The sequence below is a fragment of the Lynx canadensis genome, chromosome C1, assembly GCF_007474595.2.
Source record: "Lynx canadensis isolate LIC74 chromosome C1, mLynCan4.pri.v2, whole genome shotgun sequence".
NCBI lineage: Eukaryota > Metazoa > Chordata > Mammalia > Carnivora > Felidae > Lynx > Lynx canadensis.
Window position 1 is genome coordinate 14,404,022 of NC_044310.1, and position 69,332 is coordinate 14,473,353.

At 52.7% G+C, this 69,332-nt stretch overlaps 3 protein-coding genes across 3 annotated transcripts; 2 read left to right on the plus strand and 1 right to left on the minus strand.

Annotated features, from left to right (window-relative positions):
* Positions 1-180: 180 nt before the first annotated feature.
* PLA2G2F (phospholipase A2 group IIF) lies at positions 181-11,216 on the plus strand. Its single transcript, XM_030328110.2, has 5 exons — positions 181-425; positions 1,057-1,109; positions 3,691-3,835; positions 4,740-4,849; positions 6,900-11,216. The coding sequence occupies exons 1-5, from the start codon at positions 310-312 to the stop codon at positions 7,109-7,111; spliced, it is 636 nt and encodes a 211-aa protein (XP_030183970.1). The 5' UTR covers positions 181-309; the 3' UTR covers positions 7,112-11,216.
* Positions 11,217-25,655: 14,439 nt separating this feature from the next.
* Positions 25,656-38,990, minus strand: PLA2G2C (phospholipase A2 group IIC). Its single transcript, XM_032594207.1, has 4 exons — positions 38,887-38,990; positions 36,717-36,861; positions 34,945-35,048; positions 25,656-27,102 (listed from the first exon to the last, which is right to left on the minus strand). Exons 1-4 carry the CDS (start codon positions 38,936-38,938, stop codon positions 26,936-26,938), a joined length of 468 nt encoding a protein of 155 aa, XP_032450098.1. The 5' UTR covers positions 38,939-38,990; the 3' UTR covers positions 25,656-26,935.
* Positions 38,991-45,794: 6,804 nt separating this feature from the next.
* Positions 45,795-53,422, plus strand: UBXN10 (UBX domain protein 10). Its single transcript, XM_030327349.1, has 2 exons — positions 45,795-45,854; positions 50,466-53,422. Exon 2 carries the CDS (start codon positions 50,481-50,483, stop codon positions 51,327-51,329), a length of 849 nt encoding a protein of 282 aa, XP_030183209.1. The 5' UTR covers positions 45,795-45,854; positions 50,466-50,480; the 3' UTR covers positions 51,330-53,422.
* The last annotated feature ends 15,910 nt before the right edge of the window (positions 53,423-69,332 follow it).

Below are 69,332 nucleotides of genomic sequence, written 5' to 3' on the forward strand. Positions count from 1 at the left end.
TTCCTTTCAGATGTACAGGGAAGGGCCAGCTCTTGGTCAGGTGTGGAAACCCCCACCTGCAGGTGCGCCCGAGGGCGGGGCCTGGACGGGGCGGGGCGGCTGTGGGCAGGGCGGTGGCTGTGGAAGGGAGGGGGTGGAGCCTCCTTTTTCCTGGGCGTGTGTCACCTGCCTCCCGCCCAGGGGCATTGCCCCGTCGCTACCCTGCCCGTGTGCGTGTGGCAGTGTGACACTGGGGCCTGCTCCCCGGAGCCTTCAGAGCGATCACGGACCTTACGAGCCCTATGTTGCTGGACCCCCAGAACACAGAACATGGCGGATGGGGCACAGGCCAACCCCAAAATGTTGAGGAAGAAGGTGCTGGTTAGGCACCCCTCCGGGTGGAGGGGCCCAAGTCTCAGGGCCTCTTTTCCTTGGAGAACCTCGAGGTATGTGCCTGCTACCCTGGGATAGAATCCTCCCCAGAGAGGAGCAGGGATGGGCTGGGGGAACTGGCTCCTAGAATCCGTGTCTCCAGAAAAAAGAGCTCTAAGTCTCTGAGTGAAGGCTGAGATATGTCAGTACATTTTCAGCACCAGAAGACTTTAGAGATCAGCCAGTCAATCCTCACGAGGCACTTGAGGCCCAGAGAGGCTATGGGATCTACCTGAGGTCACACAGCATTTTGGCAGAAGAGCCGGGACTAGAACCTGGGGACCCAGGTCTCTTGGCTCCAAGTGCAAGACCCAGCCACCAGGTTGGGTCACGTGACTTCCTGGAGTGCCTATGGAAGGGGGGTTCGTTTTGATCTGTGACAGTAGCCCGACCCCATGAGGCGGTGAGCTTCCTGTCTCAGAAGCCTGCTCGGGGTAAAAGGAGGAAGGAGGCTCCCGGTGCCTCCTGGCTCTGCCATCCGGGGGACGGTCCATTCAGGGGGTGGGGGGCAGGCGGGAGGAGCTCATCCCAGAGCTGCGGCAGCACCAGCGGGGGCCCGGGGGGATGACATTGTAGGGGCCTCAGAAGGGAGCTGCGGGAGCCTGGAAGGGACGGGCTCGGGGCTTGGATGTTCTCCTCTCTCAGGTCCAGCTTGGGTATGAAGAAATTCTTCACCATGGTCGTCCTGGCTGGCAGCGGTGAGTAAAGGCTCTGGGGAGACTCCTGTCTCTTCCCCCCTCCCCCACTTGCTCCTGTGACCTTGGGCACCTAGGTTCTCCATCCACTGACTGGCTCTCTCTGGGCCCCTGCTTCCCAGCTCGGGCCCCTGTCAGGCCCTCACTGACCTGGGGCTGTTTGCCGACTATAAACACACCGAGGGCCGTGGGCATTTACGAGCCTCCCAGGCGGCAGGGCCCCGGGCTGAGCAAGCATCGTAAAATGGTAGTGTTTGCTGGGCGTCTGGCCGCCCCCGGGAAAACCTGGGTGTTTGTGTAGATAAGAGTATTTGTGTACATGTGTACCTGAGACAAGAGCTAATGGGTTTGGGTGTGGATATACACATGTATCTGTGTGTGTGTGTGGGGTTGTGTCTCAGCAAAGTGATATCTGTGTGTCCTCCACAAGTTAAAAAATGTTTAAGTGTGTACTAACTGCAGGTGCACGTGCGTGTGTGTGTGTGTGTACCAGGGCCGTCGGTGTGAGTGTGCAAGAAGTTGGCAAGGAAGGTCTGGGGGCTCCTTTCCCAGGGCCTGTGCTCCCGGGGAACACCGGTCGGGGACAGCTGAGGCTCCTGACACAGATGTGACCCCATCACACATCCAGGTGTTCTGTGGCAGGTGCCTCCGGGAGGTGGAAGCTGGGCTAGAGGTGTCACTGACTCTTCATCCGGCCAGTTGCATATCGCCGGAGCGCAGCCTGCTCTGGGGCAAAGAAAGAACCCCTGGACACAAAATAAGGGTTAAACGTGGCCAGAGGTGACAATGGTTGGCTGACCTGACGGCTGAAGCGAGTATTGAGACAGCAAGCCTCTGAGTTCCGCCCGAACTGCTGGCCGCTAAGGCGTCTGCCCGACTCGCTTTCTTCTGCTTGGAGTGCGAGTGTGGACGTGGCCTCGGCTCCCTGGGTTCCCCGTGGGCGCCGCACGCGTGAGTGTGGTTCCACTGGCGGGTGTGTGGTGTGCGAGCGTGCGAGGCCTCTGTGGGCGAGTGTGTGTCCCCGTGTGTGAGTGTGGAGGGCTCGCGTGATAACATCCCACCCTGCGTGCAGCTGCTGGTCAGAGGGCCCTGGCGGGGGGAAGCTGTCCCTCGGGGGAAACACCTGCACAGCTGGGCTGCGGGAGGCCAGAGCTCACAGAGGGTGCTCCCTCCTCACAGTCTCTGCTCGCAGTGCCCAGCAGGAGAGCGGCATTGTCCCCATCCCCGTCCCCGTCCCCGGTTTGACAGTTGAGGTCAAGGAGCTTATGCAACCTGCCCGCGTGGTCACCGCAGGCCTCGTGGAGAGACCTGTTTGCGGACCCAGGGCTGTCTGCATTTGACTCCCAAGGTCTGATTCCAGATCTGACTCCCAAGCTGCTTGACATTTCCCTCCGGCCACAGGACCCAGCACAGAGTGGGGGAAGGGCCAGGGGACACACCTAAGGTCCCCTTTGTCCTACTCCCACCGACGGCCCTCACGTCCCTTGTGCAGCTCAGGGATGGGCTTGGGTCCACTGGACACAGGGTCCTCCCTCTCCCTGCCTCAGACCCCACCTGAGACATGTGCCTCTCTCTCCTCCATCCTCTTAGAGTCGCCTGTCATTTGTCCCAGCTCCTTCCCTGTTGCCTCTCTCATTTGCTCCTTATTTTCTGTAATGATGAAAGTCACAAAGCCAGTAAACGGGAAGGCTCAGGTGGAGCGGAATTCCCAAGGCCCATTAAGTGGGGCTAGAGCGGCTCTCCCGTGTGCGGGTTGGCCTCACCCAGTACGGACTGGAGCCCCAGGCTCCGGAGTGACTCAGCAGGGAGCCAGGAGCAGATGTAGAGTCAGCACAGGCCGGGGTGAAGAGGCAGGGAGGGGGGGAGAGGAGGGTATGTCGCTGGGGCAGACCCACCTGGCAGGTGCGGGGAGGCTGCTGATTTTGCTGGCGTGGGAAGGGGGTCATTGACCTATTGCTTCCGGTGAGACATGGCCAAAGGGAAAGGGTGTGTGTGTGTGTGTGTGTGTGTGTCTGTCTGTCTGTCTGTCTTCACCGAATGACCAGACCACCGCATTGTCTCTGGATTCATCGTGAGATGCCCGAGCCCCAGGACCGTGCTGGGGACACTGAGCTCCTACTGGGGGCAGAGGAGCCAGACCAAGCCCAGGACCCAGAATCAAACCCCTGTGTTCACAAGAGCACGTGGCATTTGTGAAGCCCCTTACGGTGGACCCGTCACTTGGGACCTCACTGCCTGGGTGCAAATTCCACCCCTACCACTTTTTTGATGATGTTCTTGGGGAAGTTACTTGGGTAAGCTCTGGGCCTCAGTCTTCTCATCTGTAAAGTGGGGGCAACAACAGTACTCCATGAGTTAATGCCTGGAAGGGGCTCAGGACAGCACCTGGCACAGAGAAGCCCTCAATAAAGAGTAATAGCTATTTCCTTCTAAGGGCCCTCGGACATCATGGCTTTTTATACATTGCTTCCTTCCTCCCTCTCTGCCCACCTTTCCCAGGCCTGGGGTGTGGGGAGGACAGTCAGACAGGAGGGGGCCCCCCACCAGGGAGGGAGCTCACAGCACCCCCCTGGTTCTCTTGCAGTCCTGCCCGCAGCCCGCAGCAGCCTGCTTAACCTGAAGTCCATGGTGGAAACCATCACGGGGAGGAGTGCCATCTTGTCCTTCGTGGGCTACGGCTGCTACTGTGGACTAGGAGGGCGCGGGCTGCCCATGGATGAGGTGGACTGGTAGGTTCCGGAGTGCCTGGGCCACTGTCAGGCCTGGGAGGGGGACAGTGAGGGTCAGACTGGTCTCCATTTCTGAGACATGGGAGAGGGTCTTTTCCCCAAAGGATGAGGCTGGTTCAATGAGTTTGTGACCAAGAGCCTGACCTTGACCCATGTCCTCCTCTACTGTCTTGGGTGGTTTCTACTGTGCATCTCCAAGTCTTGGGCTTGGAGGCGTTTGAACTCCCAGTCTCGCCAGGAAAGAAACTTTGACCTGCCCCCACACACGTGAGAGCAACAGACGCACAGCTCATGCTCAACACAAGCAAGGGCTGTGACCCTTCTCACTCCCATCACCCTAGAGGCCCTGATGGAGGGCTGTGTTTCTTCCATCAGACTGAAGACTGAAGCCATGGCTTAACTTTCTGCTCCTATCTCCCCAAAAGCAGCCAGCGCTAAGTCTGGTATCACTGGGGGGGCTTAATAAATGCATGTTGACTAATTGCCTTCCTCCACCAGAAGGGATGGGGATGGCCACACTACACTTGCTTCCTGTCTCCCACCCCCAATGCCCACTCAACCCTCCAGACTTTTGTCTCTCCCTGGCCATCGTGCCCAGCCGGGCATGGCCTCCTCATAGGCTCAGGCTCCTTTGACACCAACTTAGTCCTAACCCTCCTTCCCATCCTGACCACATCATCGGACAGCCTGACGCCTCCCACCTCCTGCCTCCTGCAGCCAGGGCTCCAAGGGGGGAAGCTGGGCTCTGCCTGGCTATGTGACCTCAGACAAGTAACTGCCCCTCTCTGGGCCTCAGTCTGAAGGTCTGATCCACGAGGAACCGAAACAGATGACTGGGGTCTCTGCCGGTGGGAGATGGGCCAAGCTTGGCTATGTGGGCCTGCTGTCCTCTACCTGCCCCTAGGTGCTGCCACGCCCATGACTGCTGCTACCAGAAGCTCTTCGACCTGGGCTGCCACCCCTACGTGGACCACTATGAATACACCATCGAGAGCAATACTTCCATCACCTGCAGTGAGTCCCTCCCCTGTCGTTCCTCCCTCCCCCACCCAGGAGAAGGGCTTAGACTGCCAGTGCCCCCAGGCTGCTCGGGGGGCCCGTGCACGGGGTTGCCAGGTGAAATACAGGATGCCCACTTATGTTTGAATTTCAGGTAAACGAAACATGTTTTCACATAAGTATATCCTAAATATTGCACGGGACATACTCATACTAAAAATTAAATGCTAGCATAAAAACAATGACTATTGGCATGAAAATAAGAATCAGCATAAGTATATCCCATGTAGTACTGGGACATACTTATACTAAAATATTTACGGTTTGAAACTCAAATTAGCCAGGCCTCTTGTTTTTGTTTGTTTGTTAACTCTGAGAACCCTAGCCGTGGCCCTAGCACGTCTCTCTGATGTGCTCTGATCCCCCCAAGCCCGAATCAGCAGGCTGCTGCCATAGTTGTTGATTCTTAAGCTTCGGAGAGCTTAGGGAGTGGTTCCGATTCAGTGGGCCTGGGTGAGGGCCCAGGAATCTGTTTTTAACCAGATCATCAGGCGATGGGAAGACTTGGTGACACATGGGTCTGGGTTTAAACCTGGATTCTGCCAGCATCTCCTGCGGTGTAACCCTATATAGGGTACTTCCCTGCCTGGCCTCAGTCTCCCCATGGATATATGGAAGGGTTTGGATCAGAGCAGACATGTTCCCTTCTAGTTCTGTCCTTGGGACCCTACCAGAAGGTGGCCTCATCCCAAGACCCTCAGTGTTTCTAGGAATTCAAGCTATGGGAACCAGGCCCAGTGGGGTTACCATGGACGCTCTGGGCCATTCCTCAACTGAGAGGTGCAGATCCACATTAATGGCCCAGGTGTCCCTGTGTGCCTCCTCTTAGGTGGCGGGTGTCCCCTGGCCCAGTCCCACGGGCAGCCCCTGGCTCCCTTTGTTTCCTTGTCTTCACCAGGTTCTCCTCACTACCCCCTCACTAAAAGCAAGCAAGCCCAGCTTTGCAAAAAAAGAAAAAAAAAATCCCAAGTCTTCTGTTCTCTGGGGAAGAGTCCTGGTGGTGAACTGGGTGCATCTGGGGCGCCCTGGGAACCCAGGGCACTGTGGTCCTCATATTCTGCTGTTCAAACGTGGGGTGGAGGGGCTGGCTTGGGAGAGGGGGTGTCCCCTCATTAATGCATTTTGAGGATCCTCAAAGGGTGGTGAGCGAACCCAAGTGGGGGTTTTCACATTGGGTTCTGGGGGTTCCTGGACTCAGGTGATGGGTGGGGGGTGTTCCTGAGTGGTTCAGCTGGTCCCATTAACCCATTTCACAGCTTAAGTGGTTTCTCTTTCGGCCACTTGATATGTTGGCCTTCTGCAAAGAGTTTCATTTGAGAGAAAGTATTCTGCTGATAGAAAGTTTGAAAAGTCTGCCGACCACCGAGCTAGTGAGCGGTTCTCAGAGGGTGTTCCCCGAATCTGCAGTATCGGCATCCCCTAGGAACTTACTAGCAATGCAGATTAGCAGGCCCCACCCAGACCTACTGAATCTGAAGCTGTGGTCCTGGGGCCCAGCCGTCTTTGTCTCAGCAAGCCACCCAGTGGCTCCTAATGCACCCCTTAAGGTTGACCGCTATCAGGGTAGATGATTTCAGGCGGCTTCAGCACTCGCTCGTGGGAAAGGCCCTGAGCTAAGCTCTTAGGAGTCCTTCCTCAGTGGCTCCTCACCACGAGCTCCCTCCAGGGTGGGTGTCCCACGATTCTGTGATGGAAGGGGGAGGCCTAGGGTGGGGAGTCCCCAACACCCGAGTGTCTATCTCGGGTCCACCTTGGGTTTGCTGTGTGACTTAGGTAAACCCGTCCCTGGGGCCTCCGTTTCCCCGACTATAAGATGACAGGTTGGACTTCCGGGGTCTTCTGATGGAAACATGCTCCAGAGCCACCCGGATGGCGGATCATGCCAACTGCAGGGCCCGGCCCAGAGCTTCTGAGCCCGCAGGCCTGGGGCGAACTGCCAGGGACGTTAGTGCTGCCCACCAGGGGACCATATTCTGAGACCCACCAGAACCTCTCCCCCGCGTAGGTGAGCTCAACGAGACCGAGTGTGACAAGCAGACCTGTGAGTGTGACAAGAACGTGGTTCTGTGCCTCCGGAACCAGACGTACAATGAGAAGCATCGCAACTACCTCAACATCTACTGTCAGGGCCCCACGCCCAACTGCAGCATCTACGAGCCGCCCCTGGAGGAGGCGGCCTACAGGCACATCTCCCCCACTCCCCCTGCACCTCCCTAGTGCCCCCCGGGGCTGACGGGCAAGAGGGATGGAGGTTCTGGCTCTGGGGACCAGACAGGCAGACCAGGTGGAGATGGGGGAAGACTGAGAGCCCAGGGCTTTCTGGCTGCTTCCTCCCTGGAACTCTCCAGGGGACCGGCCCCAGAGGACTCAGGGAGGCCTGGGTGCTGACTGTGGCTCCCAGGCCCCTCCAGCCCAGCACTGGGCGTGGCCATGTCCTACCGCTGATCCCAGACTTGGCAGGAAACATGTAGCCTGTTGGGGTCTCTCTTGAGTGTGGAGGGCAAGGCCTGAGGAAAAGAGGTGGCTCCTCTGAGTGGTCTCTGCCACGGGCCCCAGCCTGACTTCCTCGGCTTGACCGTCAAGGTTAGAGACCAAGATCCTGAGCTGCCAGTACAGCCCCAGAGCTTGGTGTGTCCTCAGACAGGTTCCCAGACAGAGTGCTGGTCCCGAGGTTCTGGGGGCCTCTTGGCTGCCCCTAGGGGACAACTCTGGGCGCTCCTTGCTTTGAAGGCCTACTGGCTCTCTAGAGCCCCCTTAAGGGCAGGGTGGCCCATGAGTCCAGGCCCAGACATCACAGGAGGGCCACAGGGCTAGTGTCTCAGCCACAAGGTCTGGCCTCAGATCAGGCTCGGGGGGACTGACGGAACCCCCATGCCCAGTGGCACTCCCTTAGGTGCATGGGGACCAAGACGGGGCCACAAGTATGTCTCCAGCACCCTCACGTCTCCCCCCACCTCCCTGCTAACCCAGCCCAGCCATACGGCACTGCTCTGAGGTGCACCGGACCCCACCCCCGTGCCTCTCCTCCTGCAGCAGCCGGGCCGGTGGGTGGGAGGACCCCAGACCCCTCTCTCCCTGCCAGGGAGACGCAAGGCTGCACTCTGGTCTCAGAAGCCCTGTCAGTGGGGAGGAGGCCGAGGGCTGGGACCCACCTCCCTGAAGGGGAAACAAAGGCAGAAGGGTCCAGGTCCAGGCAGGAGGCTTGGAGAAGATTCCAGAAGGCAGTGGGGAGGGAACTGCATGAAGACAGACGGGAGGGGAGACGGTGGGAGAGAAGCGGGACAAGGCGAGACGCCCAGTCCAGAGGGGTCTCGGCAGGAGAAGTGGGGTGAAGGAGCCTTGGGGTGCAGGGGCCCCCTTGGGCCTAGGTTCCTGTTGAGGGTTGTGGGCAGAGATGGAAGAGAGTCAGCCCCCGCAGGGCCAGCTTCCTGACTCTGTGCCAGCACTGCTCTCTCTCCAGGTGCACCTGCCCCTTTCCTGCCTTGCCTCGCCTCTCGACCTCAAGGTCAGCGGCCTCCAAGTAGCCAGCGTGCCCTGCCTCACCCTGAGGACACACCGACACAGCGCTGAGACCCGCCCAGACACCCTCAGCCATCAGGAAGCTTGGCCCGCCCTGCGAGGGCCTGTAGATCCACTGTCACTAGGGCCAGTCATGAAAGGCGGAGGCAGCAGAGGAGTGGGGTGGGGAGAGAACATCTCCCCCCAGAATAGCAGGACTGGGAAGAAGCCTCACCTTGCTGCAGCTTCTAGAACGCTAGCCCTGGGGACTGAGGATGAATTTGGTGGTTGGAGTCAGCTGTCACTATGCATGAGAGAAGGCCCTTCCAACCGTTCACCTCCTTCTGGCCCTGGTGTGGTGGCTGTGGTCCCCAGTGTGTCTCATCACTCATATCTTCTTTCTTTTTTTTTAATGCTTTATTTATTTTTGAGAGAGAGAGACAGAGACAGAGACAGAGAGACAGAGTGTGAGCAGGGGAGGGGCAGAGAGAGAGGGAGACACAGAATCCAAAGGAGGCTCCATGCTCCGAGCTGTCAGCCCAGAGTCCGATGAGGGGCTCGAACTCATGAGTCGTGAGATCATGACCTGAGCTGAAGTTGGCCGTTTAACCGACTGAGCCACCCAGGCTCCTGCTGATATCTTCTTCTACCCTGGCTAACTAACTAACTTCTTCCGGCCATCTTGGGCTGGTCCCTTATCTCTGAGCTGAAGCCCCCCTAAGCCAGGGTGGAGCCAGGATGGGGCAGCCACAGTCCACTAGAAGATGGGGTCTGCAGAGGCCCCGGCCCCGCACCTGTGGGAGCCCAGGTTTCTGCCTGCGCCCCTCTACCTTGCACACACCTCCACTCCAGAGAGTCTGGGCCAGTGTGTTGGGATGAGATTCTGCGGCCGAGGAGTCTTGCCTCCCCCTGCCCCCCTCACCTTGCCCCAGCCTGTCCAAGATGCTGCGACCCCAGAGGTCCTCCACAGGACGTGGCGCCCCATCGTCAATCTCATAAAGGCCTCCTGCCTCAGCTCCCTCTTGTTGGTCCTCCTTGGCCGGGCATCAGGGGAGGGCACAGAGACTCCCTCCAGGGTCTCCAGCTCAGGGGGAAGCAGAATCCCTTCCTGCCCCCCGCCTGGGCAAAGTGGCCCTGCTCCAGCAGAGAGACAAGCATCAGGAAAGTGGTGTGGGCCAGCGGATGGACAATGATAACTGTTAGGCTGGGTGGGTGCTTGTCAGGCATCAGTCTCCACCCCATCCTTTTCTGTTGAACATCCGAGGCCCGGAGAGGAACAGGAACTTGCCCAGAGTGACACAGGTTGTAAGTGATGGGGCTGTGTCTGAATCCTCAGCATCTGACTTGTAACTATCCCTCCTTGCATCTTCTTTTTTTAAAAAAAATTTTAAATGTTTTCATTTATTTTTAAGACAGAGAGAGACAGAGCATGAGCAGGGGAGGGGCGGAGAGAGAGGGAGACACAGAATCCGAAACAGGCTCCAGGCTCTGAGCCGTCAGCCCAGAGCCCGACGTGGGGCTCAAACTCACGAACCATGAGATCATGACCTGAGCCGAAGTCAGACACTCAACCGACTGAGCCACCCAGGCGCCCCATCTCCTTGCACCTTCTTAACGATGATGCGGGCGCAGCTGGAGACAGTGGGACCAGTGACCGAGAATCCAGCAGGACACCAGGTCCTGGTCTTAGCACGTTCTCTGACTTATGTCCCTTCTCTGTTGTGGGCATCGGTTTCCCCATGTGTAGAGGGACCAGAATAGCTGTTTCAGGTGCTCCCCAAAGCTATGTGCTTTCCTGGACACATCTGGGATGATCCCTGGGACTCTGCTCCCCCTCCCCACCTCAATCTTCAATTAAACAGCTCTGCTTTTCCTGTATTATTTACTGAGCTTTCACCTGAGCTACTGTAAGAAGAAAAGACATTCTTCAGTAATTTTTTTAAAAAGCTTGAAAACTCTGGGACAAGATCATCCATTGGTTCATTCATTCAATGGACCTATACTGATGGTCTTCTATGGACCAGGCATGGTGCAGGGGGTTTGGTGGGGATACCTTTAATCAGACACAGACTCTACCTGCAGGAATCCCTTAGGCTGGTAGGGGGAGGCAGACATGTGATAACCTTGACATATGGTGCCAAGCAGTGTCATGGGGAGCACGGAGGATGAAGCCCCAAGTGTGTCCTTGGTAGTCCCGAAGGGGCCCCCAAGGGGATAAGGTGTGGGGCTGGGATGGCCTGTTCAAGGTCCTTGGAGGTGGAGAAGAGGGGCGGGTCACATGTTTTGAGGAGGGGGCCCTTGCTTCTGTAATCTGGGTGGCTCTTTGCTTCTTCAGGACTCCTTCCAAGTTAGTGAGATCTTTTAGGCTAAGCCTTGAGGAAGGATTGTACTTGGCTTCCACTGGTCTGGAGCTGCCATTGACAAAGACTCTGTCCTTGACCAAACTTTAGTTAGGATCCTCTGAGACCTTTCCCAACCAGGCTGACACCTTAGGGTTTCCGCATCCATCTGAGCACTGCCCAGTTTTAGCAAGAATCCCCTCCTGCCCTCGATATCTGGTCAAGTTCGTCACCCTCCACCATTTCCCAGGTGGTTCCTGATCACCCAGGCCTGCCTTTAGCAAGAATCTTGTTAGGGTCAGTTTAGCAAGAATCATCCAACCCTCTTAGCAATCTTCCATCCACCAGCTCCCCTCCCCACTCCTTGGCTATAAACCCCCACCTAAGAAAAGTGAGGATTCATAACTGTATTCAGAATTGAGCCCAGTTCTGTCCTGGCCCCTGCTGTGATCATTCTTGAATAAAACCTGTTTTTACCACTTAAACTGCTGCCTGGGTCTTGTTTTCTGATAGCCACGGTGCTATGACTCGCACGAGATCAGATTCATCATTGGACCCTGGTCGTTTCACCCCAGGACCCCAGGTGGACGTCTGGGAGCCTTTGTCTTCAGTCCTGAGTAATTGACCGGGGATCTCTTGTGAGCCCAACTCCTGAGTCAGCACTCCAGGTAAATGTCCACTTAAGTACAGCAAAGACAAGGCTTTGGTTCTTAAGGTTCTGAGTTTGCTCTGTGAAACTGGATGAGAGTACTTTGTTTGACAGATACCTACCGGGCTCAAAGTCTTTCTTCCTGGCTTTCTTTTGAGTGGGGATTCCCTCGACTCCCGAGACTGGAATATCTTTCCTGGCTCTTTGGGAAGCCTCTCTATTCTATTTGATCCTGCTTCTTCCAAGGAAACTTCTCAGTCTCCTGAAGCCCCTCATTCCAAACCTCTGCCGAATTTGTAACTTCACTGCTCCCTCTAAGACCTCGCTTCTCCCATCTCCCCTCCTACAGCCTTTGATTTTCCCTTCAGGTAGGTCCCTTGAATCTGCTGATGGGACCCCTTCAAACCTCTGCCTCCTCCCTCCCTCTGTCTCCTTTTGCCAGAATTTTCCCCTGCCTATTCCACTCCTTTGGGCATTTGAATATTCAGCTCCCTTCCCCCATCATGGGTTCTCAAGGGACTCTCAAGCAACTACTTGAAACTAAGAAGGAAAATGCTCTTTGGAAATAGTTGGGATATTTTATCCACTTATGGGCTTTGGAGACATCCAGGTGGCTGCTGATGTCCCCTCAATGTCTCCCCTAAAATGTATTCCATGGCCTCCTGAGAAGTACACATCAGGGCAACTGAAAAGCTTAAAAGTCTCCTCCACAAACATTGGTAAAAAGCTTCAGCTCTCATTGAATAAACAACCTTAACGTCCCATCTGCCAGAAACCCAATTTAGATAAAAAATATAAAATGGAAGGGCTCTTGGGTGGCTTAGTTGGTTGAGAGTCCAACTTCGGCTCAGGTCATGATCTCACAATTCGTGGTTTCGAGCCCCATATCGGGCTCTGTGCTGACAGCTCAGGGCCTGGAGCCTGCTTCGGATTCTGTGTCTCCCTCTCTCTCTGCTCCTCCCCTGATCACACTCTGTCTCTCTCTCAAAAATAAATAAAGTTTTATACATATATATATAATATATATATATTATATTTATATATAATGGAATAAAGAGGAGATCTAACTATTTTATATCAACCAGGGAGCTTGCGTCACTATGTTTTACTGATTCATGGCTAAAATTTTAGAGTGAAACCCAGAAGATCTCTGTGTCATGTCAGTTTGTGTGTGTATGATGTGGTATTTTTCTACTCAAGATGGCATTATCAAATTAATTTATGAAATCCCTTAATGGAGTTCTATTCAAAATGGCTTAGATATAAATCAGCACTTCTATAAATTAAGTATTCTGGGGTGCTTGGGTGGCTCAGTCGGTTAAGTGTCCAGCTCTTGATTTTGGCTCAGGGTTCCTGAGTTCGAGCCCTGCATCTGGCTCTGTGCTGACGGCTTGGAGCCAGCTTCAGATCCTCTGTCCCCCTCTCTGTCTGTCCCTCCCCGTCTCACGCTCTCCCTCTCTTTCTCAAAAATAGATAAATATTAAAAAATACATATTCCTAGAGGGGCACCTGGTTGGCTCAGTTGGTAGAGTATGTTACTCTTGATCTTGGGGTTGTGAATTCAAGCCCCACGTTGGGTGTAGAAACTACTTAAAGAAAACCAAAACATTAAAATGAAATTAAGTATTCCTAAAACACCCCGAAATATAGAAACTAACCCACATATTTTTCAAGCTCATATGATTTGAACAAATCTTTTTTTAAAGTTTATTAATTTAAGTATTTACTTATTATTTTAAAAATATAATTTATTGTCAAATTGGCTAACATACAGTGTGTAAAATATGCACTTGGTTTTGGGGGTAGATTCCCATGGTTCATTGCTTACATACAACACCCTGTGATTATCTCAACTTGGGTCTAGCAGTTAAATAAGGGACTGTCATACCTACTAGATGTTTAAGATTATACAAATTATAAATTGAACCTAAGAACAAATGTATAAGTAAACGTGCTGTCAAGATGAATTGCTTCATATCCATTACTTCATGTAGATCAAGCATAGCAGTAAAAGAAAACTTGCGTCTTTAACTTTTTTAGGCTTTTGTTTTTATGATCCTTGTCTAGCTTGCATGGGCTGTCAAAATAGTTAACAGGGGAATAGCTCGAAATGCTAGCTAGTTTTGCATAATGTTAGAATATGCCCACCTAAAAACAGTGTCCAGATTTTTTTTTAGTAGTTTGTAATCTTAAGAGTTATGCTAAATTAAATTAAGCAGCAGGTATTCATTAAATACCTAAATCATTTCTTAGCCAGATAAACCACGAAGACATTATTTACTAAACACAAGTTTCGGCTCATATATTTTGGCTTTTTATTTTTATCTGGTATAAAGAAAATATCTTTGAGTCCATTAATAAACATGAAAGGTCATACTAGAAGAAGCAAATGTTTGTAGAAATTGTGAGACGGTATATTCACAAAATTTACTGACTTAATAGAATGTTGCTCTATAGCAAACGGTAAGCAGTTGTCTATTTCCTTGTTTTTACTGGAACTTAAGATTACTAACAGTTAAGAATTTGAATCAATATCTATAAATGACTGATAGAAATTTCTAGGAATAATAAGGGTGAAGAAAAAAACTATATAAAATATGGAAGAATGTGGGATATATTTCTGTTAAGGAAAAAGGAGAGAAATTCTCTCTTCAATGTACAAACTGTTCAGAGATTGCTTAAAAGTTGTTCTAGAATGAGAAAGAGGAAAATATAGGACAAAAACAAACAAAACAAAACAAAAAACAAAACATTTGAGTGACTACAGAAAGTTGTGGAGGGTTTGTGGAAAAGGAATTCAATGTGTGGTCAAGCTGGCTTAGATTGAACTGATTTATTTATAAGGCTTTAAAAATGAGACTCATAGTGTACAGATGCAGAATTAGAATTTGGTTTTCTTTCTTTTGAAACAACAGTTTTCTTGGATTATCGGTCTGATCTCTGTTAAGATACTACAGAAGATTTTTCTTCTCCTTTTAGGTAAAGCTACCTAGGACACAAAGGTTTTGTTTTATCAGAATAATTTCGTGGGCTTACACTAACCATGTCATGTTATTGATTATTGAAGAGAATATAGACTTCTCACTTTTAAAAAAGCTAGGGTTTTTTTTTTGTTTTGTGTTGTGTTATTTTTACATGGTTGACAATTTTGTCTTCCCCCCAAATGAACTCCTCAATGAAATCTTGATCTTAAACTGACCTTGAACTGGGTCCCTGGAAAATCTCCAAGGATTTGATGTTTCCCCTTGTAAAGAGACAGATGTGGAAAATAATTTGGTTTCCTTGACATGTTGAATTGTACAGCAGGCATTGTCAAATCAGAAGTGCTTTAACCAGAGTGCCTGGGTGGCTCTGTGGTTAACCGTCCGACTCTTGATCTCACAGTTTATGGGATCAAGCCCCACGTCAGGCTCTGCACTAACAGCCAGAGCCTGCTTGGAATTCTCTCCCTCTCTCTCTGCCCCTTCCCTGCTCACACTCTCATGCCTGCGTTCATGCTCTTTCTCTCTCAAAATAAATAAACATTAAAAAGATATTTCAGAAATTTCATGAAGTACATGAAAATTTGTCAATGCTTTGCTGCTTATGAGATGTCCTGGCATAACATCATCCATCATCATTCTAGCTATTATCTTCTTGTGTCCTATGGCCCAGAGAAAAGTACATTCCTTTGTCAGTTAATTGCATTATAATGAACTCTCATCAGATCTTTAACAGTGGCCATTTTAAGCCTTTTGTCATTTACAGAGAGTAAGTTTTTCTCTGATGCTTTCTTGAAAGCTCAATCAGCTGGCAGGCAAAATCTTCACTAGCGAGAGCTCCTTCAGAAACTCCTGGAAGAGACTAGGACAGGTTTTCTGGGGAACAGGCTTCTGATGACACCGAATAACTTTTAGATCACATCACTGATCTGAGTAAGGGTTTCCAGAACTAGCGGAGAAGTTAATGAGTTCATCAAATTGTTAACACAAGATCAAGGAGAACAAGAATTAATTACATGGGACTGAATTAACCAGTGAAGGAAGATTTCAGTTTTCTCTTAGAACAGTACTGTTTTGTTTTGTTTTTTAATGTTCTACTTTTCTAGATTTAAAGAACTCATTTCCCTCTTATTTCAAGCTATCTATAAGTCATGGCAATTTAGTGCATGGTAATTTTGCAAACAGAAAGAACATGTATCTTTTCTCCCTACCTGATCCCTCGAGAATATAAAAACTCGTATTGAGTATTCTTATTTTTGTGGCAATATAATTATTTGCATAAGTTCAGTAGGAATCAGTTTCCTTATGATGGAACATCATTGGAAACTGGCTATATTCCCAAGGCCTTGGCTGGAATGTCATATTTGAGAATTAGGTGCATGAAACACAATGTAAGCAGCTAGAGTTGATTTATGGAGCCAATGCTTACAAAGCTCTCCTGGAAAAACGAACCTCGTACCTGGCTTTACAGGCTCCCAGCATTGAGGGGGGAAGGAGGGTCACTTCCTTGCCACCCAGGAATCTTGGAATATATTTGAGACCTTGAGAGGAGTGGAATTCACCCAAATCTGTAGGTATTGCCAGAAAAGTCTGGCTGTGAGTTCTTAGCTTTGCTTCCTAGCCTTGAGAAGCTTTTAAAGGTCTAGTCTGAGATTCCCTTATGAAAGATTCCAACAAAGCAAAGTCAAAAAGGCCTGTGTGGTCAATTACCATTCTTGCTGCCCTTGCGTGAAAACTCATGCCAAATCTAATGGGATCAGACATATTGTGTGAACAGGAATCAAAAAGAAGGGTGACTATAGTGATGGGTTTTCAATGTTTCAATGGGAAACCATGGCACATACTCGTGGGTTATTAAATTATAGTTCTATTCATTGCCTGTGAGTTGTTTTTACCTCCCCCCCTTGGTGAAACTCCATTTTCCTGTCTACTTTGTTACCTACCTGTAAGCCGGGCTGGATCCTGCCAAGTACATATTCTGTCAATTTTTCTAGTTTCCTCCGAGATCTAACCACAACTCTCCAAACTGACATTTCTTGCTGACCTGGAGTCACTGAGAACTAAACCCCATGCCCAGATTGGGGTACTTATTGGGAGTAATCTAGAGAGGCCCTGTGAGCAGAGGCTGGACGCTTCCATGTTCTTCTGGAAGAAATAGGTGTGACCGGAACACTGATGAGCGCGCCATCACCAGTGACATTCCAGCCACAAACCAGGAAGTCCTTGGGATTGCCTCTGTTGTCCTCACTTCAACCATCTGAAGATGCTCCAGGTTCAACATCTAGAAATCTCGACCAGCTGCCTTCTGGATGCAGAGATGGGGTTTTGTCTCCTCCGGCCATTTGGTTTTCTTTGATGTGCATAGAAATCTTCCTCGTTTAAATGGCTGGTACTTTGCAGGGTCTAGCAAACATCCACTAAGACCAAGTCTAACAGATGGTTCTGCTGGTCACTTCCGAACAAAGAGACTGATGAGAAACGGACTCATGCTGTTCAGAAAGGAGAATGTCTTTTCTTTCCTTGAACAAGAATGGGGACTGATCAAGACCCTCTCCTTGACCAGACCTTAGTCAGGGTCCTCTGAGACCTCTCCTCAACTTGACCTTTGGGCTTCTGAGTCCATCTCCGCACTGCCACCATGTAGCAAGAACTCTGCAGTGTCGGGGTGCCTGGGTGGCTCAGTCGGTTAAGCGTCCGACTTCAGCTCAGGTCATGATCTCCAAGTCTGTGGGTTCGAGCCCCGTGTTGGGCTCTGTGCTGACAGCTCAGAGCCTGGAGCCTGCTTCGGATTCTGTGTCTCCCTCTCTCTCTGCCCCTACCCTGCTCATGGTCTGTCTCTCTCTGTCTCAAAAAAAAAAAAAAAAAAAAAAAGAACTCTGCTGTGTCACTTTAGCAAGAACCCCCACCCAACCCTCAATATTTGGTCAAATTCCTCACCCTCCCCTCCACCCTCCCACCCCCTGCCCAAGTGATGTCTGGTCGCCAGGCCTGCCTTCAGCAAGAACCCGTTAGGTCACTTTAGCAAGAACCCCTCCACCATCTTAATGATTCTCCATCCACTGAACCCCCAACCCCCCGAACCCCTCCTTGGCTGTACATCCTGACTTTCCTTTGTTGGCTTCAGCAGAGCCCAGTTCTATACTGAGTTCTCTTTCCCCTTATTGCGATAGTTCTTGAAGGAAATCTGTTTTCACTTGAACTTCTCTCCAGTTCTGATTTTCCACATCAGCATCTCTGCCCAGATCTAGGTCAGAATTCTGCATTTTCCGGAAGCACTGCTCCCCCTACCCCATTCTTCAGAGCCCTCCAGGGAGGGGCTGCCGACTCTTTTCTAGACCTCGAGTGACACCTAGTGGTCATTCTAGGTCACTGCCCATGCCGCACTCCACACCCCCTGCCCCTCTGCTAAGGGACCTAGACCAGCGATGCCCAGGAGGGCACAGGACATGCTCAGCATCACCTCTGCCATCCTTTAGTGCCATCAACACCATCTCCCACAAAGAGCAGACTGGGGGCATCCCTGGCTCTGCCACTCACAGGCCACATGGCCCTGAGCGCATCACCCCCCAACACACACACACACACACACACACACATACAGCTTCCATTTCTCTTTCTGTAAAATGCAGATCATGATGAAGAGCACATTGTGGGGTTTGAGGATGAAATGAGGCCACGGATGCACCAGCACAGGGCCTGGCGTGGGGAATGGAAACTGCCAGCACTGGTGACTGGTGCCCTTGGCTGGCGGGTGAGACCAAAAGTCCTTGGGGCCAGATGGGCAAAAAGCAGTAAGTAGAAAGAAGAAGGAGCTAGTGAACATTCATGGGGGACATCCTCCCCAAAATGGAAACCTGGCCAAAGTGAAGCGGTGGCTTAGCAAGAAAATCTGGCTCCCTGCTTATGGGTGTGAGGTGGGGAGGGAGAGAGGCAGAGAGGGAGGAGGGGACAGAGGCAGTAGGAAGGTTCTGGGTAGCACTTCTAACCCCAAACCCGCATCCAGGCACCTGGCACCTGCCCAGCCTTGGTCTCAGCGGGGCCTGGGAGCCGCCACCCCTGCATGCCCAGGACCGGACTGTGCATGCAGACAGGCGGCCCTTTCCTCCCCAGGGGTTGGCACAGCAGCACTGGCTGTCAGTTGCCCAGCTGTGGCTTTCTAACAAGAAACTGATGCCACCAACGGTGACAACAAGCCAAGTTCAGGACGTGGAGGCTCATAGGCGCCGGGGCCTGCCGACAGCCACACGGCTGGAACACCCACCTCTGCCTGGGCAGGCTGTCCAGGCTCTCAGGATGTCAGGGCCCAGTATGGAGAGCGGGGGTTTATTAAGCACTTACTGTATGCCAAGCACTGTGCTTGGAGCTTTGTGTGTGCTATCTCATTCAATCCTCTGAGCTACCCTGTGGGGTGGGGGCCGGTAATAGCTTTGCTTATAAAAGGAGAGGTTCAAGGTCATGCAGAGGAAGCAGGGTTTGAACCCTGACTTCGGAGCCTTCACTCAGACAGCATCCGGGCAGCCCCCTCCTCTTGAGAACTGGAATGGGAAATAAGAGATTTGAATCAGAAAACATGGGTTCGAGCTCCAGCCTACCTGCCCTCTTGGAAGTTCTGTTGTAGTCTGTGAAATGGGGATGAATAACTCCTGGGACCCCTCTGATGAACGATAAGACAATGGACGAAAGGCAGGCACCTGTGACTTCGGCCTAGATCATGATCTCTCAGTTCGTGAGTTCGAGCCCTGAGTCAGGCTCTGTGCTGACGGCTCAGAGCCTGGAGCCTGTTTCAGATTCTGTGTCTCCCTCTCTCTCTGCCCCTCCTCCTGCTCACACTCTGTCTCTCTCTCTCTCTCAAAAATAAATAAACATTAAAAAAAATTTTAAATAAGACAGTGGATGAGAAAGAGCCTCTGGAAGGGGCAGATGTACCCTAATTTGGGTTTTCGATACCCTGAGGAAATCAGACCCAGAAAGAAGAGGGTCTTGTGTGAGGGTGAGGTCATCCTTCCTCCAGCTTCCTTCCAGTTCCCCAGACAGGGACTTTCTCTCCAGCCTCATGGTTCGCTGTCCCCCTCGTCTCCCCCACCCCCGGCCCCCCTCCAGCTTCATGCCTGCTCTGCACTCACCTCTGCTCCCGTCCTCTCAGCACCAGCCTCCCTCCTGGCCTCTGCTCAGACCGGTCCCTCTGCCGGGAGCCCCCTCCCCTCCTCCCTGCCTTGCCCGGCTAACTCCCACTTCTGGTAGGTCCAAAGGCTTCACTGACCAGCCGGTCTGGATGGGGTGCCCCCAGGTGTGCCTGAATCTGGGCTCCCCGCCCCTCACTGTCCTGTTATCACCCGTGTGACCCCATCTGGGCTGCGAGAGCTCATTGAGGGGAAACCCCTCCTACTCCAACAGGATCCGCAGTGCTCAGCCCAGTCTCCCACGCTGGATATCCGTGCAGGGGATGAAAGAATGAATGAAACTGCACGACGAACCAGAACCCAGGCCTCCCTCTAGGGCAAGTACTTAACCCCTTGCAGCAGCCTCCTTAGCTACTGCCCCTCCTCTAAGTCGCTCCAGTTCTGGATTCCTTCTGGGACAAGCCTGCTGAGGGGAACCTTCGGCTGGAGGGGAGGGGACGGAATCTGGCTGCACTGGGCTCAAGTCCCCTGGTCTGGACCTGTTAGCTGTGTGGTCTTGAGACAAATTGGAGTTTTGCACAGCAGCTGCCTGAAGATGCGTCGGGTGTTCTGTGTTCGAGGGTAGCTACCCGGAGACTGCTTGGCCGGGCAGCGGGGGCGCATTCTCCCCACTCAGGGTCCCGGGGCTTGGGCCATGCCCCTGCTTCGTTCTCCCAGCTAGATGTGACTCCACTTCCCAGGGAGCTCAGTAGTGCCTGACCCATTCCAGCCGGGGCACTCGCTGACCCAGAAACCCAGTCACCTCGCTCGCCACCCGGCCCGCTGCCCCCCTCTAAGACCTACAGCCACACCCACGCGGCCATATGCCTCACTCTCCACATCTGCTCATCCCTATGCCTTTCACAGTTTCACAGACACCCCAGGAGCGGGAATGGGGGACAGTGACTCCACAGACTCAGCCCACACGCGCACAGTGGGCCCAAAGCAGTGACAGCTTCTCCCCAGTAGGGCACGGAGCCCAACGCCTGCCCAAGGCGGAGGGTGTGTCCCCTACCCCACCTCCCTCACCGGCTGACAGCTTCACCAGACAACAAGAGACAGCCAGGGAAAAGCTATAGAGAGCTGTTGTAAAAATACAACTACATTCAGAGCTTGTCCCCTTCGAGGCGGGGCACTCCCTCCAACAGGGCCAAGTGGCGAAGGGAAGGAACGTCACTGAACCCTTGCCAGCTCCACGTGTGCCCTCCCTGTTGCCACCTGCCACCGTCTCGGGCATCTAGGTTGCCCGTGAGGACTCTGGGGCTCGAGATGCTTGAGCTGCCGAGGTTCACGCAGGGGGGGAAGTGGTTTGGGTTGCAGAGAACGTGGGGACCCCCGTTACTCCCAGGGTTGGGCCCAGACTTCTCAGGGGGAACATAAGGCTCGCCTTAGCCCAGCCCTCCCACCTCCTCACTTTCGTTGGCTCTGGAAAACCACTCCCCACATTCCACGCTCCCCACTCTGAGAGACTTGTAATTCCTTTGCATTCCACATTCTTTCTTGACCACTTGTCCCTCTCAACATAGACATCAATGATTAAAAAAAAAAAAAGGACAAAGATTCTTGCCCTCATGAGCTTCCATTCTAGCGGGGCAGACAAACAAGCATAGGAGACTGTGTGGTGCACTGAGTAACAGAGAAGAGGACTGGAAGGGCAGGGCAAGGGAGATGGGAAATACCAATGGGGGGTGGGAAGTATTAGACTGGGTGGTTGGCGTCAGCTTTATGAAGAAGGTAGGATTCCAGCAAAGTTGGGGGAGATAGGGAGGGAGCTGTATGGGAAGCAACTTCCAGGCAGAGGGCAGAGTCCTCCGGAGGGAGGGTGATGAGTATGTTCAAGGAACAGCATGGAGGCCAGAGTAGTTCACGTGGTGTGGGGAGAGAGTATAGGTGGTGAGTCAAGAAGTAGGGGGCGTGGGGACCTCCCGAGCACCGGGAGGACGTGAGTAGGGCAGGGACACGGCCAGAGGTCAGGCTCTGTGCAGACCAGCTGCTGTGTGGAGAAGAGATCCCAGAGGCCATGGGTGGAGGCGGAGAGAATGAGGAAGAGCATCTGCCAGGGCCCAGGTAATGTTCGTTCAGCCCAACATGGCAGCCGTGAAGGTGGTGGGAAGTGGTCAGATGCTAGATGTTTCCTCTCTCGTTTTATGTTTTTTTTTAATGTGTGCATTTTACTAAGTATTTTATAAATACATACAGAGTCTAGGTTTATTTTGAAAGGAGAGCCAACAGATTGGATGTGGGATGTGAGATATGAGAGAAAGAATTTGACATGCAGATTTTTGGCTGGTGCGGGGGGGGGGTTGGGGGGGCCCAAGATGGAGGAGGGGCCCCTCCGCGAAGACGGGGAGAGGCAGGTGGCAGAGGCGCTCGCTTGCACGCATGTTGATTACCTGCCATCCATCTGCCCGGAGTTCCTCTTCATGTCTCGGCTTGCAGATGAGATGTCAGACCCCCAGCGTTCCCCTGGGAAGCCTGGCCTGGCCTCCCCGGATGGTGTCCTTGCACCCCGCACTGACCCCGTTCCAACATTCCCCAGCCTGCTTTGTGATTGTCTGTTGACTTGTGTTCCCCTGATCTGAGAGCCACTTGGAGTCTGACGCATCTTTATTTCTCTGCTCTTAGCACAGGGCCTGGCTTGGAGTAGGCCCTGAGAGTGTACTTGTTGATGGGTGAGTGATTGTCCTTCCAAGAGAGCAGGCTTTCCCGGTGAAAGTCAATGACATCCCTTTGCAGTCACACCTTGCGCCTCTCAGAACTGAGTGGGGCTTGGATGCCAGCATGGGCCCATTCCCTCGATTTTAGACATTAGGAGTCAATGCCCAGGGAGAAGAAGGTAGCTTGGATCTCTCACTGGATCCCCCGTGCCCCATGCTGAAGGCAGCCTTGGCTCTCTTCCTCCTCCGTGGCACATGGCTAGCTACATCTAGAGTCCTGAGCTGGCCTCTGCTGTGGCCAGAACCCCTCTAGGAGGGGACCCAGCCCCACTAGTTGCACACCCGCCCTTCTGTAAGCACCCTGCCTTTAAGTCGACCAATGCCTGTTCCATCTCACGCTCCTCTTGTTGCACTCACTACCGCACGTGCAGGGAAGGAAGGAAGGCAGGAAGGACGGAAGGACGGAAGGACGAGCGGGAGAAAGGAAGGAAGGAAGGGAGGGAGGAAGGAAGAGGAGGGAAAGAGGGAGGGAAGGGAGGGAGGAGGGAGGAAGGGAGGGAGGAAGGGAGCAGGGGGTGAGGGAGGGAGGGAGGAAGGAAGGGAGGGATGAAGGGAGAAAGGAAGGAAGGAAGGAAGGGAGGAAGGAAGGAAGGGAGGAGGGAGGGAGGAAGGGAGGAAGGGAGAAAGGAAGGAAGGAAGGGAGGAAGGAAGGGAGGAAGGGAGGAGGGGGGGAGGGAGAGAGGAAGGAAGGGAGGGAGGAAGGGAGGAAGGGAGGAAGGGAGGGAGGAAGGGAGGGAAGGGAGGAAGGGAGGGATGAAGGACAGGACAGGGAGGAGAGAGGGAGGCAAGAGAAGAAGGAAGGAAGGAAGGAAGGAAGGGGGAGGGAGGAGGAAGGCAGGGATGAAGGGAGAAAGGAAGGAAGAGAGGGAAGAAGGAAGGAGGAAGGGAGGAGGGGGAGGGGAGGGAGGAAGGGAGGAAGAAGAAAGGAAGGAAGGGAGGAAGGGAGGAGGGGGTGAGGGAGAGAGGAAGGAAGGGAGGGATGAAGGGAGAAAGGAAGGAAGGGAGGAGGGAGGGAGGAAGGGAGGGAGGGAGGAAGGGAGGGATGAAGGAAGGAGGGAGGAGAGAGGGAGGAAGAGAAGAAGGAAGGAAGGAAGGAAGGAAGGGAGGAGGGAGGGAGGAAGGCAGGGATGAAGGGAGAAAGGAAGGAAGGGAGGGAAGAAGGAAGGGAGGAAGGGAGGAGGGAGGAGGGAGGGAGGAAGGGAGGAAGGGAGGAAGGGAAGAAGGAAGGAAGGAAGGAAGGAAGGAGGAAGGAAGGGAAGAGGGAGGGAGGAAGGGAAGAAGGAAGAAAGGAGGGAGGAAGGGAGGGATGAAGGGAGAAAGTAAGGAAGGGAGGGAAGAAGGAAGGGAGGAAGGGAGGAGGGAGGAGGGAGGAAGGAAGGGAGGGATGAAGGGAGGAAGGAAGGAAGGAAGGAAGGGAGGAAGGAAGGAGGGAGGGAGGGAGAAAGTAAGGAAGGGAGGGAAGAAGGAAGGGAGGAAGGGAGGAGGGAGGAAGGAAGGAAGGAAGGGAGGGAGGAGGGAGGAAGGGAGGAGGGGGAGGAAGGAAGGGGAAGGGAAGAAGAAAGGAAGGAAGGGAGGAAGGAAGGGAGGGAGGGGGGAGAAAGTAAGGAAGGGAGGGAAGAAGGAAGGGAGGAAGGGAGGAGGGAGGAGGGAGGAAGGAAGGGAGGAAGGGAAAGAAGAAAGGAAGGAGGGAGGAAGGAAGGGAGGAGGAGGGAGGAAGGGAGGGAGGGAGGGAGAAAGGGAGGGAGGAAGGGAGGAAGGGAGGGAGGAGGGAGGAAGGAAGGGAGGAAGGAAGGAAGGAAGAAGAAAGGGAGGAAGGAAGGGAGGAAGGGAGGAAGGGAGGGAGGAAGGGAGGAGGGGGGGGGGAGGGAGGGAGGAAGGAAGGAAGGAAGGAAGGAAGGAAGGAAGGGAGGAAGGAAGGGAGGAGGGGAGGAGGGAGGAGGGAGGAAGGAAGGGAGGAAGGGAAGAAGAAAGGAAGGAAGGGAGGAAGGAAGGAAGGAAGGAAGGGAGAAAGGGAGGGAGGAAGGGAGGAGGGAGGGATGAAGGGAGGAAGGGAGGAAGGAAGGAAGGAAGGAAGGAAGGAAGGAAGGAGGAAGGGAGGAGGGGGAGGGAGGGAGGGGAGGAAGGAAGGAGGATGAAGGGAGGAAGGAAGGAAGGAAGGAAGGGAGGAAGGAAGGAAGGAGGGAGGGAGGAAGGGAAGAAGGAAGAAAGGGAGGGAGGAAGGGAGGAAGGAAGGAAGGAGGGAGGGAGGAAGGGAAGAAGGAAGAAAGGGAGGGAGGAAGGGAGGAGGGGGGAGGGAGGGAGGGAGGAAGGAAGGAGGGAAGGAAGGAAGGAAGGGAGAAAGGGAGAAAGAAAGGAAGGAAGGGAGGAAGGAAGGGAGGGAGGAGGGAGGAAGGGAGGGATGAAGGGAGGAAGGAAGGAAGGAAGGGAGGAAGGAAGGAAGGGAGGAGGGAGGGAGGAAGGGAGGGAGGGAGAAAGGGAGGGAGGAAGGGAGGGAGGGAGGAAGAGGGAGGGAGGAAGGGAGGAAGGAAGGAAGGAAGGAAGGAGGGAGGGAGGAGGGAGGAAGGAAGGAAGGGAGGGAGGAAGGGAGGAGGGGTGAGGGAGGGAGGGAGGAAGGAAGGGAGGGATGAAGGGAGAAAGGAAGGAAGGAAGGGAGGGAGGAAGGAAGGAAGGAAGGGAGGAGAGAGGGAGGAAGGGAGGGAGGGAGGAAGGGAGGGATGAAGGGAGGAAGGAAGGAAGGAAGGAAGGAAGGAAGGAAGGGAGGAAGGGAGGGATGAAGGGAGGAAGGAAGGAAGGAAGGAAGGAAGGAAGGAAGGGAGGAAGGGAGGAGGGAGGAGGAAGGGAAGAAGGAAGGAAGGAAGGAAGGAAGGGAGGGAGGAGGGAGTGAGGAAGGGAGGAAGGAAAGGCAGACGAATTTACCACTGGACTCTGCCAGCTGAGCAAAGCAGAGTCCAGGAGCCATGGCTCCCAGACCCTCTGCTGACCACCTGCCCGTGGCTTCCCTTTCTGTCCTCACATCAGTGACAGCATCACCCAATCCAGAGTGTAAGCGTCTGAACTTGAACTTCTAAAAGCTGCTATGGCTCTCAAAGTTCTCCCCAGGATATTCAGACCTGATGTGGTTTGTTTTCTTTAAATCTCTGAATCGTTACTGCCCAGCACTGTGTCTGACACGTAGTGGGAGCTCAATAAACGTCTGTTGGATGACTGTGTGATTACAGCCCTTTGTGCGTTCGTCCTTATTATATTTGATCACAGCCTTTCTCCTCCCAGACCTACAAGGTGAGGGGCAGGGGCCACGTGCACAACGTTTTGTGGCCTCCCCGTGCAGCGCAGTGCGGAGAACTGGTCACAGTTCTCAGCGAGCCATGAACGAAGACCGGCGAGTACTAACTGTATAACAGACCACACCACAACTTAGTGACTTAAAACGGCAGCCTTTATGCAGCTCACACTTCTGCAATCGGCCACTTAGCCTGGGGTCAGCTGGGCGGTTGCCTTGGTTCCAGCTAGCTTCTCTCGTGGGTCATGGTCGGCAATGAGTGGGCGTGCCTGACCTTGGCTGGGTGCTTTTACATGTCTGAGGTCTGAGCTGAGACAGCTGGACTGACACTCTGGGCCCCGTCTGCCAGCGGATCAGCCCAAGGCTTGTTCTCAGCAGCGCCAGGTGTCCTGAGACCCGACCTGCTGAGGCCTGGGCTTCAGAACTGGCAGACCGACCATTCATTCGTACGTTCCACTACGTTCCGTCGACCAAAGTAATTCACGAGGTCAGCACAGAGTTTAGATTCAACCACTGGGAGGAGCAGACTCTACTTCCTGATGGGAAACGTTCCTTCACGAGAGGCGAGGGTACAGAGAGGCATCGCCTCCAGAGAGGACAGCTGTGCGGCCGATTTTGCAACCTACCACGCCACGTGGGCGTGACAAAGAACAGAATCCGCCCACGTCAGGCGACTTTGGTGTTCGTTAGCATCGGAGTCTGATATCTCCAGGGCCTCCTGAACTCGGATGGAAATTTCGGGTCCCTCTGACGCACTCTTCCGAGGCCATCTTTCCCCAACTTTTTGATGTCTTCCTGGCCCCGACATCCGCGTGGAGTGGATGTGGCTGTTCTCACGCTCTGTCTCTTAAGAGGTGAAAGTGGCCTTAATTTTTGCCACCGGAGGGATTTCAGAGAGCAGAACCCAAGCAAAGGAGAAAAAAGTCCAAAGCATGCTTCTCGGATCCTTGGCTGGATCCCTGTTTTGCAGGGTCCCTGCTCTGTCCCCGGCTGGACCTGGGTCATGCGCCCCATTCCCAAGTCCGCCCTGCATCCTGACTTTGGGGTGGGGGCGGAGGGGGAGTTTAGGGCAGATCCTGGGTCCTCTGCCCTCCTGGGAATTCCCAGATGGGGGTTGGGAACATCTCTCTACCCTGTCACCTTGCTGTATGTACTGCTTCTTAGCACTTACTACTATCAGAAAGCGTCATTTATTTGTGTACATGTGAACGGGCAGTCTCCCTCCCTCGCGTGCCAGGGTCTTATCTTTTCCATTGCTGGTCTGCAGCCCTCTGGTGTCGAGTGACGAAGGAGTACCCTAGGCCCTGTGCCGAATGGTGGCTGCAGCCACCATTGGAGCCTGTTGGGGACGGCATGAGAAGGCTTCCCGGGAGGGTGACTCCGGAACACATGCTGACCGGCCAGGGGCCTGTGGCTGCCTAGCACTGGAGTTTACGCCTCCCACAGTGGGGCCGGGTGGAGAACTGCTTGAAGGTTTTCTCGTAGGTGGGCAGGCTCTCTCTGAAGCAGTATGCAGACTGCTTGTCACACTCACATGCCCGCAGCCCACAGAGACAGCTGACGCCGGGACCGAGGGCACATGTACCTGCAGAGAGACAGAGGGCCACCAGGGGGGCTCCATTTGGTCCTAAGGTTGCGGAGAACAGGGGGCTTGCTACAAGGGGTCGGGGGTTGAAAACAGAAAGGGAAAAAACGGGGAGTCCTTTTCGTTCGTCCTTTCGCTGTGTCCCCAGTCACACCTGGACATGCCACGAGGACGGGAGGGAAGAGAAGCCTGGAAGGAAATGAGGAGGGCAGGGGGAGGGGGCTGCACGGAGGGGCGCCCTGAGTTAGCGCGCAGGCCAAGGGCACGGGACCCTCTCTCAGGACTCACCTATGTCCAGCTGCTTGCTGGCCATCTCGCTCGGACGCCTGAGGCATCTCCAACTTAAGACGTTCAAAAAGGAACACTTGAAGTAGCATTCCCCCCACCCACCAACCCGGCCTTCACCCACGCTCAAAGCTCGCAGACGGCACCACCTCCCACTCAAGCCAGAAAGCGAGCAGCAGCCTGGGCTCCCCCCACCCGCCTTCCAACTTTTCACATCCAGTCCACAGCCAGCGCCGCTGATTTCTCTGTTTAAAATACTTCGCTCTCCGCCCTCTTGTCTCCACCTTCTTGGCCGCTACCCTCCCCCCGTCCCTATCGCCACCAGCTCTTCCTCCCTAAACTGCAGCCTGGATCATGGCCACTCTCCTGCTTCAAGCCCCTGGGTTTCCTAGTATTTGGAGGAGGACGTCCAAATCCTCACCGGGGTCTCCAGGGCAGCCTTGCTATGATCCAGCCTCCCCAACTGGTCCGTTGCCGTGGCTTTTTGCTCTGCTCCAGGCACACTGGCCACTTTGTCACACACAGGCCTGGCTCGGTCTTGTCCTGGGACTCTGCTCTCACCATTCTCCTTGTCTAAAACACCTCTCACCAGGATCTCATCGTTTGGGATGAGATGCCCCCTCCTCAGACAGGCTCTCCCTGACCCCTGATCAGGAGCCCCCCCCCCCCCCCCCGCGCATCCCCGTTTATTGCCTTCATCGTGCTTTGCACAACCCGCACATCTCTTGAGTATTCACTTGCTTCCGTCTATCCCTCCTCAACGGAGTGTGAGCTCTGTGAGGCTGGGGCTTTGCGCATCTCGTCCGTCACAGTATGCCCAGCATGCGGAGCAAATGCTCCTTACGTCGTAGGTGCTCAACCGACAGTCCCTGATAAGCGAATGAAGCCCCTCCGGGCCTTTGGGATTGAGTGTCTGCCCTTTGGCCGAGCTACCACTAGATGGGGATCTTTTATTTAGTTACTGGAGCTGAAGTGTGTGTGTGTGTGTGTGTGTGTGTGTGTGTGCGCGCGCGTGTGAGTGTGTGTGTGTGTGTGTGTGGTTGTGGCTTCCCCTTTCTAGAGAACTGCACCCCAGTTCCCTGTTTACAGGGAGAGTGGTTTGGCTGCAGCATGCACGGAGTGCTCCCTATGAGCTTCTGGTGATGGCAGTGGTGCATCCCGGAAGAAGAGCCCTTTGAAGTTGGATCCAGTGCTGACTGTCCTCTGTTTGTTTGCCTTTCTCCCTCCAAAGTCCAACTCCTGCAGCAAGCTGTCCTCCCACGTCTCCCTGGAGACTTGATTTCTCAAGGCACGTCGACACCCACCCCACGCTTCAGCTGCGCCCTCCACTCACCCACTGGAAATGGGCCAGGAATGCTCGCGCCCCTGGCTCTGGGATCCCGCCGCTCCCACCCTCCCTGACACCTGGGTCACCTTTGCCCTCGTGTTCCCCCTTTCCATCTGTGAGCATCCTCCAGGATCCTCCAGGCCCCAGCTCTCCCGGGAGCCCCTCCCAAGCCACGCCCCATCCCCTCTAGGTCTCTCGCCTCGACTGCCTCGAGCATGCCCCTTGCTTCCTTCCTGGGTGGCCGCCACAGTCTGCAGGGGCCAAGGGTCCGCCACTTGGTCTCGTGGCTGGTGTTCTCAGGGTGCAGGGCCCTACCCCCTTCAGCCTGGCTCTCCTTCGGAAAGGGCCTGGCACCCTGTGCTGTCACTCACCCCGGCGCTGTCTTTCTGGAAGCCTGAAGTGAGACACCTTTCTCACTCTGCCTTGGCCTCCTGGTTATCTCTGTCTTCTGTTCCTCTCTTCTTCTTTACCGTCTCACTTCTCCACACCTCCTTTGTCTTTTCGCTCACTTTCCCGTCCCTTTCTCACTCTGTCCTGTCCTTGCCGATGCACGGAGTAGGACCCTCTCCTGACGCGCAGTGTGACCTCTGATGCTCTCCCGGGCCCCAGGCCTGCTGGAACTGATCCCGAGCAGGGGTCGACGGCATAGACTCTCATTCCTGGGGCATCCCACAGCCGTGGCAGGACCAGGCCTTTTAAGACCCGGAAGGAGAGGCAGCCCCAAGGCGAGAAATGCCCTGTTTGCAAGCCATCTTTTCAAAAGACAAACCCGAATCTGTTCCTGCATCTTCTAGTTTGCTAGCAGGGAAACTGAGGCATGAGAGAGGAACATGGCTTCAGGGCATTCTTTCTCATTCCATGACAGACTCCCATAAATAGGATGAAGCAGGACGCTCCACATCGCTGCCCTCCGTGAACTCAGCCTCCTGCCGAGGCCGCCACCTGCCTGCGTCCCAGGCCTCCTCCCTGCTCTCCAAATTCTCTCCCTGAGTCTCTGGTTCGATCTCAGGGCCTTCAATACCGATCACAGTGCCGATGACTCTTGGGTTCTCATCCCAGCCCAGTGTCTCGCCTGAGCTCAATACTCCAATGTGCTCGGGTCCACCCGACTTCCCTCACTGGTGGGTGTCTGATCCGCATCTTGAACTCCTTGCTGTGTTCTCACAGCTGTTTCTTCCCCATTTGCAGAAACTCAATAGACGACACTTTACCTGTGGCCGCCCTGGCCCAGAACCTTGGATTCAGTCTCTTTTTCCTTCCCACCCCACATCCAGCCCATCAGCAGGCCCTGACAATTTACCTCCGTGACACCCAGCATCTGGCGCTTCTCCCCTCCACTTTACCATCTGTGGTAGCTTCTCCCCGGTGCTCCTGAAACAGCTCACTGACACCGCCCCATCTTTCCTCCCTTGCTCCCCAACCACCCCGGACAGTGGTCAGAGTGACCTTTCTAGAGCAACATTAGAGCTATCATTTCCCGCTTCAAATGCTCTGGCAGCCTCCCCTGCCACTGGAGGAGGCGGTGAGCTCCTTCCCTGTCTGCCCCTCCCCCAAGCCCCACTAAGGAACCCGTTCCCCTGTGCGACACCAGCCCCGGCCACCCGCTGCCTCTGCTCCTGCCACACTAGCCAAAGGCCACCTGGAGTAGCCAGCCTTCCCTCCTTCTGTTGTCATCATTCTGTAGCCTGTCACCTTGTCATAGCACTAGTCAACACCCGAGTGTACTTTACTTCTGAATATTTTGTGAGCTGGATTCCTCCCAGAAGGCAGGCTCTTTCTGCCCAGGGAGTTTGTGTTTTCATCGCACGTCTTCAGCTCTGAACACGCAATGAACACTCCATCGCTATGTGCTACAGCTTGCCTGCCTGGACGCTCACGGTCTGTGGGTCAGAGAAAGGGTCCCCGTCCCAGGACCCGGGACGCCCGGTTCTCGGGCCAGACCCACCACCTGTGTGTGCTTTAGAATCTCAGGCAAGTTGCGTGTCCCCAAGCCTGTGTCCTCCGCTTTCAAATCAGGAAACAGATATTTATGTTAACTATCTCATGAGGTTTTCGTTCATTCACTCATCAAACTGACAGGTCCTGAGTTCTTAACATGTGCCTGGCTTTTGGCTAGGACCTGGGGGTACAGGTCTGAGCAAGCAGACCCCACATCACTTAGCTCCAAGGGCGTCCCTCTCTGTGGGTTCCAGTGAGGATGAGTGCCCCCCACGCCCCCACAGGACAGGCTTGTTCCTTGCTCTCCGGAACTCACATTTGGGTTGGCGGGAGAGGGGAAGCCTAAGTACACAAGGTAATTTCAGGTGGAGACCAATGCTAGGAGAGGAAAAGGGGTGATGTGTCAGGGATGGAAGTGTTGTGAGGGATCAATTCAGCAGTGCTGGAGAAAGATCTTTGCAAACTGCAAATTCCAGTGGTTCTCATGTTCACCTTCCCTCTTTGGCAGAGGGAGAAGGGCAGAGGCTCCGACATGCCTCCGGCTGGAACCTGGCTGGCCTCCCACGGCCCCTGCACAAGCCACACATGCATGTGTGGGTGGAGGAGGGGGCGTCTCCGAGGGCTAATCTTAAAGTCCCTTGCAAATGCCAAGTGCTTATGTAAGCCCAGTCAAAGGAGGGATAATGACCTCCCTGGTTGCCTGAGGGCAGCCTTTCCCACCTGGCAAATTGGCCCCAGGGCTTGGGTTCCAGGCCTTTCTCTGCACGGATCTTCCGGTGACATTTAAAGACACGGACAGGCCAAGTTGTTTTTCTCCTTTCCCCTTCCCTGCTCACCAACTACATCCCAGATCAGCCCTTGGTTGCTAGGCAACCCGGGACCAGGCTCTGGTACAGGATTTCAGAACTTGGAGGCTGGGGGGAGGGGAGGGGCGTTAACCCTTGCAAGGCAGCTCTTTGAACTGCAGAGTAACCAGAGTGGGGGGGAGAGCTTTTCTTCTCTAGGGAGTTAATGACGTTAGCGCAAGGGGATGCAGGTGCAGAGGAAATGCTTCAGAGCAATCTCCTAACAGTGATGAAGAAAATCCCAGTGCTTTTCCACCAAAGCGAAGGGGAAAAGAAAACTTTGATGCAAAAAGAAGTCTCAGCTTCTAAAAGGAAAGGCACTACCTAAGCACCTGCTATGGGCCAGCCCCTTCAGCGGGGTTACTTTAGCAACCTTAGGAAGGGCAGACTCTTGTCCCCATTTTACAGACGAGGAGACTGAGGCCCAGGGTGGTTGTGTAATTACCCAGCTAGAAGGAGTGCAGCTGGGGTTCAGACCCAGCTCTGCCAGACCCGAGGTATGTGCTCTCTCTGGGCCTCTTAGCAGGGTCCATAGCGCTAGAACAGAAAGATCTGGGGCGTTAGAGATGAGCCGAGACCATCTGCCTTTCTCTGCCCCCTCACGAGCATGCTGCCCACAGGACAACAAGACTTGCATCTGTGTGAGCCCTCCAACCAAGTGTGTCCCCCCCGCCACCCTCCTGGCAGCCCCATGCCGCTGGGGAGGGCAGTGTAAGGCAGGGACGCTGGTTCTGGGGGCAGACGGCCTAGGTCGGGATCGTGACTCTTCTTTTCCTGGCTGCGTGACCTCGGCCATCTCCGCTAACCTCTCTGAGCCTCAGGGTCCTTCCTGATAATCATGCCCACCCCAGGGGTGTATCACAGGGGTCCAAGGTGCGGTATGTAATGCACATGTCACAGATGCTCAGAGACCACAGCTGCTGCTATTATACCTATTTCATGGATAAAGAAACTGAGGCCCAGAAAACTCAGGCCAAGCAGTGTGTTCCTGAGCACTGGAAAGGCTCCAGACACATGCCTGTTAATGTTGCCTGTTACTTGGATCACACTCTTGCCCTCTCTGGGCCTTAGTCTCCCTGTCACTACCATAAGGTGTGGGTCTAGAGGGTCTCTAAGGGCGCTTTCAGCTCTGGAGCGTGCCAGGAGAGCAGGACCCGAGGCTGCCTTGCTCTGCGCCCGGCCCCCACACAGCGCTGGCCTTGGAGGGGCACCCAGCAGGCGCTCAAGCAATGCTGGGCAAGTAAGTGAATGTTCCTGTGTCTGGTTTGTGGGCTCAGCACGTATCAGCAGCAGACCCGGGATCAGAACCCAGATCCCTCAGCTCCCGGCCCCACTCTTGGGAGCAGGGGCTTGGCAAGGCGGGGTGGGGAGGACAGGGGGTCGACCTGGCACTCACCGGCTGGGTCAGCTGAGGCGGGGGATACTGATGTCCCCCCACCCCACCCCAGTGCTAACTCCCTAAGCGGGGCTCTGGACTGCGGGGGGCCCTGCTCAAGCTTCAGGAGCCGCTAACTGCCTGGCGGCATCTGTGGAAAGCACAGCCCAGACCCTAAACTTCCCAGCCCAGTGCCCAGTCCCTGCCCACACCGCCTACCGCTGCCCAGCATGTGCCAAGCAGATGTTCCTGTGTGCCACCTCGGGGGAGGGGGCTCCGGGCTCTCCCCCAGGTCACTCTTCTCCGTCTCCTGGGCTCCCAGGCTGTGGCTCTGGCCTCACGGGGGAGGGGGAAGAGAGGTGCTAAAGAAGATGCTCAAAAAAAAAAAAGAACGCAGCAGCAGCAGGTGCAAAGGGCTGAGGCTTCTTCCAGGGCTGCGACCACAGCGCGCACAGGCTGCATCTGCTGAAAATCCACTTCCCTCCTCAGGGCATCTTTTCCCTTCTTTCCTGGCATTTGCACTTTATGGGGGCATCAGAAGACAGAGCTCCTCAAATGTATTTCCTCTAAAAGGGAGAACTTTTCAACCACTTTAAGATAACACTTGACAGGACAGATATTATGATCAAGACGAAAAGAGATGAGAAGGAACCATATGAAAGCAGGACCATGTGCCAGGCTGAGAAGAGTCAGGGGCACCTTTTCTGTGTGTGCCCCCCTACAGCCAATGGCCAGGCTTGTCCCGCCCCCAATCCCACCAAGTGGGGCCCAGAGGGGTGGGGAGAGGTGGTCAGAAACTCTGTCCCTCCCTCTGAGGGCATCGTGAGCCAAAGCAAACAACACTTCCGGGGCAATCTCCTCCAGCCCCCTCTCCTTGCCCCTCCACTAGGTCCTGATCCTGTCCTATCTCCTGTACGTGGCCTTGGGGACCTCCCAGAAGAGACACTGCTTTAGGTGTGAGCACAGTCATGGCCAGAGAGCTCCAACACAGAAGTCTCCTTGAGCTCATGCTGGAAAGAGGGTTCTCCCCATCAACAGTGTGTCTGGGGCCAGAGGCTGTGAAGGCTGAGAAACAGACCAGGCTGTATCTGGCCTCAGATGGCAGGGATCTGAGCCACCAGCAGCCTCCCATGGCTCAGGTCTCACCACTGGACCAGGGAGACCGTGTAGCTGTATTGCTTGATCAATCTGGGTGTGTCCTGAGCTGGGGCCCTGGGTGGGGGGGGGTGCTGGGGAGCCCTAGGGTCTAGGCGCTGAGCACCCTCTCTAAGGCGGAGATGAAGGGAAGGGAGGTGGTGGTTCCCCGACCTCGGGAGGAGACAGGTGGACTCCAACACATTCACAGCTAAGCACGAATACACACGGGGAGGAAAGCGGTTCATGCAACTCCACAAGGCGGGGTAGGAGGCCAGTCGCCCTAAGGGGCACTCAAACCACTGGTTCCACCGGAATGAACGGCATTGGCAAGAAGGCTACAGCCCAGTGACTTCAAATGGGCTTGCTCTTCAAACTTGCCCTACACAAACCCCACACCCCGGTAGCCCCAGAACATGCCCCGGGATATTAGGGGCCACGCCCCACGTGCGGGACACTCGGTACTTGCCCACCCTTGTCCTTTGCTCTCCTCCCTGAATGGCCTCAACGACATGTGAGTTCTCTTCCCCGTCCCCCTCCTATTTACTTTTGTGTCCCCCATGGCACCTACTAGCGCTTGGCGTGGAGTCGCCCTTAACAAATATTTGTTCAACTGAAAGACAGCCGAGCTGCTTTGTTAACACATGACAGACATAAGGAGGAATGTTCTCAACAGCAACGGTTGCCAGGCGAAGCTGCAAGATTCCACGTCGTCTCAAGTCAGCCATTATTTATTGAGCAGGTACTATACCCCAGGCACCATGCTCCATGCTCCCAGAGGGCGCTGGATGGGAGAGACCGGAGACCAAGCAAAGACTCCCGAGAAGCTTTGACTCCTAGAATGGTCACTTTCCGTCTCAAAGCACTCTTCTGCCAGGAGGCAGACATTAGGAAAGGCCCAGGTTCAAAGCCATTTCCCTACAGAGAGGGCTACTCACAGGCCACAGACCCATTGGCGATGTGGAACTGGTAGCTGTTCATCACAGGCTGGCAGCCGAATTGCTTTAGCTTCTCATAGCAGCAGTCATGTGCCAGGCAGCATCTGGGGGCCAGAGCAGAGGAGAGGTGAGGGGCTTCCCTGGCGTGTGGGCCCTGGGGAATCAGCGGGAAGACCATAGGTGGAAACCGGAAAGGACTCCCCCGCCTCCTCCCCTGCGTGAGAAGGCATTGAAGGGTAAGGAGGTAAGTTCCTGAAAATATTGAAACTACAAAAATAACCACTAACATCTAGTGAGCTCTTTCTGGCACCTTCTGCTATCCCATTAGCTCCTCAGCGTAACCCTGTGAAGGGTGATCATTGTCCCCATTTCATAGAGGAGGTGGCAGAATTCCAAGAGGGGAATTTCCCAAAACTGTACAGCTGGCAAATGATAGACATGGGGCTCAAATCTAGGTCCGTGTGGCTCAGTCATTCATGTAATGACTTTTTCCTGAGCATCTACCACGTGCCAAGCACTGTGACAGTCCCTGAGGAGACAGGTGTGAGCAAAAACACCCATAACTCTTTAGTCCTTGTTCTCACCGTGCTGAGAGCGGCCGGGGACAGGGAGGGAGAAGATCCACAAAGAGAAAACAGCTTGGAATGCCTCAACCAGAGCATGAGGGGCAGGAAAGCAGAGACCGGGGACTGGATTCTAAGACACAGAAAAGAAGATGCTCTGGGCCAGACGCTTCGGTCCTTCCTCCCGCCATCCCCACCTGCAAGTGGGCTCTCTGCTGTTTGTCGTCGTCGTCTAACGGTGGTAAAATTCTCGCCAGCCTTTGGTCTCGGAAGGGGAGGCACAGAGCGTCAAAGAGCCGGGACTTTGAACCAGGCAAGTTCTTGTTCAAATCCTGACCTAGCCACTCAGGGGCTGCTGTGTCTTCGGCTTTGCCACGTTGGTTTAGTGGGTGCTCACAGTCGCCATCTGTAGGATACGGACAGTCACACTGCCTTGGCCACTGGATGCAAGGCTTAAAGGTAGGCCCTGTGTGCAAATCACCAATCCCACTGCTCGGCCCATGATGGGTACTTCATCGGTGTCAGTGCCCCCGCAGGGCTCTGGGGTACCTCCAGCTGGACTATTCCATGCCTGGCCCGGAAGACTCAAGCTCCAGGAGTGACATTTGAGGCCCCGCTGCAGGGACGTATTTATCCACATGGGGTTGAAAGCAGCAAGAAACACCTCACTTCTTATTTCTCCAGACACACGACGTGCAAACTATCCTGGTTCCTGTCTCCCCGTACCCTCTCCAGGTCACCCCAACCTCCGCTTTTTCTTGGGGCTCGCGCTCCCCACCCCCACGCCAAGGAGTAGGCCTGGCAGCCACGTTGGGCCATGTGGCCTCGCCCAGATGGACAACTTTTGCAAACTGGGCCACTGGGATTCTCTCTCCCCGAATGTGGAATTAGGCCCGGGAGACAGCAGGGCAGTCTTGCTGTGCTCTAAGCCTAAAAAACTGGGTTGCTGAGACAAGACCATGTTTGCTGTGACGTCTGAGAACTGAAAACGTTTCTGGAGCTCTGGGCAGGACTGACTAGATAATTTTCGAGGTCTGGTGCAAAACGGGAATCCAGGGCACGTTGTTCAGACACGAGGATTTCAAGATGGCGGCTACAGGACAGCCAACCATCCATGGGCTTCTGTTACTTGCAACACAAGCGTCCTAACCTCCTGCCTCCCTTCGGGCACCGGTTTCAGTGCAAATCCAATGAGCGCTTTGGACTCACCTGTCAGTGTCATCCACGGGGGTCCCTTTGCCCCCAAGGCCACAGTAGCAGCCATATCCGTAATATGAGAAGAAGGCGCTCCGCCCTGTGATGTACTTGACCATCCTCTGAAACTGCCAGAAGCTGCTGTGGGCAGGGGCCATCACTGGAGGGCAGGAAGTAAGAAAGAAGGCGGGGTGCAGTGAGAACAATACCAGCAACTAGAGGGCTTGCAGCCGGGACCTCAGGAGACCCCCAAACATGCTGCCTGAGCATGGCTGGGATCACCAGCCCCTGTCGTGGGGAAGACAATCTGGCTGGAACACTGTGTCCCATGGCCAGTTTCTTGCTGGTCCGGGATGAGAACCCAGCTTCCACGATGTTCAGGACAATACTGTCAACTAGGTCTTCCCCCCACCCCCCACCCCCAGTGGAAAAAAAACCAAACAAACCCCAAATCCACTATCTAAGGCAGAAACACCCTTAGGTCTAATGCAACATTAACGGGAAAAGTTCAAAGCTAGAGATGCCAGTTTCTCCAAATATCATCAGGCATTTACAATCTCGCAGGAGAAACAAAATACTTGAGAGGCAGAAAAGATGCCCTCAGTCTATTTTTTTTTTAATGGCAAATACACATGGACCCAGCAATTTTTTACTTCTACAGAATGTTTACAAAAGTGGGGAAAGAATATATATATTCTGGGGGATGTTTGCTGCAGCGCGTCCCCTGTGGTATGAAAAAAATTGAACACCACCTACATATCCACTGACGGGGGAGATGTCTTGAAAACATCTACTTTTAAAAGCAATATCTCCGGGCAGTGAGATTGAGGAAGTAGGCGGAGAAAAAGATAGGCACTGTTTATATACTTTTATGCTGTCTTTTTTTTTTTATAATGAGCATGTATTACTTTTGTATTAAAATGTTCAAAATGTGTGTGTGGAAAAGCCTAGAAGGTTGTATATCAAACTCTTAAGAGTGGTTAGTTACATCTGGGTGTAGGAGAAGGACTGGAGTCTGGGAGGGATGCGATGTGGCTTTTTAAAAAAATGTTTATTTACTTTTGAGAGGGAGGGAGGGGCGGGGGGGTGGACAGAGGATCCGAAGCGAGTTCTGAACTGACAGCAGTGAGCCGGATGCGGGGCTCGAACTTGAGAACCGTGAGATCATGACCTGAGCCAAAGCTGGACACTTAACTAACTGAGCCGCCTAGGCGCCCCAAGAAGTGGCTTCATCTTGGTATTCTATATAGACTCACTCATTTTACTTCTTAATTACCTGCATATATTAATTTTGCCATACAATAACATAAAAACATGAACTTGAAGAAAACGGAGATGGAGACACAGGGTTTTGGGAAGCGTTCACAGGAGACTTCCTGTGGTTTTGTTGTCCCAAAGCAGAAGCACTGCGGAGGGGGTAGGAAGCTCCTGCGGTCAGGGGTGCCTCAGGCGCTGATGGGGTGGGGGACACCAAGGAGGGAACTGGTTCTCCCTGCGTGAGCCCCCCCACCCCCCACCATGGTCTTGAAAACTGCAAATTCTACCACTGACTGAGGGAAAAATGGGAACTCCATTTTTGACATCTTTCGACTTAGGGACCCGAAAGCTACACTGTTGAAGCAGCGAAACGGATTCGGAGACATCTCTACTAATCAAACTAACCAGAGCAGAGTCAAAGAATTTTCCAACAACTGTTTCCAACACTGTTTCCTGTGAAGCTCTTTTTCACTTTGCGGAGTGGTGTTATCTGATCTCCTGGTAGCAATGACCTATAATCACCCATGATTCCATAAGTCACCACAAGAGAGCCTTTCTGATGAGAACTAATTGTCCCTAAACTAGCTAGATTCAGGTCTGCGGGCAACTGGCATCCAAAGGAAAATAAAAAAGGGTCCCGGAGGGGGCGTGTGGTAAAACAGTAGTCAAAGGCCCTTTTTCTAGCAAATAGTTAGCAACCTTTGATTTTCTAGAAGTTTTGTGAGGTCCTAAGGCTGGGACCACCCCCTTTTGTAGAAGAAACAGAAGCAGAAGGAGTTTGGTGGGAACCTATTCCACTCCTGAGTCTCTTTTGAATGACACCTCATTTCCCCTCACCCGATGCCACCTCAAGAGGGGCCACCCCAAGACACAGACACCAGACACTGAGGACAGCACCCCGGAGCTCTCCCAGCTCCTTACTACTCACAGCAGGAGGCAAAGACCATGAGAACCCCAATGGCCTTCATTCCCGAGGACATCTGGGGGGTCGGAGGCACCACAGTCACACCTTCCTCTGCTCACGAGGAGTCTGCCAGATGAACTCCTGAACGTGACCAAGAAGAGGGGAGGCCATGTGGGTGTGAAACCCCAATCACAGCGCAGGGCTCAGAGCAAAGGGATTTTTTTTTTTTTTTTGGCAACCTTATCTCCTCCCCCCCCCCCCCCGCCGCCACTCTTCTCTTTTTGATTTTGAGAAGTCAGCATTTCCTCTGTTCCCAAGTTTAAAGTCATATTTAGGGTCCATGATGGAAATCCAGTGCCAGGAAGTCTAGCCCCATTTGCCCCCTTCTCCCCAGCCCGTGTCTGCCTCCTTGAGACTCAGGGATCTTATTCGTGAACTTAGCCCCTCGGAACCTCGGCTGCCCCTCCTACAGAGTGAGGGTCAGGTACCTATCAGTAATTTGAAACATTTATTAAGAAGTTACTAAATGCCAGCTGCTGTTTTCTATAAGGTCTTCATGGTGTTTCATTATTTGATCCCCACAACTTGAGAGTCTCTGTGATTGTTGCAGAGATGGAGAAACAGAGTCAGAACAGTTTCCTCGAGCCCAGACAGCCCCCAGTGTCACAGACTTGCGGGGCCCTACACACACAAAGCAAATAAACCCACTTAGTGCAGTCAAACGCCAGGATGGCGAAACACACCCCTCTTGTTACTATGAGCAACGGTGAGGGTGCCTATCTGTGGCCCGTTTCCCACAGGACAACAGAGGAGGACGTGGGCTCAGGGTCCCCCGTCATTCCGTGGAGCCCCCACTGCTCAGTCGACAGCTCTCTTTAAATACCCATGGTCTTGCTCATTAGAAATCAGGCTAAATCTGATACTTGGAGGATGAACAATAGCTCCGTTGAGCCCAGAGAATTTGGCAGGTACAGGGCTTTGGCTAGATTTACTCTTAGTGACCAAGTTTCCCAGGAAAACTTCAAAGTGAGCATCCTCCTGCCGAGCCCTGGCGGGGGAGGGGTCATCAGGCGCCTTTGCTACTTTTGACCCTCTTTGGCAAGATTCTGGTGGATGCTGGAAGGCCTGGCCCTGACCAGACCTGGTCCCAGCCGGCCTCTGTTTCAAGTGCTGCATGGATGTTTTTAAATTAGGTTCCATCTCTACAGTCTGGCTCCCTTTCCTCTTCTGAGTCTGCAAAAATAACCGTGCGAGGGTTTAGTCCATGAAGAAGCACGCACGTCTTTTACACGAGCAGGTGATGATGCTTTGGAGAGACAAAGAAAGAGACCTGGATGCATTACCGACAGTGAAATCAGTGTCTGTGTGTCAACTCCTCCTTCCCTCCAATCTTGCCCTGTTCACTTCCCGACACGTGTCTTTCTTGGGAGCCTCCTGGGAATGCACTTCTCTGTTGCAGATCTGTGTCCAGGGACGCCAGTCTAAGCCCATGGAGAGTGAGAAGCAGTGAACCCACCTCCAAAAGGAGGTGTTTGAGGGGGCCTTGAACTTCCTTAAATTTTCATTCTGCTCCTATTTGCTCCTCATACAACCCTACCAGAAAGAGCCTCTCGCTTTCTCACTTGGTAGCTGTGGAGAGCAAGCGCTCAGAGACAAGTGACACACAGCTGCCAAGTGGCAGGACCAGGACTTCACCTCTGGTCCCAACCTCCGAATCCAGGCTCGCGGCCTAGAGCTCTCGCCCGTGTGGCATTTTGAGGGTTACAGAGCATTTTCACAGACACCTGCCTTCACGGCCGTGACTTGGGCAAGACGGCCATGGTTCTCTCCTTTGGACTGATTATTTGCAGGTGCTTTGGATTGTGCCGAACTAAAACCAAGAGCACAGGGCCGGAGGCCTAGGGACTGGATGAAGGGTGAGAACACAGGAGGGGGCCCATCAGGGACTCCAGTGCCAGCCTCTAGGACAGCAGCTGGCAAGCTGGTGGGTCTCTGTGAGCTATCAACTCGTCTTACGTAGACAATGATGAAACATGGCTCGGCTTTTTTCCCCCATGGAGACAATAAGGAGTAAGGAACCTGCACATTGCATAAGTCAAAGATCATTCCATTTTGCTCCCCTCTTTGTCCCTTGTGCCTGACTGGCCCGCACAGGCCCCAGTGCACACTAGTACTGATGGTGAGGATGGTAACATTTGTGTCACACTTATTCTCCCCCATGCGTGGCTTCTGAGCACTTCATGTCTATTTACCCATTAAGTCCTCATGTCCCCCGGCTGGAGAAGTGTTGCCATGACCCTCCTTGTGCGGATAAGGAAACCAGGCACGGAGAGATGGGAAGTAAACAAGCATTTAAGGAATGAATGGATGAATGAATGAATGATCAGAGTCTGATCATGCTTCGAGTTACAGACACGGAAGCAAAACTACAACCTGCTGAGGGCCAGCGCAGGGCTAAAGCATGGGTTGTGGACTATCTCCTAAAATCCTCTTTCAGCACTCCCGATGAGGCTTAGAAGATCAACCCCAGTTTATCCACCAGGGAATAGAGCCCGGCGGAGGTATCGGCCCCGCAAATTGAGAGAGCCGGGACTCACCCCAGGTGTGTCCACTCCAAAGGCAGCGTCCCTAACACTTAGCTGTTCTCCTGTTTCCCTGTGGGTCCTCGAGCTAAGGGCTGTACGTACCCAAAACACAGAGGAGAAAACAAAACTAAAACGACCCGAGTGTCCAAGCAGCTGCCACAAACGATCTTATTTTAGACACCATTCCAGCAAAAGGTGTCAGCTTCTTTTTTCTCGGACCCAGCAGTTGAATGGGAAGGGAGTTACAGCGGCGGCCGTTACCGGGAAGGCAAGGGAGAGTAGAGGAATGATCACAACGATAAATGACCAGGCCTACAAACCCAGGGCCATTGAGTGTAGGGACAGACGGCTCTAGCCGCATCAACACTAGTGCACCTGAAGTAGTTATTGGCTTCTGGTCGCCAAGAAAAGGCTGCATCGTGGAAGGGACCGTGGAGGTGCAGAGCAAAGAACTTGAGATTCTAGGTCGGAGAAGGGGGTCGGAGCAAGCCTCCACCACTCCCTAGCAGAGCCCTTTAAGCTCCTGGAACCTTAGCTTCATTATCTGTGAGGTGGAGACAATGGCCTTGGCCTCCCGCGGACCGCCAGCAAGCTTCAACAAGCTCCTGAAGTTGAAAGCCCTTGGTCAACAGTAGCCAAGGTGAGTTACCGTGTTTGATATTTTCTGCTCAAGAAGACTGGGGAGTAGGCGCATTTATGGATGTTTTCCAATAATATGCGGCACTTCCAGAGGTAAATTTCATTACCTGGAAACTTCCCTCTTGCAGGTCCCCCTGGGAAGATGGTGCATCAGGAGGCAAGCTCTCTCCACCAGAGCATGCGCTCAGTCCTCCTTCGGCTTAAAGATTATCCACAGTCTCAATCAACACATCTGATGAGGTTGAGGGCAGAATAGGACACTGGGTATAGACTCCAGAATCTAGAAGTTGCTAGTTCAAAAAGAGGCCAAGTGCTCTTTGGGGACAAGCTGCTGAGAAACTGAAGCTCCTGGCTTCAGCCCAGCCCCTGGGGCAGGTCATTTAGACTTCAAACCACATATCCCTGGGGAACACCAAATGGCAGCTAGCTGGGTCTCTCAGTGGAAAAGCCACTGTGGAATCAGCATTGCCTCTTCATTAATTTTATTCTCATTTGCTGAGCGCCTACCATGAAGCAGGCACTGTGTGGGCAAAGCAGGGGACTCAGACCCAGGCAAGTTCCTCCCCTCAAGGAGCTCATAACCTACGGAAGGAGAGGCACCCTGTAGGATGAAACCAACATGATAATGAGCGTTAACCCTCACCAAGCACTCACAACGTGCCCAGCACTGTGCTAAGACTTTTACATGTATTATCTGATTTCACCCCCACCACAATCCCATTCTTATGCCCTACATTCTGTAGAGGTAGAAACCGAGGTCCAGAGCAGTGTAACCAGCTACCCAAGGGGTGGAGCAGGGATTCAAACTCAAGCCTTGACTCCGGGGGCCATGCCTGCAACCTCACGACCAGCACAATAGGTGGGTACAGGCGGGAATGCCAGGGTGGGGGTGGGGCACAGGGTGGGCTTTGGAATCAGGTGGTTTAGGGTTTGGAAAGTGCTCTGCCACTCATTAACTTGAAGGATCCTGAGGGTCAGTTTTCTATGGCACAGGAGGCCAATGATGCCTTTCTGGACGAGAGCTCTGAAAGAGGAGCTTGCCTGGGGAGGGTGCATGGTGCCATCTTGGGCATGTTCCACTGGACCAGAAGGGATCAGCAAAAGCCCATGAGGTTTGGGGGTGGGGAGGAGGTGGTCAGGAAAGGCCTTCATGGAAGAGGTGACTTTTAACATTGAAGGATGGATAAATTTGGATTAACTTCAAGGAAGGAAGCAGGATGGGGCAGGCATGACCCTAGAGAGAAAAGGCTAAAGGTCCATTTGGGGAACAAGCTGGGGAGAAAGGAAACCGTGGCTGGGAAGGAGGATGAGTCCACATTTAATTTTTCAGGGCAGAGACCTCTGGCCACGTTTACTGAGAATCCATTCGTGTGCCAGAGACCAGACATTATAGGGTTTGTCCTTTGAAGACACGCTCTTTAAAGAAAGAGAGGACACAGAAGTAGCCAAGCCAGCAATCTCTTTAAAGAGCTGGAAGGCACAGCAATTGGCTGGTTGGTTTCCTTTCCTTCCCTTCAGCCTCCCCTGGCACCGTGCATTACATGGCCCCAGGGAGCAAAGGGCACATACCACTAAATACTAAGCAGCCCCTGGACATAGGCAACATTTTACTGGATACTGGGACACACACACACACACACACACACACACACACAAATACACATAGGGGGTGAGAAGCCAATCTGACTTTCCAAAAGATTGCATAATTCTTAGGTGATATTAAAATAGCTGATGAAGGATCTACTTTAATCTTTTTTGGGTGGGCGTTGAAGGCCTTAAGAGCATTGCTTAGATATTTCTGACAGAATCATTTACAAGAACTAAGCCACCAGCCGGGAGCTTCAAAGCCAACAGCTCGTAAAACCACCACCTCCTGCACCTTCTTGGGGCCTCAGACACCACCCTGGCTGTGGGGGGTGGGGGGAGGGGGTGACCCTAGCAGGAGGCCTGCCCACCAGCAGCTCCCACAGATCAGGTGCTGCTTTTCTGAGAAGGGAAGAGACATCACTGCTGAAATGATTCCCCCACCCCCACCCCCCACTTCCCAGATGATCCACCGCCCCCCCTCTCCAGGCCCAAAGAACCTCCTGTCTGCGACAATCATTTGGCACATAATCATGTCCAGCCTGTACCCACTCTTCCATTCTTGGCTCAAATTGTATTGAAAATAATCTTATTTGTAACTTTGGGTGTGTGACATGCCCCCCTGCCCCCCTCCACCACCACCAAATTGTGAATATCTTGTAGGAGGGTCAGAGTTGTACCCTATTGCAATCCTGTGTCCATGCGTCCAGGATGGACAAGATAGTACATATTTGGCCACAATGCCAGGTAATAAGTCCTAATTCTTTCCTCCGGTAATCTGGTTCTTAGATGTCAATTAACATTATCTGCCAACAACAGAGTCACTAAGTTATTCATCTGTATGTTCCAAGAGTCTAGTGCTGTGCCTGGCAGGCAGGCAATAGACCAGTAAAGACCTTTTCTAAAGCTATCTTAAGTCCATTTTGGAAGCAAGTCTTCATCTGACAAGTTGGGGTCTGAAGGGTAAGTGGGCATTAGGGAAAAAGAGGGAGGAGGCGAAGTTCGGGGAGGGTGGGGAAGAATCTTCCAGACCTAGGGGACAGCGGGAGCAAAGGCCTGGAGTGAGGGGAGGGTGTGTATGTGTGTGGCCCTGTGGCAGGGAATGGGCTTCAGGGTCGTCTGCAGGAGCTGGAGGTCTTGGACAGAGTCAGAGGACGGGTCTCCTCCCATTGGAGAAGGAGGGAGGAAGGAAAGCAGGCAAGTGTGTAATCTGATGTCAGAGCACCAAGAAGGCTTCCATAGGATGGCTTCTACTTTGTCTCTGAGGAGGGAAGGATTCTTCTGAGTGGGAGGAGGGCGGGGGAAAGGGGAGAGGTTTCAGGAGAGAGGACAAGGTTTGCAATAACCCGGGAGGAGAAAGGAGACACAACTGAACTGGGGGGAGTTGGAAGGATTTCTGAGTGGGGGTTGAGGGTCCGGTAGAGGTTGGAGACCACACGTTTCCATTAGGGCAACGTCTGTGGTAGGTCAAGGATTCGTCAGCACCCTGGTAGAGGTGGACTGATGGAGTTTCAGCAGATGGGAGGGATGAAGAGACCAGTGGGACAAGGGCAGGGGCGATAACGGCCCAGGTAAAGGACCATGGATGGGCTGGACAGAGTAGGGCAGAAGCAGGTTGGTCTACAGGGGGAAAGCCCAGAAGGCAATGGACTGGAGTTTCCAGACAAACGTGGTAGGCTAGCCTGGAGTTGCTGGAGGTATAGGGGAGGTGGTTGGGGTGGGGGTCATCGTAGCAGGGGCAGATGTGGTTGATAACAAGGGTCCAGATGCCACGGGGAATGGGGATGCTCATGTGGAAATGGGGGTCACGGAAGTGGTGCTGAAGGAATTGCACTGAGGACACACAAGGCAGACAAGTGGCCCAACTCAACAGGTGCCCTAAAAGCAGCCATGGAGGTTCTAGGGCTCCCAGGAATCAGTCCAGCAGCTTCTCCCCAACCGGGGTCACAGAGAGGGTGGGGGCCTGCCCCGAAGCCAGCAGGCAGATCGCTCTCCTGCCCGGCGCAGCGCCCGCAGGCCAGGGGTCACCTCCCCCAGGAGAGGAGCCAGGAGGCCCCCCAACCGCGCGACCCGGCCGCCCAACCGGAAGCACGTGGCCCCCTCCGGCGCGGTTGCCCGGGGAGACGCCGGCTGTTTACCAGCGGGACACGGCCAGGCGACCGCAGCGGATGGACCAACGGCGAGGTGAGCGTGCCCGCGCCCGGCGACGAGGCGGGCCTCCCCGGCCCCGACCCTGCGGCGACCCGGCGGCGCCCTCGGGGGAACAGGACGGGCCCGGGGAGAAGCGGCCACTCCCGGGGCCAAGCCAGCCCGGCCCAGCTCACCGTTGCTGGAATGGGACAACTCCCGGGAAAGCGCGGGCCGTGCCCTCCTGGCTGGGCAGTACGGACGGGGACGCAGACCCACAGGGACACACGGAGAGACCGGAACCAGATCAGAGCCTCCCCCAGACCCAAGGCACCTCTCACTTTCTAGACGGTCTTGCTTCCTTGCCCCTCCCCCAAATGCCTGCTTCTGCCGTTCCAGTTTGTTTTCTTCTAGAGCTGCCAGTACTTGGAAATAATTGAGCTCTCCTCCTCCACCTACCCCCTCCCCACACTGCTGTTGCAACCATCGCCACTGCCTTTTCCAAACCTTTGATCACTTGGTGGCTTGTGGTCCAGTTTCTCCACTCCCCCTTTTAAACAAGGCACTGTGCGTGGGACGGTCCATTCTGATCATTTCGTCGGGGGGGTAGAAGTGGAAATAGTACCAGAGTTTTGTCCTGCTCAGGCCAACCCCTGTCTCCTGTTAGTTCTTCTGAGCACTTTCATCCTGCAAGTCCCGCCAGGGAGGGCTGGGGGTTGGCAGGGGATACTATTAACTGATAAACATTTTTAAAAGACCAATTCAAATGTATGCATCCTTGATGGGTATCAGCAGATGGTATGTGGGTGGTTATATTTTATTGCCTTTACTGTGGGTTTCGATTTGGGTTGTGAGTGATAGGAGGTGGTCTGACCCTGTGATGCGAGGCAGGCTCCCTTGGAAAGCAGGAATATGGCCTCCGCCTTTCCCATCACACGTTCTTTGTTTCCCGTTGATTTGGAGATTAATCTCAAGGAATGGGCGCCTGCTCTTTGGCAATTCCCTGGAAACAGTTATCAGTGTTTGTTTTCCTGACTCCTCGCTGGCCTCTGGGGCGCAGCTATTCTGTTTAAGTAAACAGGCCACTTGCCTATTCAGCTGGCAGCTTGACGGATGCCTACGCCTAAATCTTGTCAAATCACTTTGTGGTTGAGAATCTGCCAGGACTAGAGGTGGGGAAAGGAGCTGAGCAGGCGTAATGACGGGGGCTGCACAAACCCTCCTGGACCGAGGGGGGTGGGCAGAGCCCGGGACTGTGGCACAAAGTGTGGGAACAAAGGCAAGATTGGACCAGGTCCCCAAACACCTGTTTCCCCCACTTTCCTTCTCCATGGGGTAGATGCTGGGGAGAGTTGGTGTTCCCTCCATGTAACAGATGGTCCCTGCACTCGGGAGGAGGCAGTGGGTTATGAAAGCAGGTTCGATGGAACGGTTTTACCTGAAGGAGGTGTTAGTCTCTAAATAACCATGAGTGGGCTTATAGGAATTAGTCATAATTGAGGTTTTTCTCTGAGATAGCTCGCAGTCATGTTATCTTATGACCAGGGTGTCTTGAATATGACACCCCCCCCCAAACATGGATAATTATATAGTACCAAAAGGTATAGAAAGTGCATGCACATACTGTTAAAAATAATCCAGCAAGGAGCCTGGGAGAACACATGACTTTTCCTCATCAAAGTTGTTAAGGAAGAGGTTTCTAAGTTACCAAACTTACTGACAGTTAAACCTTCCCGAGGCATGTGTGGGAGTGAGAAGCCAAGTCTGTGATAATTCTGTAGAAGCTGTGGCAAATTAATAGCCACTCCTCGAGGGGGGAGGGTGGGCCAAGAAGGGGAGTTGGTTCCTCGCTGGAGTTTATCTCAGGCAGAACAGTTGGACAGTTATGACCCCCTCTGTCATCCTGAGTTCAAGTGCAGAGCTGCTTAATTGCAAGGGAAAGACTTCAGAACTAAGCGAATGGGTGGGGGGTGGGGGGTGGTGGTGGAGGGAGGGACCACACACGCTTCACAGTTGATCAGAAAATAGATTAAATTAACAAGGAGATGGGCAGGCTTTTTTGGTGCCGGGGAGAAGGTTCCTGAACTCCCGGCAGCCAGATTGTGTGTGAAAACCTAGCTAGAAGTGTGGAGAGACCCAGTCTGTGGATAGACTAGAACAAACACAGAGGCCTTTACATTAAGAGAGAGAGGGCAGATTTTGAACTGAGTAGAGCTTCAGGAATATACAGGAAGACTGTGTTTTGTCTGGTTTTGGTTTTGCCAGAGAGGGAGAGGATTCTTTCTAAAATTTGGCAATATTGGTAACATGCACAGAACGGTAACGTTAGAATGGAAAACTGCGGGGCGGGCATTGCATCGTTCAGGATCGTGTGACGAAGGTAGCTCTGAGTGAGTTTGAGCTAAGGATGCAATTAGAGTGTGGAATCAGAAGGCATGTATTAGAAAGGCATTATTTTGCATTTTTGAGGCAAGTTCGTAGGCGGCAGCTCATTGAAATCAACCTTCCAGTATTTCTGGGCGGTGGGCGGGGCGGGTGTGGGTTCCATGATCTGCCCAGTGGGTTAGAGGTGACTAGGAGTAGAACCACCAAGGGCCCCCTGGGGAAAAAGCTCTGAAGCAACAGGTAAGGCATTTGGACCTAAAATAAGAGAAAGCACTGGACAGACAGAAAACCAAAAACACAAGCAAAAGAACCTTCCCACCTAGTAAGCCTTTACCGTGCATACACCATGCCTGGTGCCTACAGCTGTGGTTACATTATCTCATATTACTGTCATCGTGTTGTAGATAAAGGGACTGATGTTAGAGGTATTTACACAATGTCTTCAAACTCAGATGGCGAATTCTATAGATTAGGAAAGAGATGTATCGGAAAGGGAGAATGTCTGTCCCCTGGCTACACAGCTAACTCTGCAGAGCCTGAAATAGAACCCAGGTCTTACTGTACCAGGTCCTGTGTCCTTTGCATCCAAACACGTTGCTTCTTGGGGACCGTGAGGCCCTGGGAAGTTACCGGATGGTCTTTAGAGGGTGGAGAGAGACCTGGTCGGCCTGTGGGCACAGAACAGCAGTGTGGTTGGTGGTGGTCAGGATTCGGAGGGAGGAGGGGAGTCTGAGACATCCAAGTGTCCTGGAAAGGATGTAACCAGGTGGTGGTAACTGTGTTAATGAAGGGGCCGCCAAGATGGTGAGGAAGGACACCTGACCTGGCAATTCGGGCCCACACACAGAAATGCCCGTGCCTCCGGGGAACCCGCCTTCTGTGTGGTTTAGCTAAGCACTCACGAGCACCCCTAGCGGGAGACCCAGACACTGAGGCCCTCAAAGTGTTACAAGGTAGCTGGGAAGACAGAAGGCGAAGCCTGGTCCTCCAGAACAGGACCAGGTGTCACAAGACCTGGGTTCTATTTCAGGCTCTGCTTTGTGACCCTAGGGCAATTGCTCTGCCTTTCTGGCTCATGCACCTGTAGAATTTGCAAGTCCCCAGAGTCCCCTGGGGAGTTGGTCTAGGACAGGGCTTGGTAAATGATGGCCCGCAAGCCAAATCTGGCCCGCCGCCTGTTTCTGTGTGGCTCACGAGCCGAGAATAGGTTTTATACTTTGAAGTGATTGAAGAAACTAAACCAAGAAGAATATCCTGTGCCCCATGAAAATTATATGAAATTCTAAGTTCAGCGTCCATAAATGAAGTTTTATGGGAACAGAGCCATGCCCATTCATTTACATCCTCTCTGTGGTGGCTGTCCCACTAAGAGGGCGGAGTTGCATAGTTGTGACAGACCCTATGGTGGGCAACACTGAAAATATTGGCTGTTTGGACATTTACAGAAAAGGTTTGCTGACCTCTGGTCTAGAACCCACGTACCTCGCTGTGGGTTCGGGGGGGGGGTGCTGGAGGGGGGGTGGGAGCACTGTTCTTCCTTTTCCCTCCCCTCTCCCTCCCCACCTGGTGACAAAGTGAGGGCAGTGGAGGGAGGATTTTTTTTTTTACATTGATTTGTGCACAGCCACCTGGCAAGGTTGAAAGAAAAGGCAAGAGGAAGGAAACTGAAGTAAGGTCAAGCTGTGGGTAGACAGGAAAAAAGTCAGGACTACGGGAGCAAGGGGAAACGGCTCAGTGGCTAAAATGGCAAGGTTGAGTCATTGGAACACAGATCACGTGGCCCCCAAAGCCGAAAACATTTCCCAAACAAGTTAGCCAGCCCTGCTGTAGATTGTGACATGACCTGTTGCTTCTCATCAGTCTGGTCTCTCAGCTTAAAGTCCACACCCCCCCCCGCCCCCAACCCCATAAGAATAAGAATTCGTCTCCCACCCTAGTCACCGTCTAGTGCACACTTGTTTATTTTCTTCACGGCAACTATTACTCATTGAAAATATCTGTTTACTTGTAGGCTCAACACCTGTCTTCCGTCACTCTTGGTTCACTGATGGTTTTTTTTCCAAGTAATTGAAATGAATGAGTGAATGAATGAATGAATGAATGAATTGCAGCCGGCGCCCCTCTTCCCATGCCAGAAATCCAGAGGGAAGCCGCTAACTCCCAGCCAGTTGGCACTAATTCTGGCACCCCGGGGGAAGGGGGTGGTGGTGTGAATGGCTTGGATCGGGGAGCCCCAGGAAGTTTCATCCACGGCTTCTCTTTTCTCTTCTCCTGCTTCCTTAGGGGTCTTGAGAAGCAATGGCCACGGAAGCCCCGGTGAACATAACTCCCCCTGAACGCAACGCTGTTGGCCGCACAGCAGCTGACAGCTTCATCTGGCAGCCAGACTCCATAAACATGCACCTCACCAGGCCCAAATCCGCCAAGGGACGGACGCGGCCGAGTCGGCACAAACCGCAGGACGCGGCGCTGTGCTCTCACCGCGCGCCGGCTTCTCTGCCTCCAGCCATTCGCTGTGAGTCGCCAAGCAGCCAGAAGCCAGGAGCCTGTGCACCCAAATCTCCAAACCCGGGAGCTCCCGATGAGATCCCTGAGCTGCTGCAACAGATGCCCCTGGGGGCTTCCTCTTCCCTCAATAAATACCCAGTCCTTCCTTCCATCCACAGGAAGACGCTGGAGGAGGGGGCCGTGGAGACTGTCGCTCGAAAGGCCAGCTCCCTGCAGCTGAGCAACACCCAGGCTCTGTACCGAGAGGAGGAGACCGCCACTGTGAAGACAAGTGAAGAAGGTCCCAGAGCTCCATCTTGTTCCCCAGAGAGGAAAGCCATTGGCCGAGCCAGGAGACAGGCCTCCTCCAGGGCTGGAGACCTGAAGGAGCCATCAGAAGGGGAGCCACGGCTGCTGCTTGCGGTCAGGTCGCCGTCGGGCCGAAGGTTCGTTCGCTATTTCCGGCCAACTGATGACTTATCCAGCGTTGTGGCCGTGGCTGAACACGAGGACCAGGCTGCCTACCACCACTGCAGCATTGAAACAATGGAGGTACCCCGGAGACGTTTCTCTGACCTCACCAAGTCTCTGCAGGAGTGCAGGATCCCCCACAAGTCGGTGCTGGGCATCTCACAGGAAGAAGGGGAGGAGTGGCCCTGAGCCCACAGCCACCCAGCTGGGGCCCTGGGTCTCTGAGTAACGGGCACGCTTGGGTGCTGTGACCTCCCAGGCAGCTCGGTTCCAAGTGCCATGTGAACCTGCTGCCGCTGTGATCGTTGGGGCTCCCTCTCCACGGCATCTCCTTTGGAAGCAGCGAAATTTGTACATGCACCCGGGGCACTGAGAAGGTTCTCCTCCAGTTCTTCAATCCTTCCCACCCCTGGAGTGAACCGGCAGGTTTCCAGGGACGTTCCTGAAACTGCTGTGACCAGGCCTCCTCCTCCCCAGAGTTCTGGGTCCTTTCAGGAGCACCTGCCTGCCTTCCCAACGAACCCTCCCTCTCTTGAAGCCAGTGGTTTGCCTTTCTGTATTTGATGCAGGATTAAACACTTCCCAGAGAGGCTTCTAGTCTGGTAAATAACCAGGGCTCAGGAAATGTCGAACTGGCATTTGTATTTCTTGCAAGCATCTTTAAGAAACTGGCAGTTGACGCTATCTTAGAAGCAGCAACTGTGCTGGGATCGGGTGGCTAGAGTTTCTTGGGGATTACTGTTTGTGTGATGTGGCTTCAAAGGAAAGACTTGCTAATACAAATCCCCCAACACATCGGCATTTCTGAAATAGTCTTGGAGCTAGAAAGTAAATTGCGTCCACAACCATGGATTAGCCCAGTAGCTACTTTTAAATAGAGACTAAGTAGGTTTGCAAATATTGGTAACTACTCTATGTATGCAAAACTCTTCCCAAACAGAAAGGCCAGTGTAATCTGATTGCCCTTTCAGATTTCCCTTTCTGATTTCCCTTTTTGTCACTCTCGGAATCTTTTGTTTTTAAATCATATAAATCTACAAGTCTGTGCATGTTTGCGCTGAAGGCCCCCTTGGCTTATCTGGGTGGGGATACAGATTTTTATCTCCCGGGTGTCTCATCTACTTCAAACATGGAGACTCCCTAGATCGAGGACAGCGGTGCCCCTGTTCTGTGATCTGGTAACCTCCAGGGGACAAGGGTGCCTCGGGCGGGTGTCACTGTATTGCACCTGTTGCTAGAGACCACGTGCCTAAGGGTCTGTCTGACTGGCATGAAGTGCATCTGAATGCCTCAGCCCGTAGCTGTGCTCTAGAGCATAGAGTGTTGGTTTTCCAACTCTCAAGTGGTAACGCGGACAATTTGCCAAAGTTCTCTTGTATTGGGAGCTTAGCGAGACTTCCACCTCTCATCTGGATCCTCTTTACGGCCAAATCACCCTTCAGGGCAGGGAAACATGTCCCTCAAGAGCTCAGCCATCATGAAGCCCCGAATACCGATGTGCTCCCTCTGCTCCTGGGTCCACAGAGAAGGCAGGAGTTCTAGAAGCATATCAGTGTTTCAGCCTCAGCAACAAGTGCATCTTGTGCCTAGATAAGGAACGTGGCTGGATTCGTTACTTCCAGCAAATCGCTACCAATTAGCACCAACGCCGTTTCCTCTCAAGAAGGCTCGCCTTGTCCTAACTGCATCCCACACCACCCAGATCACCGGAGAGTGGGTTATTTCTGAACACGGGGTAAAATTTCCCAATCCCGTCTCGGCTGCAAAGGTCAGCTGGGGCTTTCAGGGCCTTGGGCAAGCCCACACAACTGGTCCCCTCTCCCAATCACTGACCGTGGCAGAAGGGACTGGCGGCTCAAGCCTGGTAATCACAGTACAGGAAAGTACGGGACTTTCACCTCCCACCCAGGACTCAGGCACATATCTGCCTCTGATCTAGGAGGCTGGGAGAAGAGCCTCCCACAAAATCACACCTACTCTGTGTGTAAGAATAAAATCCCACCCACCTGGGACTCGGTAATTTCTCCAGGCAGGAAATCTTTGGAAAACTTCAGTGAGACGGAGCATGCTCGAGGGAGTTAGAATCTTCTGCACTTAGGGGTGTGCTGCTATTTAGCTAGAATTTGGGGGTGGCAAAAACAAAGTGGAAGGCATGAAACAGAAATATTTTAGGGTATTTTAGGACATGTGAATAAAGCTAGATCTGAGACACCTTAATCAACTTTTTTTTTTTTTTTTGGACGAAAGGCTACAATAAAAATCGATTTGTGTGAAACTGAGTCAGCAGAGAAGCGTATCTTCTGTTTTAGTACAGGACTTGGGCTACCACGCTCTAGCGGACAGAGGGGTTCGTTAACCTGAGCTTCTTGGGAAACGACTGGGTTCCGCTGTGAAATCCAAGTCCTCGCCCCCAGGCACCCTGGGTGTCCACCCTTCCTGTAGCCTTTCCTTTCCGTTTATATGATCTAGCACTAAGCTTTGTATGAGAAGTCTTCCTGAACTTCTCCTGCAAATCATTCCAAGTACACTCCTCTTGAGGCTGGCAAGAGCAGACACTGTATCAGAATTTCAGAGTGGTGGTTCTGCCGATGGCACTGCCACTTGGGCACCCTGGCCTAGTGGGCTAAACTGGGTCCAGCGCCCTACTCCTGGTGGCTTGGCGCTTTGGGTGACCACTTTGTGGTCACAGACCTCACTCATTGGTTTAACCAGTGGTCACTGAGGACCTACCTTGTGCCAACCCTTGGGTGACAGGCATTAAGTGCCCTACCAAGAGAGCATTGGCAACGAAATGTGGAACCGCCTCTGACTCTCAACTCCAGCCCAACCCGGCTGAAGTTGCTGGCTGTTAGCTTTCCCCGTGAAAGACCCTGGAGTGAGGACCAGACCAGTTGTTGCTGTCTCCTCACCACCTCGTGGAAGTGCAAAGGGAGGTCCTCCCCACCTTTCTGGTGATGGCACCAGCAAGTCTGGTCATCAGGGACATGAACTTTGCATAGGACAAAGCTTCAGGGCCCGTTTTCCCAGCGTTTCTCCTGATGTAGTCCAAGAGGTAAATCAGTCCTGGCAGCAGAAGGAACAGCAGGAGAAATCAGTGACTCATCATTTAGAGTCCAAAAAATTTTCACCAACAGATGGCAGGTGGTTTTAACACAACAGTCCTCGCCCTGAAAGTACCTGGGGATCTGGCCAACAGCCGGCAAGCCAGGGCAGTCCTGATGAAGAGATATGTACATGAGCATGACTACGGGCCGGCAGTCACCCCAGAGATCCCACACAAAACATTCCACAAAAAGGTTGACACCAGCCTTGTGGTTTCCATTTCAATGAAAAACCGTGACGTCTAAGGATAGATCACTATCCCCGCCATGCGGTACAGAAGTGGGCATTCCAGGAACTAAGCTCTGCTTTCATCCGTGCTCTTGCCACGATGTCCAGTGGGTTTCTGGAGTCAAATAAAGCCACGCTGCCCAAGAGGCAAAAAAGTTCCCGTTTCCAGTTTTTTTTTAAGGTCTTCACAAGAAGTTAAGATAAAAAGATGCACAGCTTCCCATAGTTTGAGGTGTGTTTTAGATGAGTGTTTTAGATGGCAAGGTGATCCACGTTCCTACCTTTTAAACAGAACTGCGAAGAAAACTAGATGATTTTACTTTAGCCTGAGTTCGGAGTCCGTCTGAGAAGCAGACAGGAACATCTGTTTCCGTAGTCCACTGAGCAGTACCCCGCCAGGAAGTGAAAAGTTTGGAGCCCATTCACCCTCGCCCCAAGCCTGAACCAACCCAAACCCAGCGAAGGTCAGAGGCCACCGCGGAGGAGTTGACAGAATCCAAGCAGAGCCGACTTCGGGTGACTCACTAACACGCAAGACGGCAACTCACATTATAAAAATAAAATTGGGTGTTTTGTTTTGCGTCTACACTGGTGATGTGACATTTTCCTTTCCCGATTAGGGCAGTTTCTGGCAGCCCCTTCTGACGTCCGTCTGTGTTCCTCTACCTTCAAACCGTAGAGGAAGCAGCGGTGCTCCTGAACAATTTATGTGGAAGATCAAGTCTCTGGAGGTATTTTTGGATGCACTTGAATCCTATCCGAGGAGGTTGAACAACAGATGAGACATGCCGGCGGGTGCAGTCAAGCAAGCCTGGCTCCAAAGGTCTGCTGTGCTCTGGGGAGCACTGTGGCTCTGTGTTAGGAGCAGACTGCAGGGGCTAGGGTGGAAGAGGGGACACCATCTATGGCCGTGGACAGGCACCAGGGGAGAGATGATGTTGACTTGGGCCAGAACAGTAGCCACAGGTGTCACCAGAGGTGTCAGATTCTGGACACATAGCAGTTAAGGGGGGAGAAAAGGGCAAGATAGTTTGGCAGGTTGGGATTTACCCAAGTGGATGTCACTTGACCACGTCACCACTGTGGATTGTTCCTGAAAAAAAAAAAAACAAAAAAAAAACAAGCAAACAAACATGTCAGCAACAAACACATGGCGGGCAGGGATAAACCCTGACCAGCGGCAATGTTCATAGGAAGGAAGTGCATGAACGCTTTGGATAAAATGTACAGAGAATCCCAAAGCCATTAATTGCTTTAATTGAGACGGGGGGCAACGAAAAATGTCACTATTTCACTTAATGCGTAGGTTCAACAAAATCAGTTCATTACCATCTGACCCTCAGGACCTGATTACTGACCAAGGTTACTTAAGAAATCATTGCGGGGCGCCTGGGTGGCTCAGTCGGTTAAGCGTCCGACTTCAGCTCAGGTCACGATCTCACAGTCCGGGAGTTCGAGCCCCACGTCGGGCTCTGTGCTGACGGCCCAGAGCCTGGAGCCTGTTTCCGATTCTGTGTCTCCCTCTCTCTCTGCCCCTCCCCCGTTCATGCTGTGTCTCTCTCTGTCTCAAAAATAAATAAACGTTAAAAAAAAAAAAAAGAAAAGAAATCCTTGCTCCAGGGGCGCCTGGGTGGCTCAGTCGGTTGGGTGACTGACTTCAGCTCAGTTCATGATCTCACACTCCGTGAGTTAGAGCCCCGCGTTGGGCTCTGTGCCGATGGCTCGGAGCCTGGAGTCTGCTTCGGATTCGGTGTCTCCACTCTCTCTCTACCCCTCCCCTGCTCATGCTCTGAGTCTCTCTGTCTCTCAATAATAAATAAACGTTAAAAAAAAAAAAAAACTTAAAAAAAAAGGAAAGAAATCCTTGCTCCAGTTAACAGATTGTTCACATGCCCCTTCTCCCTTTCTGCTGCCTCGATTCTGTTCATTCAAATCCAGCAGCTGATTGGGGATGCATCTTTTCTTAGGAGGGCAAATAAAACCACAGTCCTTGGACCTAATTAACAAAGCTTCCCAATTTCATGAGTTTCACGCCCCCCCTGTTCTTTACAACAAGAAGATCTGTGCGGCGGGGCCTTGGTCTTCTCTATGACCGGCTGAGAACTGCACCTTCTGACATCTGCCCCCTTAACAGAGAGGTAGGGGTCACGGCTCTGCTCTGATGGACACCCCGGGTCGGCTCGAGTCCCAGCCCCCTGTCGACCAGAGTGGCCGGCCACCTGCAGACAAACTGTGGGAGAGTGGTGGTAACTTTCGTTCTCCCAACTGGGAGGTTCAGCCTGGGAATCACCTGCCGCCCCCATTCCAGCCCTGTCCCCAGCCTTGGGGTGCTACAGGGTCAGCCTAGCCCAGACTTATGGGAACCCTGACTCAGAGCCTCTGGATCTAGACTCTACAGAGCGTTTATTAGTTTCCCCAACCCGGCCTGTGCCTTGTTTCTTCTTCTTCTTTTTTAATGTGTGCTGTTTAAACTTATTTATTTATTTTGAGAGAGAGAGAGAATACAAGTGGGGGAGGGCCAGAGAGAGAGGGAAAGAGACAGAGAATCCCAAGTAGGCTCTGCACTGACAGCACAGAGCCCAATACGGGGCTCGAACTCATGAACCGTGAGATCATGACCTGTGCCAAAGTCCGACGCTCAACCCATTGAGCCACCCGGGGCCCAGCCTTGCTCTTTGCCTTCTTAACAGAGTTCCCCTCAGGCCCTCATCTCATTCAAGTCATCTGTGACAGTTTCACTCAACAAATACATATTAAGAACCTCTATGCCAGGTACCTGTTAGGTCTATCAATGAACAGAGCAGACCAAAAATCCCTGCCCTTAGGGAGGTTACATTCTCACGTGGGGAGACAGAAAAAGAACAATGAGCATCACAAATAATACAGTGTGATGGAAAGGAATATATGTGATGGAAAATGGAAAAACAGCAGGCTAAGGGGGATCCGGAGAGCATGGGGTGTGTGTGTGGAGGATGAGACATCATATGGTGGTCAAGGCAGACGGAATTGACACGAGCCTCTGGGCGGAGAGCTTGAAGGAGGTGAGGGGGTAGTGAGATCGGTGGGGGAAGCCTGTCCCTGGCAGAGGGGATGCAGAAGTCAGAAGGAGCGAGTACATCCAGCCTCTTAGTACCTTCCAGGCAGGGCGGCTGGAGTGAGGGAGGGTAGAGCCATCAGACACCAGGGTGGGGAGACAGATCACACGGGACCTGCCATCACTGGACATAAAGGGAAACCACTGCGGGGCGCTGAGCAGAGGAGTCGTACCTGACACGTGTGTTCCGATCAGCGATCTGGCTGCCATGCTGAAAACAGGCAAAGTTACAAGATGGAAACCCAAGTAGAAGCTATGATTTCCATAATCCACGTAAGAGATGGAGACCAGAGTGGTGGCCACAGCTGTCATGAGAAGCGGTCAGCTTCTGGGGATATCCTCCATTTACTATTTTAAAAAGTAGTACTCACTTTCATTGTAAAAACAGTATTAAAGTAAATGCTAACCCATAACTTGCTTCACCGTCATCGTTGATCAATTTTCCAGGCAGGAGAGGCTCACTCTTACGGAATCCATTGTGCTCTGTCCCCAAAACAAAACATGTGCCTTTTTTTTTTAATTTTTAATGCTTATTTATTTTTGAGAGAGAGCGAGACAGAGTGTGAGCAGAGGAGGAACAGAGAGAGACAGAAGGAGACACAGAATCTGAAGCAGGCTCCAGGCTCTGAACTGTCAGCACAGAGCTGGATGCGGGGCTCAAACTCATGAACTGTGAGATCATGACCAGAACCAAAGGTGGACACAACCGACTGAGCCACTCACGTGCCCCTGCCTTTTTTTTTTTTTAAGGAAAACTTAGGGGCGCCTGGTGGCTCAGTTGGTTGGGCAACTGACTTCAGCTCTGGTCATGATCTCACAGTTCATGGGTTCAAGCCCCGCGCCAGGCTCTGTGTTGACAGCTCAGAGCCTGGAGCCTGTTTCGGATTCTGTGTCTCCCTCTACATTCTGCCCCTCCCCCACTCACACTCTGTCTCTCTCTCTCTCTCTCTCAAAAATAAATAAACATTTTTTTAAAAAGGAAAACTTAGAAAATATAGAAAAGATTGAAGAGGAAAATAAAAATCATCCATAATCCTTTCAGTCAGACATAATTGTTATTAATATCTTGACATATGTTATTTCTTTCTTAAAGATTAAATCGTTTTGCACATTACTGTCTTGCCAGTAGGCACACACGTGCATTTAACATTTGCCATCCTAACAAACACAGTGGTTTAGATCTTTTCTTTCCAAATTTCTCCAGTCCTCGTGATTATTTTAAGGCTGAGTAATATTCCAACGTGTTGATGTACTGTAATTTCTTAAACTATTTCCCTTTTCTGGAACATGTCTGTGTTTCTAGATTTTGCTATAGAAGCCAATGCTTGAATCTTCATTTATGTAGCTTTGTGCATCTTTGAATGATTTCTTTAGGACAATTTCCAGAAATAAGATTGGTAGGTCAAATTATGTAAAAAAACAAACAAACTAACTTGTGGATTTTGCTTTGCTTTCCAAAGAATTATATAGCAAGCATCTCAAGTCCCAATGCAGCGTTGACAATTGTGAGTCTACTGCTTTTGATAGAATTTTCCTTACTTTTGTTGGTTGAGAATAAAAACAAAGTTTTTTTCTAATTTTGCATGTCTTTTATTGCTATTAAATATTAAAATGTTTACATGTCTTTCAGCCTATTTTTAATGTTAAAGTAAAAAGCCTAAGGTACAGTTTATTTACTGTCATAATCTGGGGCACTCCACATCAATTAAAGCCAAAGCACGTGGAGATTGATGGAGGGTGGAGAGATAAATTTCTTCGTTCTTACTAGTGGGAAGAGTCATGTGAATAATAATAATAAAAAAATACCATGTGTGGTAAGTATTACACCAGTCTTTTATCTCATTTGGCAATAGTCTGAAACCAACTGGCAGAAAAGAGTCGTACTGATTTACAACAAGTAGTCTGGGAAGAATATTAGAATGCTTAGCCTCACAGGAGCCTGGTCAAAGCCATGAGCATTCAGTCTGAGGACCCGGGCTACCAAGCCTCTGTCTCCTAATGCCTTTTCATTTGGGTTTTAGAAGAAGGCAGGAGAGATGTGAGAGGCAGACCGAGGCAAAGGCCAGTCTGTGAGTGCAGGGAATCTGTCCACTCTACTGAGAGCGTTTGCCTCCACTGCCATTTATACTGGAAAGGGGACCACTGAGGAGACACCCCTGGGAATTTCTGAAATGCTCTTGAACTACGTCCTCGCTGTCCAGGCTGTGCTATGCTGTTCAGATCATTCCCCACCGGGCCGGGCCAGCCAAGGCGTCTGGTATCAACCAGTCTAGATTCCTCAGTCCCAATCTCTAGAAAGTCAAGGTATGAGCCACAGACGCCTGTTCATGAGAGTAGAAATGAACACACGCATTCACAGTCGACCCTGGAGGCCATCCCTTCATTTTCAGGCAGAGGAGCATGTCAGATAGGACAGGACAGGTGCAGATGGCAGAAAAGCATTGGGCAAAGGCAGACCATCACTAACAGACCTGTGACTCTGCGTGGCCAGAAATGCCTCTCAAACTGCCTTTGAACACTAAGACGGTGTCCAATAGGCAAACACTGAATAATAAATTTAAATTCCTTTTTAAATAGGCTCCACACCCAATGCAGAGCCCAACATGGGACTTGAACTCATGACCTTGAGATCAAGACCTGAGCTGAGATCAAGAGTTGGACGCTTAACCGATAGAGCCACCCAGGTGCCTCCGAGTAACAGATTTTTAAAAGGGGTGCCTCAGCATTCAAAAGCCTCTGAAGCTTTTTAAAAAGATCTACTTTAGATCTTTGGAATTAAAGTCTCTGGGGTTGGAGCCTGGGAACCACGGGTTTAGAACGCCCCCACTTCCTCGCCTCCCCCAGGGGATAAGGGTCAGCCGGGCTGAGAACTGCTGGGCTGGGCTAGGTCAGTTCAAGGTCCCTTCCAACACCTGTGGTCTATGAGTCTCTTCCCCTGTCTCACTGGGCCAGACCAGTGACTGGCCTCTGAACCTGAGACCCGCTCTCAAATCTCCACTGGGGCTTCCTCCTCACAGGCCCCCCTTGTCAGGACCTGCCTGGTTCCAGAGTGAGCCTCAGCTTCTGAGGAAGTCCTCTCTCTCTGCTCTGAGCTTCCCCAGCTCATTATCTCCCTCTGGTTCTCACAGAAGAAACAGTCCTACATGGAGGACAAAGAGCACAGGACCTGGTACCCAAAGTCCCGTGTTCTACTGAGTGGGCCGTACTTTGCCTCAGCCTTCCCACCCACAAATGGAAACACTTGCTTCCCGAGGGGCTGTTGTCAAGAATCAGCTGAAGTCATGTTTACTGAGCATGTCTGGCATCTGCAAAAATATGTATAAATATAACTACCCATCTTCTATTGCTATTCTTTCTCTCTTCATTTGTTCCCCCATTTACTGAGCAGCTGCTTTGGGCCAGGGCCTGGGGGACCAAGAATGAGCATGTGCTCACTGGGACCCAGGAGCCCCTGTCCAGCGGGGAGAGGCAGATCGTACCCAGAGAACCATAATATGGCGGGATTAGTGCTACTGTCTAAACAGTGCCTGGCACATGGTAGGTGCTCAGTGAGTGAGTGTGGAGCTAACGGATGCACTAGATGTTAAGGGATCGCAGACTGAGGATGGGGGAAGGTTCTGGAAAGAGACGTGGGAGCCAAGGCTCAGAGGGCCGAGGAGGAGAGAGGCAGCCAAGGAAGGAGGAGTATCCTAGAAGCAGTGCACAGCTGGCCTCTTTTTCCAAGCCTCAAGGCCTTTGGACATCGGCGTGACTCCTTCCTCCTCCGGCCGCTCTGGGCGCCGAGCAGTGGGCCCCCACACGTGGCAGGTGCCGACCTCCCCCAAATGAAAAAGATCCCGCTTTCAAAACAAAACCACTGCTTAGCATCAAAGGCATAAAACTGACTCAAGTCATTTGGGTCACCCAAGCCCCTCGGCCAGCTCACAGCGACGGGTCCCACAACGAGGCCGTCCCCAGTGAACTTGGCTCAGTGTCAGAAGTGCTCCATGTGGCGCTGGCAGACAGAGATTGGTTCCGTGGGTCGGCTTGGTCCTCGTATTGCAGAACACATGTCTCCTTGCCTTCATTAAGATAATATTCTCTTAGCAGGGAGGGCTGTGGAGGCAGGTAGGCTCCTGTTCTCGAAATATTTTACATTCTCACAAAAACAGAGGCCCAGTCTGCGGCTGAGACGGCCACCGTTTAAGTAATCAGATTCTCTACCGGCCCTTGCTCAGGCCTCTTTCGGGGACTCCACTTCTGAATGAAAATACCGTGACCTGGGCTCAGAGAATCGACCCGAGACAGAGCTGTAACTCTGATGACTTTGGGGTTTCCCCCCCACCCCGATCCCTGTCCTTGAATATATCCAAGAAGAGAAATGGGGCCTTGGGCCCCGGGTGGTTTACACATTCCCTGTTTGAAGACGGAGGCCAGGCAATCTCTCAGCACCCTTTCAATTCTCTGACTCCACTGCGCACCAGGGGTTGGGTCTTTATTACTTGTAACTGGAGATTTTGCTAAAAGCAAGTGCGGCTGCCAAGCTGTAAGCATGAACAAGGGTCCTTTCTGCAAGAATCTCAGATCTGAAGTTTAAGTCCGATCATTGCCATCGAGCCCTCTGACGTGGCCAGCTACCCAGCCTGAATGGGACTGCGTTTCTGTGCCATTTGCACCTGGGGCCAGGGGAGCAAGCCAGGCGCACAGATGGCCTGACCAAGCCCCAGAATCTTTGCGGTATGAGTCTTCTCTCTTTCTCTCTCTTATTTTTTTTAATGTTTATTTATTTATTTTTGAGAGAGAGAGAGAGAGAGAGAGAGTGTGGGGGGGGAGGGGCAGAGAGAGAGGGAGACACAGAATCCGAAGCAGGCTCCAGGCTCCAGGCAGCACAGAGCCCGACGCGGGGCTCGAACTCACGAGCCGTGAGATCATGACCTGAGCCAAAGTCAGCCGCTCAACCGACTGAGCCACCCAGGTGCCCCCGGGAACGAGTCTTCTCTTATTTAATGCATAGCCTGTGGCCAAACTGATGTTACACAGGAGAGGTGGCTGTATGGGCAGGCGGGCGGGTGTGCGTAGGATACTTTCTCAGCCTGAAGGAGATCACAGAATTAGGAAGTATTTAGCTCAAAATTCATAGAGAACGATCCGCCTGCTATACAAGCTTATTCATCTCTCTCTCCTCTCCCTCCCTCCCCACCCAATACTGTTCAATCTCTACCCTATTAACCTGACTTTACTCTTTATTTTTTATGATTACCTGAATTTGTCTTATTTATGGGTTTGTTTGTTAGCTGTTTTCCCAACCCCGGTACGAGGTCTGGGACCTTGCCTGTCTGTGCCTCTGGTCCCCACTGTCTGGCTGCTAAACACATATTGAATACGTGAATGGATGTTCCATGCCCAGAGCACACCCCTGGCCCATTGGGGTTTGGCTGCCTGAAAATGGCGACCGGGAGGTTCATTGTCTAAGAGGAAGTGGAGTCCCCAGCTTCCTGGGAATATCTTCTGTGTGCCAGTTCTGCTGACTTAACCTCAAACAAGCAGGGATAATCTGAGCCATGTACAGTTAGTTAAGCTGCTGGGGCAAAATGAGCTGTGTTGAAGCACATGTCCCCTGGGGCCAGATCACCTGGGCTCAATCTGAAGCCTCCCATCTGCCAGCCAGGTCGCCCCTCTGTGCCTCAGTTTCCCAGAGTTTTTAGTTAGGGTAGTTAGTGTCCTGAGCTCCCAGGGTGGTGAGAATGAAGTGCCTAGAATTGAATGTGGCACCTGGTGACCCTTGTCAACAGCAAGAAACACAGGTGGAGAGTCTGGCCTGAGCTGAAATGCCATGTGAGAGCCAGAGGGTACACTCCCGAGCAGGGCTCTCAGTCCATCCCCAGGGGTCTGCTTGTCCCCCTCCCATGGTGCCCCCTCTCAGTCCCACCCTGCAGACCCTTCTGTCACTCCATGGGCACCACCTGGCGGGGGCCAGTCCCGGGCCAGGCCACACCCAGTGACTAAATCAAGCAGACACTTGGGCGCTGACCGGAAATGTATAGCAAAGGCCCCACCTCTGCAAATCCTACTGGAACACCGTGGGAGTTGACATCCATGGATCCCTTTGCTACGAAGTGTCTGTGGGCAGATGCTTTCCCTGGGCAGCAAAATTAAGAGGAGAAGGAGAGCATTTCGCTCCTGCCCTCCCCCGCCCTGGGCTGACCCCTCTCTGTGCCACAGCTGAGAATTTATCTTCTGTGGCTGCTGCCCAGCCCGGGGCGAGCTGCCAGTTGAAGGGGGGCGTGGACGGAGGATGGAACTGACTTGTGTTTCGTGTCTACTAAGAAGTTCACAGGCAGACCCCCCCCCCCCCCGGTCTTCAGGATGTTCCTCCACAGCAGGCATGTGATGACCAGGCAAGTGGAGGTTCAGAAAGGAAGAGTGACCTTCCAGCACGCGGGTGTCTGATGCTCAGTGACGACCAACATGGGGGTGGCAGACACGTGGGTGGGCTCTGGGGAGAGGGGACCCCCGTCTCTAATCTGTGTAGGAAGAAACACCTTCTGCGGTCTTACTGCCAGCTGGGAACCCCTTGCTGGAGTTCAGAGACCATTTCCATTTCCGGGTATTTCTCCATTTTGTGATCGCAGCAATGATGAATGGCATTTAAGATCTCCTCACCAATTCCCCAATTTCCATGGCTAGGATGATTTCTGGTGCCAAGGTTCACGATGTCTCCCAAAGAGGCTGAAACAGAGAGCACGTGTCAGATCTGGAAGAAGGTTCTCCACGGCCATCCTCCACCGTTCGGCAGCACCCAAGTCCTGTGCAGAAATGCTGGTCGTGCGGAGCGGGAGGGGTAGCTCCTGAGTGAATAACCGAAAACATATGTGCCTTCACCAGGCAGGAGGTTCCTGCTCCCCAAGGAGTGTGGACCTCTGCTTGAAAAAGTCAGGGAGGGCCACACAGAGGCGCGCCCCCTGCAGCCGAGTCTTGAATGATTCCGGCAGAGAAGCAGGTAGAGAACAGCTTCAGGCAGTGGGAGGGGCCTGTGCTGAAGTTTGGGGGCGGGGGGGGGGGGGGGGGGAAGGGCCTGCCCTGCTGTGAAGGAATTGCAGTGACTGGAGTGTCCTTCTGGGACAGTGTCTGATGAGGTCATTGTAAAGGACCCTGCAGGTCACGCTAAGGAGTGTGGACTGGACCACACTCCGGGCAAAGGAGAGCCTGTCCTTTAAAACAAGGGTGTATCGTGTCCCAGACCAGAAGCTGGTTCTGGAAAGGCCTCTTGGTGGTTGTATGGAGGGTGGCTGAGGAGAAGACAGACCGGAAGCAGGAACATCGGCTTGGGAGGCCTGAGCTAAGGCTGTGGCAGCATAAAGCATGGCCTCACTCCAAGCCACAAGGCAGCTCCTAAGTTTCTTTATAAAGGGCAGTGTGGGGCTTTTTGCATTTACAATCATGCTGGTGGGTCAGCATCGCTGTCTTAGCACAGCCCAGAATGCCAGCTTGCACGGAGAAGAGGTGGGGGCCTCAGTGGAACTAATGAGAACTTGAACCTTGGCCAGCGGCAACCCCTCCACCCACCCCACCCCCACCCTGTAGCCCGGGTTTCTCTACCATTGTCCCTTGTGACGAGCCTGAGTGCAGGGAGGCCTTCTTCCATTGCCATGGGGGCAGCCATCCCCCCAGACCTCTGCCTCTGTTCCCCCATTCACAGAAAGAGACACATCCCCTCTACTGCTGATATTGCAAATAACACAGGCAACGGATACCCTCAACAGGCGCGGTGTGCCAGGTGCGCTGAAGCACAAGCTTTCTTTATTTCTTTTTTTAATGTTTATTTATTTTCGAGAGGGGGGGAGGGCAGAGAGAGAAGGAGACACAGACTCGGAAGCAGGCTCCAGGCTCTGAGCTGTCAGCACAGAGCCCGATGCAAGGCTTGAACCCATGAACCGTGAGATCATGAGCTGAGCCAAAGTCGGTTGGTTAACTGACTGAGCCACCCAGGCACCCCGCTGAATCACAAGCTTTCTGTGAAGTCCCTCTTTCAACCTCATGACAATCTTAGCGGGGTGGCGATGGGTGGGGGGAGCTCTGGAAGGGTAAGCAAATGCCAGAATGACAGAAGGGTCCTTGCAGAGAAGGGATGAACGGTGCAGAATCATCTGAACCCTGAAATCCCAAACCAGCTGCTCTATTTTGATAACGGAGAACATCATGTAGAGAAATCTCTTCTTCCTCCCCACCTCTCTCACCCCTCCACGTCCCACCAGAAATCAGGGTGGTTTTTCTTTTTGGAAGGCCTCTGATAAATTCTCTTTATTTATCAAAATGTCTGCTGAGTATTTATCACGCTGAAAAATAAAAGTAGCCTTTCTTTGGGGATTCTCATTTCTACTCAACCTGAGAAATGACTCTAACGTTGAATGAGGTGGTCTGTGGCTTTTACAATGTGCTTATCAGTTACACTCCTCATCCATAGTTTTAAAAAGACATTAAACTCGGGGTGTCTGGGCGGCTCAGTCGGTTAAGCGTCCGACTTTGGCTCAGGTCCTGATCTCACACTTTGTGAGTTCGAGCCCCGTGTCGGGCTCTGTGCTGACAACTCAGAGCCTGGAGCCTGCTTCGGATTCTGTGTCTCCCTCTCTTGCTGCCCCTCCCCCACTCATGCTCTGTCTCTGTCTCAAAAATAAATAAACATTAGAATAAATAAATAAATAGACAGGGGCGCCTGGGTGGCTCAGTCAGTTAAGCGGCCAACTTCCGCTCAGGTCATGATCTCGCGGTCCGTGAGTTCGAGCCCCGCGTCGGGTTCTGTGCTGACAGCTCAGAGCCTGGAGCCTGTTTCAGATTCTGTGTCTCCCTCTCTCTCTGACCCTCCCCCGTTCATGCTCTGTCTCTCCCTGTCTCAAAAATAAATAAACGTTAAAAAAAATAATAAATAAATAAATAAATAGACATCAGTGAATTCCTTGCCCCCTAACATCTACCCTCCTCTCTAAGGAGGCCCTAGAGAGTGCCTTGGAAGTGAACTGGCTCATGCCAAGCATTTACTGCACGAGACAATATTTGGGTGGGGGGGCAGGTGTGAGGTACAGGAAGTCCAACCAGTTGGAGATGAGTCCATGTAGGATTCTACTGTTGTTAACTTAGGAAGACCACTCTGCTGGCAAAGTTAACTAGGAGCAGAAGGATTCTGAACAACTGCTTTTGCGAACTTTCTTGTGTACCATTTTAAGAAATGCTGCAGTGACTCGCTGTGAGCAGGTGACTCCACGGGCAGATTTGTGTTGCTAAGTTGGGGAAGGAGAACAGTTCTTTGTTCTTCTACGAGAAGGCCAACAGAAAGTCCAGCCGTCGCTAGGGCCGTAAGCCAGAGAGCTGCCCCGTGCAGTGCCTGAGAAAGAGAGGATCTTGAGGGTTGGTAATAGCTGCATGTGATCTAGAGGCCAAGGGTGTCAGTGAGGAAAACAGCCTCAGTGCAAAGCTGCGCGAGAGCAGGGACCAGAGAGGACAGCCTCCGAAGCCGTTGACATATGGCAGCTGTGGCTTCCCCGAGAAGCCATGGATATTTCAGAGATGCAGTTTTCCCTCTGGCCTTGAAGCAGAGTCAGGAACTGCCGAGAAAAATGCCCTTCAGAGTTCGGTGGCTCTGGCCTCTGAAGGAAAGCGGTTATCCGTGGGCCACAGGCCTCTCCCAGTGTATCAAGATCAGCCTCCACGAGTTACTGGTAAACCTGAAGAATTGCCTAGAATGAGGTTAATGAGAGATAGGAGAAATGTGCTGTCATAAGTACTACCGCCTTGCCTGACCCAGGGCTCTCAGAAGACACCCCAACTCGCTACGGTGTGGCAGAAGGACCCTTGGCCTCAGCACTGGGAGACTCCCCCACACCCTAGGTCTGACTCACATACCAGCTCAGCAAACGCATGCCCGGAGCCTTTGTGAACCTCCGTCTCCTCTACCCGGTAGAGATGATGTGAACACTTACCCTGCCCACTTTCCAGAATGGGTCTGAGGAATCAAAGAGCTAGTAAATGCAGAAGCACTTTGTACACGGAAAAAGCCTATGCCCATGCCAAGTTAGGAGGTTAAATGTCTCAGTGACCCTACCCGCCTAAGCCTCTGCATATGGACACCGAAGGGCTTATGGGACTGGATCTTACACCCAACCGGATCTGAACCCCGGAGTCTCCTGTTTCTGCTTCACCAAATCCCTGCCAGAATAGTCCTCAAACCTGGGTGTTGGTGTTAATTTTAGGGTTCTCCAACTGGTAAATCTTTACAGCACCATAGATGCTAAAAGATATGCTCTCCAAAACAAACACAAAAGGATCCACCACATTTGTGCCAGAAAACATCCAGTGTTGGTAGAATATGGGAGTACAATATGGGCACCCTGTCCAGACCTAGTTTATAAAGCAAAATCTAGCCCTCTCTCATGATCATCAACTAGAAGGTCAAGGTTTAGAAGGCCCCTGAGCCATTTTCTTTTGGAGAGGAAGTAGAAGGCAAGACCAGCTGTCTCAGAGACCAAGGGGGAATTTCAAGGCAACCAGGTGGTCATCAGCCCAAATATAGAAAGAAAACCTTTACCTAGATTCTGCTTCCAGAAGGGATTCACATTTTGCACTTGTAAAACTATTTCCTGGCTGAGAGCTGACCTACATGGCCGTCCCTTCTCACATTGGTAATTGTTAACCACGGGGCGCCTGTTCTTTGGCCCCCATCCTTTCTCTGGCTTTCAGCCTGTTAATTGGTTTCCAGTGGTTCTGTTGCACCAACTGTACTGAATCCCTCCCTGTGATCTCTTCACTGGCTTCCTTGAGCATGCTTAGGGGAACAGATACCCCCAAAGGCATCACAGTGACCCCAAAGAGGCATCCCACCCACAAAAACCGTCTTCGAAGAGGGGCTCATGCGACCGTTCTTGAAAGACATTTAGGACCACATGGCAATGGGGGCAGAGAGAATGCAGGGGGCGATAAGAGGGGAAGGCAGGCAGGTTAACTTGATGGAGAGGCTCTCTGCTTTCTTAAGACCAATCAAAGCAGACAAGACCTGTGAGGGCAGAGAGGGAAGTTGGTGTGAATGCCTCACTTACGGAGAGGCAGCGGAGCTCTCTATGGTCTTGACTGGGAAGCCAAAAGTTGTATAGTATAAGGAGGGTCGCAAAGAAAACTGCCTTCAGATGGTCTCAGGTACGTGTCCTTACCTGGGACCAAGCCCAGTGTTGCCATTCTCCAGATGAGGAGACTAGATCAGAGAGGGAGGAGAGGCCTGGCTGGTTAGTGGACGCATGTGGACTGGCTCAGACTCCCGGACTCCCCAGCCAACGGTCTTTCTACTCCTTAGACAGATACCACTTCTCCCTCTAGGGCTCCATGTGGGTTTTTGTCTGTTGTATTCACAGCTATATCCCGAGTGCCTTGGAAAATGCCTGGCATCTAGAAAGAAACCCATCATATCTTTGGAATAAATGAATGCCCTATTTACCTTAAGGCTAAGGTATGCCTTGGGGCATCGTGGATTTGGGATGTATCGGGCCGTTTTAGGGCTCTGACCTACAAGTGCATTAAATGGGAACTTTCTTTACATGCTAATTACAGTCCGGATTCAACAACTGGAGGAGGGACACTGTTATGACCGTCTGGAGCACTGCCTGTCACAGCCCTGTCACAGCACGCACGATTGTCGATGTGGGGCCTGGAGGGAAAGGAGGGCATGGGAAATTGTGAATTGTTCAAAGGCCTTTTAGTTAAAGGGATTCAGTGAAGAAAGAGGAGCTGGCCCGTGCAGAACAACT

Excerpts from the sequence above, each read along its gene's own strand:
- PLA2G2F (XM_030328110.2), top strand. The coding sequence starts at position 310 with ATGGCGGATGGGGCACAGGCCAACCCCAAAATGTTGAGGAAGAAGGTG. Across the intron at positions 426-1,056 it reads TTTCCTTGGAGAACCTCGAG|GTCCAGCTTGGGTATGAAGA; the intron begins GTATGTGCCTGC and ends CTCCTCTCTCAG. Across the intron at positions 4,850-6,899 it reads CAATACTTCCATCACCTGCA|GTGAGCTCAACGAGACCGAG; the intron begins GTGAGTCCCTCC and ends TCCCCCGCGTAG.
- PLA2G2C (XM_032594207.1), bottom strand. The coding sequence starts at position 38,938 with ATGTCCTCGGGAATGAAGGCCATTGGGGTTCTCATGGTCTTTGCCTCC. Across the intron at positions 36,862-38,886 it reads CATGGTCTTTGCCTCCTGCT|TGATGGCCCCTGCCCACAGC; the intron begins GTGAGTAGTAAG and ends CCTGCCCTCCAG. Across the intron at positions 35,049-36,716 it reads CCCGTGGATGACACTGACAG|ATGCTGCCTGGCACATGACT; the intron begins GTGAGTCCAAAG and ends TCTGGCCCCCAG.
- UBXN10 (XM_030327349.1), top strand. The coding sequence starts at position 50,481 with ATGGCCACGGAAGCCCCGGTGAACATAACTCCCCCTGAACGCAACGCT.